Source organism: Neolamprologus brichardi, chromosome 18, assembly GCF_056152115.1.
Source record: "Neolamprologus brichardi isolate AB-2024 chromosome 18, ASM5615211v1, whole genome shotgun sequence".
NCBI lineage: Eukaryota > Metazoa > Chordata > Actinopteri > Cichliformes > Cichlidae > Neolamprologus > Neolamprologus brichardi.
In genome coordinates this window covers 17,398,741-17,469,919 of record NC_142121.1, presented here as the reverse complement: position 1 = coordinate 17,469,919, position 71,179 = coordinate 17,398,741, and the positions used below count along the sequence as shown (strand labels likewise).

The 71,179-nt window shown below is 39.7% G+C and overlaps 4 protein-coding genes across 6 annotated transcripts; 3 read left to right on the top strand and 1 right to left on the bottom strand.

The window, feature by feature from the left end:
* The first annotated feature begins 579 nt into the window (after nt 1-579).
* On the top strand, nt 580-8,377 carry ftr67 (finTRIM family, member 67). Its single transcript, XM_087832599.1, has 7 exons — nt 580-1,276; nt 3,904-3,999; nt 4,153-4,386; nt 4,674-4,833; nt 4,931-5,038; nt 6,460-6,552; nt 7,933-8,377. The coding sequence occupies exons 1-7, from the start codon at nt 677-679 to the stop codon at nt 7,998-8,000; spliced, it is 1,359 nt and encodes a 452-aa protein (XP_087688725.1). The 5' UTR covers nt 580-676; the 3' UTR covers nt 8,001-8,377.
* Nucleotides 8,378-8,622: 245 nt separating this feature from the next.
* Nucleotides 8,623-13,609, top strand: LOC102781460 (E3 ubiquitin/ISG15 ligase TRIM25-like). Its single transcript, XM_035908284.2, has 7 exons — nt 8,623-9,301; nt 10,224-10,310; nt 10,413-10,646; nt 12,340-12,499; nt 12,577-12,627; nt 12,715-12,774; nt 12,850-13,609. Exons 1-7 carry the CDS (start codon nt 8,717-8,719, stop codon nt 13,374-13,376), a joined length of 1,704 nt encoding a protein of 567 aa, XP_035764177.1. The 5' UTR covers nt 8,623-8,716; the 3' UTR covers nt 13,377-13,609.
* On the bottom strand, nt 13,438-20,845 carry eef1da (eukaryotic translation elongation factor 1 delta a (guanine nucleotide exchange protein)). Of its 3 annotated transcripts, none has more exons than XM_087832601.1 (9): nt 20,817-20,845; nt 19,801-20,379; nt 18,607-18,730; nt 17,002-17,040; nt 16,103-16,181; nt 15,158-15,252; nt 14,551-14,736; nt 14,103-14,297; nt 13,438-13,571 (listed from the first exon to the last, which is right to left on the bottom strand). In XM_087832601.1, exons 1-9 carry the CDS (start codon nt 20,828-20,830, stop codon nt 13,533-13,535), a joined length of 1,350 nt encoding a protein of 449 aa, XP_087688727.1. In that variant the 5' UTR covers nt 20,831-20,845; the 3' UTR covers nt 13,438-13,532. The 3 variants fall into 3 exon arrangements, with proteins under 3 accessions (XP_087688727.1, XP_087688728.1, XP_087688726.1); XM_087832602.1 differs by having other exon boundaries at nt 17,002-17,037; XM_087832600.1 differs by lacking the exons at nt 17,002-17,040; nt 20,817-20,845 and having other exon boundaries at nt 19,801-20,400.
* An 8,296-nt stretch (nt 20,846-29,141) lies between these two features.
* On the top strand, nt 29,142-68,765 carry LOC102791796 (vasoactive intestinal polypeptide receptor 1-like). Its single transcript, XM_006792154.3, has 13 exons — nt 29,142-29,337; nt 30,084-30,192; nt 48,834-48,941; nt 52,134-52,234; nt 52,622-52,719; nt 53,005-53,137; nt 54,656-54,809; nt 61,394-61,454; nt 61,582-61,651; nt 62,627-62,721; nt 66,791-66,920; nt 68,360-68,401; nt 68,619-68,765. The coding sequence occupies exons 1-13, from the start codon at nt 29,230-29,232 to the stop codon at nt 68,763-68,765; spliced, it is 1,356 nt and encodes a 451-aa protein (XP_006792217.1). The 5' UTR covers nt 29,142-29,229.
* Nucleotides 68,766-71,179: the final 2,414 nt, after the last annotated feature.

Here is a 71,179-nt window from a genome sequence, read left to right as displayed (position 1 = left end):
CCCATAGTGTGCTAACTCCCGAGTATAAACGCTATAAATGATACAGTTTAACCAAAAGTAACACGTCTGTGTCGAAAGTACAGATATTTGATTAAAAATGTAGGGAGTACATGTAAAACGTTATTAGAATTCAATTTAAGTACCCTTACTTCCCCGTTATATAGACAGTGAATATAGACATCTATACAGATTACAAATTAAACGCCACATTAGCGAAGAGAGAGAGAGAAAGACGGAGAAAAAACAACAACTATAATAGGAGACGTGATTTATCTCAGATAACGATTTCAGTGGGAAGATGCTTTGGAATATTATATTTTTTTATGGTTTGTTTTCTCGAAGTAATTTTAAAGACTTTATATATAATTTAAATTCGTTTAAGAGAATAACCAAAATAACGTTACAACACAGTTTGCAAAATCGAATGAAATATTTGGTTTCCTCCATTTCTGAACATCAAGCCAGAATGTCTGCAGTACGATAAACCTGTTCGCCTCACTCCCGCTCCGTGCCAGTTGGTGGCGGTAAAGCACCCATTCGTCGTTTGCCGACCGTCGATACAGAAACTGGAAGTAGTACTGTTAAAACCCTCAGTGGCCACGCCCCCTCATTTTCTTCCTGTAAACAAAGCAGTAACTGTTTGTCACTTTCTAGCTGTACTTTGGTGTTTTCTACGATGGCTCAAGCCGGGGTGCTCCTGGACAAGGACCAGTTCAACTGCTCCATCTGTCTGGACGTGCTGAAGGACCCGGTTACTATACCGTGCGGACACAGCTACTGCTCGGGCTGCATCCAGAACTACTGGGACCAGGACGACTACCTCGGGGTTTATGTCTGTCCGCAGTGCCGACAGAACTTCAACCCGAGGCCGCTGCTCGCCAGGAACACCATTCTGGCCGACGTGGTGGAGATATTTAAGAACACGACACTCCAGGACGCCGCGGCACAGACAGCTGGCCGAACTTTTGCCGAAGCCGGCGACGTGGAGTGTGACGTCTGCATCGGGTTGAAGAGCAAAGCGGTCAGCTCCTGCCTTGTTTGTCTGGCGTCGTACTGCGACGATCACGTCCGGCCTCACTACGAGTCCTCAGCCTTCAAGAAACACAAGCTGGTGGCTGCCTCCAAGCGGCTCCAGGAGACCATTTGTCCGCGACATGACAAGCTGCTCGAGGTCTACTGCCGGACCGACAAGCGCTGCATCTGCTCGCTGTGTCTGACCGACGAGCACAAAGGGCACGACACGGTGCTGGCTGAGGAGGAGATACAGCAGAAGAAGGTAATCACCTCACCTGAATTACACAGGGGGAGGAAGCCTCCCACATGGAGCTCATCATAATGTGGGCATTTTCCCTTTTTTTTGAGGCTGAGTTAACTGCCTCCACAATGTGCTGTCTGGAGTGTTTCCCTGATTTAAAATCTCAGTCTGCCCTTCACTAATATCCCCATATTATAAAAAGACTAAAAGCAACACTTAAAGTGATAAATTTTTTTAAAGGGAAACAAAACATTTTGACACAGTTAACTAAATCTAAACTATAGCAAACTGCCAGAGGAAGCAAAGGTAACAAGTAAAATTGTTCTGACTAAGTCTCCTTCGTATTCAAATGTCACACCCCAGTTAAATCTGCTGCACTGGCTCCCCATCATCTGGAGAGTCCACTATAGGATTCTGGTTTTGCCTTTTAAAGCGCTGCAGGGATGGGCATCATCGTGCAACCCCAGCAGGTCCCTGAGGTCATGTGATCAGGGCCTGCTGGCTTTGCAACATACAAAGCTGAGAACTAAAATAGGACGGAGCTTTTGCAACAGTGACCCTGAGACCCTCTGGAACCTTCTCTGTCTGAGCGTGAGGTCTGTGCTTTCTTTTAAAAAGCAGCTTTTTAAACTTGCTTTTGGGTAACTTTTTGTTTCTATGTTTTAGCATTTTTGTTGCACTTTGCTTTTTTGTGCTACATAAATCAAATCTTAATTACTTCCTTTGAGTTTTTTCCATATGACTGTAGTCAGGGTTTAACAAGTCTAAATACTGCAGTGCAGCTTAAGGTAAACATTAAAGTTAATATAGTCTTTTTCTCATATAAACATAATCCACAGATGCAAATGTGTGTTGACATTTCCAACATGCACTTTCTCTTAAAATCGTCTTTTAACTGTGGATGGAATCCACTCCAGAGTCAAACAATGTGTCTTTTTTTTCTTTAAGTGAAGACTTAATCTAATCCAGGGGCCCCATTCACAGGGGGACAAAAATAGTCTAACTGTTAAGATGCTTTAGAGAAATGGGGCAGAAAAGACACATCTACCACACACACGCACGCACACGGGTACAATGAAAAGCTGCAAATCTTATAATTAAAGACATTTGAGAGGCTGGAAGCTGCGTTGAAATGATTATCAAAGTGGTTGCCATGTAATTATCTTTAATTCAACTAATTGTTTCACTAATTTTGTGTTGTCTATTCTTTAATTATGAACCTCTGAATGTTTTATTAAAGCGCTGATTTGGTTTTGTCAATCAGTTGCCATTTGTAGGCTTGTATTCTACCTTACATCAAATGTGAGAAAAGAAGTCAAATTTTCCAGATTTTTCCAAAATAAAATAATCCTCAACTAAAGGTAACTTTATCTGTTCCTTTATAAGAGAACTCATTTATCTGTTCCTTTAAGAGAAATGTACTGGTATGTACTTTTGCTTGTGTACAGAGGTTGGGTTTGTGTTTCAGTCCTGAAGGACCTTTTGTGTGTAAGATGAACATGACAACCATTGTACCACAGAGCCTCCTATGCATGAACAAATATTTGTCCTTATTCACAGCAGTATAAAAATCAATGTGACAAAGTGTCAGGGTGCTTTAGAGGGGAAGAATGTATTTTCAGCTGCTCTCTTGTCACAGCCGCAAGCGTCACATTTTTGATTTTTACAACGGTTGAAACCCCAAAGGGACTTGTGTCTTCAGGTGGAATCAAACCAGTGCCGCTTCATTTGCTGAGCAAAGCACTACCCGATGGAGCCACTTGTTAAGATGACTTAGAGAAACGAGGGAAATAAAGTGCAACCAACTTAAAAATATTTAAAATGACTCCAATAGATCTAAAGAAAAGCTGCAAATCTTTTCCAATTTATCTCACCAAAAGAAAAAGAAAGAAAAGCTGACACCCTCATGTAAATTTGACATGCTGTAATTCCAAATTGATTTGGGTCTCTGCCTGGAATTGACCAAGGGCTTTTCCATTTGATAGGCAAACATATAAACCACTGCACCATGGAGACACTGCTTACATGTTCAAATAATAGTCACGCAAATTAACATCATTTAATTTTCTGTATATCTGTTGCTAACTGCTGCTGTTCACTATTCTTTTATTGTGAACTGAGCTATTGATTGTATTTTAAAGGTTTCAGTGGTTTTCAGGGTTTTACTACCGAGTCATAATTTGTGATGCAGTTTTAATGAGGAAAGCATTAAAGCAGATAACTCAGATCCTTTGTGTTAAGAAGATCCAACGTTCATCACTGAGTGTTTCGGTGTCTTTAAATCACCACACTATCTAATCTAGAATATATTTTCAGCCTGATCCACAGTAGGACCAAACAGTTTAACTGTAGACTCGTCAGAGAAATGGAGAGATGTGAAGTTTATAGTTTGGGTTTGAAATGCCTCTGGAGTTCCTCAAACCTGTTTTTGAGTATTTGTGTGGAATAAAAGCAGCAAAGAATTAAACTGAAAGATTTCATAATAATTTTTAATTTCTTCTCTTTTTTTTAGTGATTCAGTTTTAGTGACAACTGACTTCAGTCTGTGCACAGGCCCAGTGTTGCAGGAAATCTGGATAATGTAGCACAGAATGAAATGCATCTACTTTTGTTCAGTTACATGACTTTTGATTTTTGATTTTCGTCAGAGGCAGCTCGGTGAGATCAAGCAGAGCTCCCAGCTGAGGATTCAGCAAAGAGAAAAGGAGGTGCAGGAGCTGAGAAAAGCCATTTTCTCTCTCAGCGTAAGTGCTAATGTTCAACATTTCACTGTTGGATGGTAAAAATGTCTAATCTTTCTACTGTTAAGTACATTTGCTATTTTATCAACTTTTGAAGGTTTTTTTGGTCTTTCTTCACTCTTTGCCTGGCGTTCTGTCCTCTGTGTCTCTCTCCAGCGTTCGGCTCGTGCAGCAGCCGAGGAGAGCGACGCCGTCTTCTCCGAGCTGATTCGGTCAATAGAGCTGAAGCGCTTTGAGGTTAGAGAGCTGATTAAAGCTCAGGAGAAGACGGCCATCGGTGAGGCAGAGAAGCTGCTGGAGCAGATTCAGAAGGAGATCGGCGAGCTGAAGAAGAATGAAGATGAACTGGATAGGCTTTCCCACGCTGAAGACCCCATCCATTTCCTTCAGGTGGATAAGAGTTTGTCTCACTCTCAGGACATTGGCTGTAAAGTATTTTACTGTGACAATATGCTACACAATGAAAATAGTCCCTGTTTGTAGGGAGTTCTTAAACTTAGGAATTTCCGAAGCTTTTATCACATCCAGACCCTTTCGTAGATAATCTTTCACTACTGTAATTCCAGCCTTGGATCTGGTGCCTTGTGGTCGTTGACCAAACCATTTTATGTCTTGTCAAAGTCTTGGGAAAAAAAGTGGTTCAAGTTTTATCTTCACTGTTCCTGGTCTGTATTTAGAGCTGTCAGTCCCTCCATGCTCCACCTGTGCTGTCGGCTTCGCCGTTGGTTGCATCGGACCCAGACTTCACCTTCGGCCCGGTGATGACAGCTGTGTCAGATTTTAAGGCGCTTCTGCAAGAGGTCTGTCAGAACGGATGTGTCAGCATTTATGAGAGAGGTAGATACAAAAATTTGTATCACATTTTAATTTTTTGCACCATAAATGATTCTGTCGACTGTCTGTTGACGTTGTTCTACTTTTTTATCTTTTACAGTGAGAAATATAGTAATTGTAAGGAATCCAGATCTCGCAGTCGAGTCTGACTGCACGGTGGTGGATCAAAGTTTTCATCTGGAAGCTGTACAAATGGAAGCAGCTGCATGTGAGTGTTCATGTGTGTCACATTCACAGGTTTTATTAACAGTTTTAAACAGTGCAGCAGTTTTGGTGGTCGGGGATGATTTTTAATCATCTTAAATCACTCTTTTAAATCAAAATCACCATGTTATCTGCGCCGGATTAAACACTCTTACAAAGCTCAGTACATTTCTTTTTTTTTTTTTAGGGTTTTGTTTAATGTAGGTGCTGCCTGTTGCTCAGACTGTGATTTAAGGGCATTACACACCGAGCGCGTTGCGAAAAAGCAACCTGAAATTCTGAAATTTGTCATGTAAGAAATATATGTAATTTCCCTCAAAAACACACAAAAGGCCAAAAAACAAACCTGCCATTTCTAAACCAGAACAGAAAGAAAAGGAGATTGTGGCAGCAGCACGGAGAATTTCATGATTTGATCCAGGAGCTGAAGCTGTATCACGACCGCTTTCAGAAACATTTCAGGATGTCAGTGGAACAGTTTGAGCTCTTGTTGGGATCGCGTCTGACGAGGCAGAGAAATCATTTCAGAGCGACGTTAGAACAGCAGAGCAGCATGTAGCTGTGTGTCTGAGGTAATAGGATTATTCTACTATTTTCATAGGTCCTGTATGCTTTTTGAGTATGAGCACATTTGTTGCCAAATGCAGTGTTCTGATTGGTCACATCTGTTTATTTGAATCCAAAAAATCAGAAAAAGTCGAGCTTGGTTCAAAAACATAAATGCTGCAAATTTGTCCAGTAAAATCCATCCAGACTGAACGGCTGCATTAAGAACATGTGAGTCATTTTTAACATATGAAATAGTCGCACGTATTTTAGGCGTCCGGTGTGTAAAGGCCTCTAGGGTCATTTAAATAAACCTCCCCTGGCAGCAGGGTCACACACCATTAAGATATTGAACATTAAAATGTATAATTTACTGATTTCAAACAACCCTTAGATAATAAATGGCAGTTAAAATAAGTAATATAATAATTGGGTGATATTGTTGTATACAGCTGGGAGATACTGACAGAAATGTGATATAAATATAAAAGAAATTCATCCACTTTATCAAAAGCTCAGTGGTCTAAACTAATATTTTTTATGTTTGGTGTAACGTGAAAACAAAATGAATATTTTCCTGTTTTTCTAGAAGGAATTTGCCTTAAATCAAACTTAAGTAAGACTAATATAAATCCACAAAAAACTCTTATGCATCACCAAAAACATACTAATATGAAATGTGAATTTCTGTCCTGATAAAATTCTGTTTATTTTATTTTTTTTTTATTTTAATTGTGAAAAATAAGACATGTTAATCTGGCCTTATTATCTCACAGCAGAAACTGTTTGTTTACAGTTGGCTTTGCTGAATCTGCAGATAAAGACCGATACCTGAGACTCTGTAGTAACCCTGTTTGTTACCCGTCTTTGTTATCGCAGTGATCCCTTCGCCTGGTCTAGACCAAAGTCATGTGAGTCCTCTCAACCCCTTCCTCACTCCAGGACCTCCAGCGTTTTCCTTCTCACCATTTGGTAACTACAACATTTAAACAGTATTTACTGCACGTGTGTGAAACCCACTTAACTCAAGCAAACCACATGCAAATCCTTCCACTCGTATTATTGTTCTAGTGTAATAAAGAAAGAAGCCGATTGAGTGTAGATGTGCTTAAACCCGCCAGTGCCGGGTGTCACTGTAACAAGAACTTGTGCAAATATTAACTGTTGTTTCTTTGTTTGATAGATTTGTTTGTTGTGTTTTGTTTACATAGTCAATATTTTAAAGCTAATCTTTAGTTAATAAGTAGCTCAGCCAGACGGTCGAGAATCTTTAAATACCGATTTTTGTCTCCGCCTGGGATCGTTCCCTTGTTAGGTGGATGTGTGAAGCTCTACACTTTGGAGCCACTCAGTACCGTTTGAGACCTAAATTTTATTTGATACACGTCAGCAAGCAGTGCTCTCGTGTGGCTGCGTGGAACTCCTAGTCCTAATCCCAAGCTTTGATTAATGGGGGGGTTGTGTCAGGAACTTATGGAAGCTCATTTCTGGCACTAAAAACATTCACGAGTTACAATTTAGATTTTTATTTAAAAGTTTTTGTTTGGGTATCTCACAATTCTCACTTACTAACTCTATCTTCTGTAAAAATAACTTGAAATTTTAAATTGTTTTCTCAATTTTTAGTTATTTTCTCACAAGTTTGAGCTGAAATTTTCACTGTTTTCCAGGAGTGGAAACAAGCTTCTATTTGATGGTCTGATATTAAAAAAAAAAAAAAAAAAAAAAGCGGTGAAAAATGAAACGTGGATCGATCCGTTGTGGTGACCCTTTGGGAAATAAGGGATCAGCCAAAGTACTTTGAGATAAATCTATAGCCACGTGACAAATGTGGTATAATCGTGTAAAAAAAAATGCCAAAGTAAAGGAGTAAAGTTTGACTTTAAAAAAAATGTTTGCTCATGCTGGCTAATTGATTGCTGCTAAGTCAGGTTTTTGGATTGAACATTTTAGCTTAAAGGCAGGCAGGGATCGATTCACTTAATCTAAATTCTATTAAACAGCGTCACAAAATGAGACAAGAAAAAAACTCAAGACTTCAGAAAACAATGAAAAAAGAACATCAATCGCTTCCACGCTGCGGGACTTTGGTTTTTATTCATATTGTTCCAGAAAAGCTTGTTTTTACACACGTGTGCATTGATTTTTACGTAGCTATTGTTGTTGATCATCATTCTTTGTAGAAGGTTCGATCCAGTATTAAGCAGTGGTTAAGCAGAAAATTAGTAACAGCTTTACCCCTTCCTCACATTTCAAGCTAGACTCTACTGGTATAAGTTGTGTTATTTATTTGTGCTAAAGACAGAAGACAAAAAAAAAAAAATTTCTTTCTTTGTTTCCTTCTTTTTCCAGGCTCTAAATTCTCCTCGGGATCCAGACATAAGCACCCTCCACGACGTGCTCACCCCAGGAGGAAATAAGACTTCTTAAGGACATCAAACCTCACTTTCACACACTCACCCTGATGGAACGTCATTATACTCAAGTGCTGTCCACACACAAAGCCACGCTACAACCGAAGTCATGTAATTGCTGTTTTTTTTGTTTTTTTTTTATTCTGCTATACTCAAATTTAAGCAGTGTTGGGAAAGGCACGAGGAAAGCATCTGTGAAGATTGCACTGACGATGTATTCAGCAGCAACAAGCAGGGCTGACTTAGTGCGTTTTATTTCAGTGTTAGATGCTTTTAAAGGTATATTATTTATTTTATTTTTTTAACCCTGTAATCCTCTGTAAACAGTCATATTTGCTTCAATGATAACGTGGATTCTTTGACATGCTGGCATTAAAAAACAAATGCACTACATTTTCTCACGGGTGGTTTTTGTTTACACATCAGCTCCGTGACCAAAACGCTGGCTCCAGGCACGTAAACAATACCATTTTCCAGTACAGCCTCATATCAGATTGTATTTAAATGTGATCTCACAGGAACTTCCCTGATGTGGGACCTGGAGGCGTTTTCTTTGTCAGGCTGGTCTTTGCACAGGCTCTCTGGGACGGCCCATTTGCTTCTTTGCTGGCTGTGATTGGAGGCTTCAGGTTGCAGCAGGTGAAACCCGAGAAGCTGCTGTCAGCACACCTGTGAACTACGCCCATCTTTGCCTGTTCTAGTTTCAGTCGAGAGTGCAGGAAATGGCAGCCACAACTATTTCTGTTGAGCAGGACCAGTTCTGCTGTTCAGTGTGCCTGGAGGTGTTAAGAGACCCAGTGACAATCCCCTGTGGACACAGCTACTGCCTGGAGTGCATTGAAGACTACTGGAACAGGGCCAAGCAGAAAGGTCAGTGGAGCTGTCCTCAGTGCAGGCAGGTGTTCAACCCGAGACCTCTCCTGAGCAGGAACACTGTTCTGGGTGAACTGGTGGAAAAGCTTCAGAAAACCGGATTTCAGGCCGAAACTCAACAATCCACCAAACCAGAGGAGGTGAAATGCACTTCATGTACGGTGAGAAAAAGCAAAGCCGTGAAGTCATGCCTTGTGTGCGTGGGGTCGTACTGCGCCTCTCACCTGAAAGCCCACGAAGAACGCTTTCGTGGAAAGGGACATAAGCTGATCCCACCTTCGGATCAGCTGAAAGAGAAGCTGTGCCCACAGCACGATAAGTTACTGAGGCTGTACTGTCACAATGACCAGCACTGTGTGTGCTCGCAGTGTGTTAAAGAGAGCCATAAGGGCCATGAAACTGTCTCCGTGGTGGACGAGAGGGCAAAACAGCAGGTGGGTTTGAGCGTGTTTTTTTTTTTTTTTTGTAATCTTTTCTGAGTGGATTTGAAATTCAAATGTGCACTTGACCTTCTATTGGCTTTCTAAGACCTTTATTTAGACAGAGAGCTTTTACTGCCAGCACTAATTTGGATTTTAAGGGGAAACTTGTCAGGATTTACATATTAAATCAGTACTTAGGGTTAGTACTCCTCAGTCTGTAGAGGTAAATGTTAAAGACAGAGAGAGAGACAGATGAGGAATGAGAAAGAAAAGAAAATGAATACTTTGAAATAAAAGCAAACACCTTGTGTTAAGGTCAGCCCTTTTGTTATATGTACACAGTAAATTCAAAGCTGTGTATATGAAAAGGACATCAAAAGGACCCCCCGTTGTTTGAAAAAACCGACCAATTAGAGACTGTTACCTGTTAGGCTGCTTGTTGAATATTTTCCTATTTTCCAGATAAGGTCATGTGTACAGTCTATGATGTAAGCTCAAAAAACTCTTAACCGACATTTTTTGGAAAGCTGAGTTTTGCTGCCAGACCTGTTGAATCAAGGAATCACTTAAAACATGTGAAGTAGACTAAGATTGTCTTTAAAGCAACACATCATTCCACAATCTAAAGAAACACAAGAAAAGATGAGAACAAAGTCACTGATATGTGTCAAGGCTTCAAAGTCACAGTGATAGCCATTATATACAAATGAAGAAAACTCAGCATTGAAAATATTGAACACAAGCAGAGTAACGTGTGCTTTGGTCCTGCTGCTGTATCTTGGCTGGAAGACCAAAGGCCTCCTACTGTACTGCCATCCTTTGATTTTTGAAATCAAAACTTTCCACCGTGAAATGCAGCCGTGAAAAATTATTCGCCTAAGCGGCACAGGGGACTGCTCCATGTGATTGATATTCATCTTTTGTATTCTCTTAGAAAAAACTCCAGGAGACCTCTTTGAAGTCTGTGCAGAAACTGAAGGAGACTGAGAAGGAACTACGATACGTAATCAGATACATCAAGGTGAGTGCATTTCCTCTCCGGGAGCTTTAAAATGTGTCTTTGTCAAAAGTGCAGTTCCAGTGAATCCAGGGGACCAAAAGAGGAAACTTTTATCTTCCACAGCACTCCACGGAGGCTGCACAGGAGGAGAGTGAGAGGATTTTCTCCAAGCTGATCCGATCCATCGAGAAACAGAACAGCGAGGTGAAGGAGCTGATCAGAGTCCAGGGCAAAGCAGCCGTCAGTCAGGCTGAGGAGGAGCTGGAGAAGATACAGAAGGAGATGGCCGAGCTCAAGAGGACCGGCGCTGAGGTGGAGAAGCTCTCTCACACTGAAGACCACATCCACTTTCTTCAGGTGTGAAACTGAAGTTTGAACTAAAAATGTGGGAAAGATTGACTTTTGTTTTTAATTTAACCACAAGTCTCCCTTATAAGGGAAACCTTCAAAGCTTTTTGATATACTTTGCTGATTTGGGGCCCTGAGGCCAGAAAGGGGTTTTATAAATGCACAATCTGCTCAGTTTAGTGTTCACTTACCTCTCTTCGCTTTGGATGGTGAGGGAAATCCTAATCAGGCAGAAGGCAGTGAGGTTATTTCCCATTTTACTAACGTCTAGATAATTTACTGTCACTGTTCCTCTTACAAATTGCTGAAATTAATAACATCTAAAAGTTAGTACACTGTCATTTCTATATTTACTTATGAAGTGAAATTTAACTGAGGATGATAAATAATCCAAATGACACGTGTGCTATCAGCTTTAGCTACTAACACTAAAGTTCATTCAGCGTCTGTTGAAGGATCTCCAGAATCAAGGACAAATCTGAAACTTCGCATGAGAAAAACTGAAGTGAAAACTCAAATTACAAACTTTAAAATTCAGAAGTTGCAGTGATCTTCAGTCACACATCATTTGGCAAAGGCACTTTGTAAGGTCCCTTCCCAGAAAGACTCCTGTATGTTTACTAATGCAGAACTATGGAAAAGGTCAAACCTGCCGACTTTTGCTTGCCGTCTTATGACCCTGCTTTTCCCTATTTGGATCCATGTTAACATGAGTAATGTTTGAACTGCAGCCAAATGGCCTATTTATCAAACACAAGTATTCAGCACTCACGGGAACAGTTTATCCTGGCACGATAATATATTTAAATGCTTTGTCTCCTTTTAATCCTTTTTATTAAATTAAAAAAATAATAAAACTTGCTCTTTAATTATGGTCTGGGCTGTAAGCGATTCACCACAACTGTTTTGTGAGCCTTCCTGGTTTATTTACACCTGCTGCATTTGTATTCAAATTAGGGCTGTGCGATATGACCAAAATCTCATACCCCGATATAAGAATTATATCATCCGAAACATATAAATCACAAAAATGTAACATTTTCTGTAAATTCTGTGAATCTCGGGCAGCTCGTCTTGCGTGAAGTGTTTCCAGCTGCGTGTCATGTAGCTGGAGTGTGTTTTAACAGATGCATGAAACGATACATTTTGAGACATTAGTTGTAACGGCTGCCGTTTTCTTTGTGAGTATTTATTACACGGCATGCTGCGGGGGAAAGCCTGTCCTAACGTTTGAGTCTTAGGTTTATTTTTTAGCACCTAGCGGCTCTTTTGCTCTTTTTTTTTTTTTTTTTTTTACTTCTCATCCGTAAATAAACTGCTCTTTTACGTGATTCAGTTTATTTTGAAAAGTCTCAACAGGATCTTGAGCTTTATTGTGAAAGGTTTGTGGAACATAAACAAGCGGACACGCGATGGTTTTACAGTTGTTGTTGCTGCTAACCACAATGCATAAAAACAGGCTCTTGTCCATCCATAGTGGTTGTATAAAATATAAGAGAAAGAGAGAACTTTAATTAATATAGTCACTACAGTAACCATCAAAACGATGAAAAAATATTGCTGTAAAGAGTTTATTTTGCAACACCACGAAACAAACGATAGGGTAAAATGAAACGATAGACGTTTTTATATTGTCATCCGATATATATTGTTATATTGAACAGCCCTAATTCAAATGCTGTTGTGTTGAATGTTTTTGCAGAAGTGCAAGTCTCTTCACTTCCCTACAAAGTCCATGGAGATGCCCAGCACTGATGCGCTTCATTATTTGATGTATAAAACCACGAAAGGAGCGCTGGTTAACCTGAAGGACAATCTGGATGATACACTTCAAAAAGAATTCTCCAAAATATCTGAAAAGGGTAAGAAGTGACGTAAACATACCCTTTACTTCACTTCTCATTGCAACACACCTTTATTTTCTAATTTGCATTTTCAGTCACTTTACTGAAAGAAAGCAGCAGTAAGAACAACTCTGAAAAGGCTAAAGGTGAGATTTACTAACCTCACACACAAAAGCAACTTAGAAAACTGTCACTTATGTTTAATTTAACCCTTTATCCTCTAAATCTAACAGTTAAAGACGCTGACATACCCTACAACTCAGAACCAAAGACGAGAGCTGATTTTCTTCAATGTGAGTACGATCATTTACAAATCATACCACAATCATCAAATACAGTCATCTAGCACACGCTCATCTTCTGTCCAGATTACAACGATATAATCCTGGACCCGAACACTGCCAACTCTTACTTGTGCTTCTCTGACGGGCAACGAGCCGTGACCACACGCGCCGACCCGCAGCCCTACGCGGACCATCCAGACCGCTTCACCAGCTGGGCCCAGGTGCTTTGTAAGGCCGGGATGGCCGGACGCTGCTACTGGGAGATCGAGTGGACCGGAAACGGAGGGGTTTCCGTCGGCGTGTGCTACAAGAACATGAGCCGGGCCGGAGGAGGGAGCGAGTGCAAGCTGGGGCACAACTCTAAATCGTGGACCCTGGACTGCTCACCCACAGCCTGTTCATTTCAGCACAATAAGGAGAGCATGACTATCAGTGCCCAGTGTGCTAGCAGAATAGGAGTGTATCTAGATTTCAGGGGTGGGACTTTATCCTTCTTTAATGTTTCTGATGCAATGGTTCTGCTTCACAAAGAGAAGATCACATTCACGCAACCTCTATACCCTGGATTCTGGGTGGGGCTGGGCTCTACTTTGAAGCTGTGCTCAATTTAACATGTGAAGACAGGCAGAATAATTCATTTCAGTGAGAATAATGATGAAACTGAGGCAGATGTTTGTGCTCAAAGATTTGCTTTTCTTTTTATTAACCACACCCGAAGCAGCAGCAGCAACAACACTTTGGTGGAGCAGGTGAAGGGCTGATGGAGCTTAGATCTTATTGAAGGCAGCAACATCGACACTCTGGATCTACAGAGGAAGAAAGAATTGAATGTAAAGTCAATTATTGCAACATATTTATGCTATTAAGATTTAATGTAATGAAAGCTATTATTTAAATAAAGCTGTTATACTGATTAACTTACAAAACTGGTAAAAGATGTTTTGTGATGAGTGAGTGAGAAGTCTTCACTAAATGGTTACTGCAATATATGATTTCTTACACCAATGATTAAAAAATAAATTGAATTTTTGATTCATATCTCAGAGCAGAATAAGAGATAAGGAGTAGATTCATGAATGGAGAGGTAGGAGTCCATAAGAGGAAACCACACCTTTTAAAAAAAAAAAAATTCTTATTACAAAGGACGTAAGCATTTTTGGAGAAAATATCTGTGTGGTGAAAGGAGGGAACCATTTCTAATCTGAACACTGGGATGTAAAACTCTCGTTCAGCTGCATTGTGCAAAACTGTGGCATAAATGTAACCTGGAGCTCAGCAGATAAAGTTAAAACATGGCTCAACACCAAACTGTTTACACCTCTGTGATTGTTACTTACATAGTCCTCAAACTTGGTGATCTCCTCTTCCAGGATGTCTGTGCCAACTTTGTCGTCCTCAACCACACAGCTGATCTGCAGCTTCTTGATGCCATAGCCGACTGGCACCAGCTTGGAAGCTCCCCACAGGAGCCCGTCCATCTGCACCGAGCGCACACACTCCTCCAGCTTAGCCATATCCGTCTCATCATCCCACTAAACACACACAAGAAGGGGAGAGACAAATACCAATCGGGTTCAATGACACAGCTCACATTACAGTTAAAATGTATCGCTTAAAAGTTTAAATTTTTTTTCCCCCCTCCTCAACAATCATTACTATTACAGACTAGTCAGTTTTTCAGAATTTACCAGAAAAATACTTATCTACGAATAAAATGTATCAAATTAAAATTTTAAAGAAAAACTTGCACATGTGAAAATCTGTTATGCTTCGATAGATACTTACGGGTTTGACATCCAGCAGGATGGATGACTTAGCAATGAGAGCTGGTTTCTTTGCCTTCTTGGCTGCGTAAGCCTCCAAGCGCTCCTGCTTTATACGTTCTGCCTCCTCATCTTCCTCGTCGCTGCCAAACAAGTCTATGTCATCATCGTCACCATTTATCACTTTTTCCTGTTTGACTGGAGCAGCCTGGACAATGCAGATGGAAAAACAAAGGGAATAGATGGTGTATTTTACAAATAGTCTTTCTAGTGTGTGACTCAAAACATCACAGTGAAAGGAATGAAGGAAAGGAACTTCAATTGATTATGTGAAATGAGGACGAAAGGGTCGCAGGTACAAGATATTTGAATAAAAATACAATCAAACAATAAGACAAGGTAAAAAACAAAACCCCCCCCCCAAAAAAAAAAACCCAACCCTCCCCACCCACACACACAAGACAGAAGATTAAAGAAATGACTTCAAATCAAAACCAAAAGTGTGATCTGCCACTATACACATGTTTCTCTTTTGATTAACATCAAAACTTGAATTCAAGTAGACAAGATTTCTAGGATCCCCCGAAAGACGTCTGTTTTAAAAGCTATGAACATCCCACAGCATCTACCTTTGCAGCAGGGATGGCTGCTGGTGCTGGGCTCTTCTCCAGCACAGCCACTCTGGACTCCAGCTTCTGCAGGGTTGCCCTCATCTCAACCACCACTACATAAGCAAACACAAAGTCAAAGTCAAAGTCATGCATTTGCCACTTGGGGGCAGCAAAAACGAGCTTACAAATAAGGGCACATCTCAAGCTGGTCAACAGGGTTGCCTTTAACACATTCAAATCTGTTTGTGCTGGTTTACAATCCCTTACCAGCCTCTCCACATTTTGCTTTGAACTTCTCCATAGTTTCCTACATTTTTGTAACTGTTATAGCCAAATTGATTGTTTACCACCCTTCATCGTGGATGTGTACACACTGCAGACAGATGTATGCATGTAAGAAAAGACTGAACCTGTCAAGATGATCAAGTAAACTCTTTAAATAGATTTGCACAAAACAGTTTTTTTTTGGGTGATTTAGATTCCAGACACCTTTATGGTCAACCTGATACTGGTTTTGGCCGATTTTGTTCATAAAAGCTACAAACACAGTCTGCTCAACCACGGGGTTTATTTTTTAAAAAGTATCTTCTTTAAAAGAAATCAGTAGTTTTAATTTCATGGAATTAAACTTTTGACTTTGTGTCCTGATCAATCTGCTCATTAACATCACTGCAATAAACAGACAAACTACAACTGTTGTGGTCTGCGTCGTAGCAATGTGCACACCATTGTACAAGCAAACATCTGGGTGCAGCAGCTTGGCGCACTGATGTATCCAGGCTCACTATCCTGACAGATAACCTGCAAACCTAACTGAAGGAACACCAAAAAACCCTCATCTTGAAACTGTGCAACACGTCTGACTGCCGCCCTGCAATATTTTACTACGAGCAGCTCTTTTATAATGTCATGTTTTATTTCGATAAAAATCTTGAACATGTGTATTATAGTTTAAGCACAAACCTTTGTGCAGGGTCTGGTTCTCCAGCTCCAGGCTCTTCATGCGTGAAACCAGCTCCTGGTCTCCTGCATGTGAGGATGACTGCGGGAAGAACACCACAAATTAACACCAAGAGTCACACTGCAGGACAGCAAACACAGCAACAAATGCATTAACGCACAGGTCAAGAACAAACCCAAGGCTGATGTGAAAAAGCAAGCAAAACCAAAAAAGGGGTAAAAAGAGATTTAAACACAAAACACTGATTAGAAATCAACTCCATCTCCAATGAATTTTGAAGCAGAACAAGATTGCTTCTTTCCGAGTCAGATTGATAGTAATTCATCATTAGCCTCCAGCCTGTTAACAAAGAGATTGAAAGCAGTTTGCTTAAAAATGGGGAACAGAAATACAACACTCGCCAAACCCCCCCCCCCCCCCCCCCCCCACAAAAAAAACAACAACAAAAAAAACCCAAAACAAATATATGGTGACTGACAATATAATGAGATCAGCTCTCTTTTCCTTTAAATTGTCATCTGCCTTTTTAACCTTCTGCTTCCAGTCTTTAACAAAGCTGTGAGGCTGATACTGACCTTATCCAACTCGAACTCTCGGAAAACAGTTTGCTTCCAAGAATCATTAGCAGTTTGATCAAAACTGATAATCCCAACTATAATCATAATACAATATCTAGAATAAATGAAATCAGCTTTATTAGAAGCAGTCTAAATCAATTATATTGACAGACATAGAAAAGGAAGCTGGATGGCGAGAGGTGGTGGAACAGGATGAGATACCATGATGTTGTGATGAGTAACACACTCCAGGTCAGGCAGCAGCAGACACAGCCAGCATTGCTGTCTCATTCATGCAGCATTCCCAGCATTGCCTGAGCAGCAAAGCTATGCGACCGACTTACGTTTCTGTGCCGCCGTTTCTGCTGGCGACCTTTGGCCTGCTGCACGCCAGTTTTCACCAGCACCCGGTGATGTAAAAGGTAATGAGGGGGAAACATGAAAACAACAGGAAAAGTAGAAGATGTAGGTACAACGAGAGATCAATATTTTACAATTTATTGGGATACTACTGTCAACTGGTGCTCATATTTACATGCACGAAAGAATAAAAGCGGACCAACTACAGGTTGTCCTCCTTGCTCCCCCCATGAAAATAAGTTCTTATAAACGTCACCTTAAACCAAAGATATAGTCTTGTCCTTTTCCCCCACTGATACTAAAGTCTGTGTCATTTTTCCATTACTGGGCCTCAAACAAACACAATCTTTGTATTCCAGTGAAAGAAGTTACCATATTTGTAAGTAACAACTGTAGCCTGATGATAACCAAAATAGTTCATTTTAATCTTGATCACTAACATTAGATTTTTAATCTCTGATTAATAAAGGAGAGGAGGAACAATTACAACAATTACGTGCAAGACCCATTTTTGAAACGACACCAACGTATACTGCTACCAAAACATTAAAAACCACTGATGATGATGATTATTTTCATGATTATTATTATACAAAAACAGGTACTACACAGCATGTGAATGCTCAATATGGACTGCACAAAATGTTGCCATTTACACTTCAATTCCACATTATGACACGGTGAACATCTGCAGTTCATGCACTCACTCTACATTTTCCTAGTGGATTTAGCAATGTCCTGCATGATGGCATCATCTCATCTAACCTGCAGGCACATGTGGGAAAAGAGCTAATGAAGTAGAAGCAGTCAAAGACAAAGCAGTGTGCAGGACTGACAAAAGTGGGGCGACTAGCTTAATAAAGGCTCGCCGCCCCCCCCCCCTTTTCTTTTTCCTTCTGTAAAATAGAGGCAAACCTTATACCCTCCCACCAAAAAAAACACACACACAAAACTTGTCTTATCTATTTGCATTTGATGTAGCAATACAAAAGTTACGGACTCTGGGAGCAGACCTGAGGGTACACGAGCCTGGCACGAGGGCCTAACCAGCAGCTCATGCTGCCGATGTAATCCCCCCCCCCACACTTGTGTCCTGAGACGTGACCTTTCATTTAAACTTTTTCCAAACCTGATTCAATAAAATGCACCGACACGTCTACCTGTGGAGACCTCAAGCAACATCAGTTGTAGAGATCTATAAATAACTCGGCACATAAAACCAAGACTATCTGCATGTGGTTCTTTTCTTCCCAGCATTACATAGAAACTCCAAGAACTGCTGCAGCAGCCCTGAGAAGATAAGACAGCTGCCAAACCACCTGACCCTCTTGCTAGTACAAGCCACTTCTAAATCGAGAGGCTTAACTCACATGCACACAGCTGCTCCAGGCTGCCATGCGCTGTGACAGACGATGATGTAACTACTGCCTGAATCAACAGGACACCGTCTAAAAGGGAGCTGCGCTGCCACTGACGGGAGGGCACGAACCAAAAGAGAGTCAGGCAGAATAGCTCTGAGTAAAGACTACAGATTAAAACCCTCTAAGTGTTTAGCATTTAAGAAAAATGGATTGATGACGTTTCTGTACCTGCTGCTGTTGCGTGGCGGGTCCATTGACTCCCTCGTAGAAACGCTTTTCTGCCTCATCGTAGCGGTTTTTGTCAAACCAGATGCTTTCTGTGGCGAGGCAGATCAGTCCACTCATGTTGGTACTGAAAAAGAATAAGAATTCATGAGAGATTTAGCAATTCAACAGAACAGTTTGATAATTTATATGCAAACCACCGAGACAAGAATTTTAGGCATTATAGCCAAACTGCTGAGACGGAAAGCAACGTAACAACTTTGACAGCCGTTCGATTGATTTTGCTGTATTACAGGTTACAACAGCAGGAACTATAGGTGAAGTTTGACACTGCAGTTCATTTCTCCCCAATGCTTTCAGCTACAGCTGTAACATGACAACAAACGACAAATGAATGGTTAAATGAAACCTATGATTTACCCCTGTCACATTCAGCTTGTGAATTACTGCAGCAGTCAGTCATCAGTCTACACACTCACACAAACAGAGTTGCCTGGTCTGCAGAGTCTGGATTACTGAACAAAAGGCTAGCCACTGCCTGCCAACAACCCCCCTGACTACACATACCATTACCCTTGAAAGGGGAGAAATGTATACAACTAACTTGGGCATTCCTTTGTAGTCTACACCTGACAGTTACAATTGAAGAGTCAAACAGGAAAAAAGAAAAGCACAGGCATTGCAAATCCATGCAGCACTCGTCTTAATGAAATGAAGCGTTTCCATTGTCTAATGCTAATTTTCTCCTGTTGTAAGTCACATGTGAGAAAGTCCCAACCTGGCCACCCTGACATCGTCTGGACTCCATGTGTGAAAACAAATATGTACAGGCACACAAGGGTCCAAGGGTCAGAAAGGTTGTGTTTTTTTTAATGTTCTGAATCTAAAAATAAGTGTGACACTAGCAGCTGGTAAATAAGAGGGTTGGTAAAAGCAACTGTGGCATTTTTACTGGATTGAACAAACTCTGAATAACCCCATATTAATATACATTGGTGCCATATGCAGTACATGCCCACCTGCCCTCAACACACGCAAGTTCAACCAGAAGGTCTATGTATGAATTTAAAAAAAAAAAAAAAAAGAAAAAAAAAAAAAAGATAAAAAGTTAGCATAAACAGCCAACACACAGAAAATAAGTGTTAAATGAGCCAAAAAGCACACGTCACATCTCATTCCATGTCAGAGGTGTCATACTTGTCCCGTTTGGGCTTGCTTTCCGTCTCAGAGATGCCCCTCTTCCTTGGGTGTGGTCCCCTGCTACCTTTGCCCCCCTGCTCTGTCTCAGAGGAGGTGCGATTGCGACCTTTGCCAATCTGACGGTGGGGCGTACCGGAGGCCTTCACTGTGGTGACAGAGGGTCCTTGACCCTGCAGGTGACTTTGATTGGGTCTGGAGTGAGAGAGCAAGAATCCTCTGGTGTTTGGGCTCCGGGGAGAGGACGACAGCGGTCCGCCACTCTCGACCTGATTGTGAATATTGCGGTTGTACCACACTGCCTCTGCCTGCAAACCCTGCAGCACGGGGCTTTGACCATACGAGCCACTCGCCTCCACTGAGGAGCTCAACCATTCCTCTTCAGCCCCAGAGCTCTCCGACTGGGACAGACGCGTGTGACGACGCAGCCTCCCAAACTGGACGTTGTCTCCACTAATGATGCCCCTCTCCAGGGCAGGAACACTACCCTGCCTGAAGGTTCCCATAGGTACAGCGTTCTGAGGGGCTCTGCTTTGCTGAGGATTTTGACAAGACTGATCCATTTCTTTACTCGCTTGTCTTTTTTGGATTGTTTGGGGGGAAAAAAAGAAGCAACAGGTGGAAACTAGAGCCATTAGTTCAGCGTGAAGGTGGTACTGCACTCACAGGTTAGTCAGTTTATTTCCAAGTCGTTTATTTACATAAGATTTGATGAATAAACCGTTTATGAAATAATGCAGAGAAAGGTTACAAACTAGACTTTCATCTCACACCAGACAAGCCATGCCAAAACAAACCAGACCCAACTTCAGGTTAGGTTTTGCTTACAGTATTTCCCTCGTGTCCATTTCAAATCAAGTTGTTTATTATAATGATAAGGTGTAAAAATTAAAATAAAGACAGATATGCTGTAAAACTAGAAAAAGGCCACTCCCGTTAGACACAGCAGGACAAGAAAACACTGTTTATGCCTTAAATAAGACAAAACAGTCATTTTAACTCAGTTTGTAGCTCACCTTTGCTTTGGCATGATCGGGATAAAGTACAGTGCCTATTGCAAAATTGGATATTGAAATAATTCACTGTTTACTCAGAATTCATGCCTAAGACATCAAAACAAACAGACAAACTTGCAGTCACATGGCAGGTGTTCAGTGATCGGCCACAAAATTAAAACCCACTGGCAGGTAAAAAAATGAATTAAACAGATCACCTGCTTGCAGTGCATTGGCACACTGGGTTTGGCATTCAAGTAGATGTTACTTTTACTTTTCAGACCAAGGACACCCTGCCAAATAACAATGACAGTCCCTCAAGCAGCACAATGCACACTACTCTGGAAAGGCTTGAGGAACAATAGAAAACCCAAGGTTTTCTACTTGGGCTCAAACTTAAAGCTAAACACATCACCTACAGGATGTGTTTAAACAAGCCTAAATCATGAGAACCTCCACCTTAAAAGGACTTTGAAGCCGCTGCCAGACTGTGTGGACAAAGTAGCTCTATAGAGCCGGTTTTAATATTGTGGCCGATTATTGTAGTCTCATTTGGCAGTTTATTAGGTACATCTTCTTAAAACAAGTACAGAATTAACCTTTAAGACATTTTCAATGGTTAGCCATCCTTTTGAAGGATGTAGTTTGATCTAAAACAATTAGTTCTCACAGTACTCTCTGCACTCACTTTTCAAACAAAAACCACAAACATGCACTTGCACGAACTTTTCAATGCTAATGGCTTTGAGTTTTGCACGAAATAAGGGGGAAATGATCTACAAGACAAACTAATTAGTGAATATTGAGTCGTTGACAAAATACTAGAAACATGTTTAAGAAAAAAAAAAACATGTATAAAATAGTATAAACAAATGAGTTCCAAACTGTCAAATGAGTGTTAACTACTTTAATTACCACCAGAATGCAAAATCCAGTGCATGTGTTAAAGTATTAGTTGAAAAGTAGCTCAACATCGACACTCACCTAGAATACGGAGCTAATGTGCAACAGAAACAAGAGAGCTTCTTAAATTCAATTTAATATTTATTATTTAACATTAAAAACCTTTGTGATAAAGCTATAGAAGTGCTAACTAAAAGGGAGGGGGGAATCCCAAAAGAAAAGTGCAATTCACGAGCAACAGAAGTCTCTAATTGAGATGCATTTCTAATTAAAGTAGCAGTAACGACCGTAAATATCACTGATGGCTTACGCCGGTTGCTTGCGCTCTCTGACGTTAGCCAAAGTTTCTCACAGTACCACCAACTTGTAGTTCCGCTGACCACGTGGCGTTAAAAAAAACCTTTAATTTCCGAATAAGTTGCAGAGTAAACAATCATCTTACTTTTTTAAAATGTTCCAGATGTGAAAAAATACAACTTTAATGTACTTACTGTTGGTTTAATTCGACGTTTTATGACTAAGAAGAAGTCCTTTAGCGTGCCGCCTCGGCTGTAATCCGACGGTAGAAGAGGACTCACGTTAACAGGCACCCTCTATTCTTCAGTGGCGGAGGGGGGAGGACGTTAGCGTTTTAACGACTTTAACGATATTTTAAACGCTTCTCAAACATTTATATAAAATAATATAACTCAAAAACAAGAAATAAAACATGCTGCAAGTTTACTAATTCTCACAATAAAGGGAATTCACTTTTTAGCTGACATTAAAGCACAAAATTGGTAGAATCCATTTTGCTCAAAGACTTCATTACCCATGAACCTCCAGGAACTGCACAGCAGAATACGTTAGCTGTCAGCTGTCTCAGTTTACTGATGTTTTGGCAGGCTGTGCCGCCTTCCTCAGCACATTATCTTTTATATTACTTTAAAAAGGTATGCAGGTCTCCCCACCCCCTCTCCTATTTATAAATAAATAAATAAATAAAAGCAAAAATAACTCAAACGAATTAGCCAAATATATTTTCTTGACCTTCTCCCTCACCTAGAAAATATATAATATACAACAGTATAGACTTAGATTATTATTATTATTATTATTATTATTATTATTATTATTATTGAGATAAATGCTGGGTCGTATTGTATTTTTTTTGCTGAGCTTTATTTAATATATTCTACTTTTTAAGCTACTGTGTTATAGATTGTGTCTAATTTTTGGTTGGTAAACAAAGGAATTTTCCAACGTTTGCTGTAAATAAATTATATCTTATTTTACCTTACATTATTATTATGAATGTGCGCATTAACATCCAGATTATTCATTGTTTTAGAATATTATGAAAACTTCTTAAATAAAATAAAATTGTTCATTTTATTGTTATTCTTGCAGTTATTGTTCAAAACACATACATTTTATATAATATATAACTCTGTCTGGAGTAGAACTCAAGCCAATGAACTCAGTTGCTTTTTGGAGTCTTAGTCCTCAGTTATCCTGGTGAACCAAAATATCACTGTTGGAAGAGAATCAGCATTCAAGATGCTGTATAGAGCTCAGGCTGATTAAATACAAATGAACTCTTTCATGTGTTTCTGACCTTCATTCCTCTTTGATCTCAAATGTTCCTGGATGCTGTCCAACAATATTACTTCGCTGACTGCCTAATCTGTTCTTCTGTCATCAAACCTCCTCCTGTCCTAGTTTCGTGTTACTTCCAGTACTTGTGATGTCAGTTGATGATTTTTGCATTATTTATGTTCCATATTCAAGCTGCACAGCAAGTGTCTGCTGGGGTCTGCTGCTTCATACAGCTGGCCACAACATTAAAACCACTGACAAGTGAAATCAATGGCACTAACAAGTGTAAGTTAAGATCTGAGTGATTTTGACAAAGGTCTACTTCTGATTGGCTATAACTGGGTCACATCTTCAAAACAGCAGGTTTAGTGGACGTGCTCCCAGTGTGCAGCAGTTAGCATTTTCCAGAAGTCAGCAGCTGAAGCAGTGACAGGATCACGGACACCCAAGGCTCAGTGATGTGTGTGGGGAAGGAAGGCTGGCTCGTGTCCCCATGCTGACTACACACACTGCCTACAGTGAGCATGTGAGCATCACTGAGCGATGAAAGAAGCTGGTCTGATGAATCACATTTTGTTTTACACGCCAAGCTGAGTAAGCATTGCTCACAAGGGGGAAGAAACAGCAGCTAGACAAACTATATGTGAAGAGGCAACACTTAAGAGGCAGCACGATGCTCTGCTGGTGCACATATGAATATTACTTTGTCACCGACAATAACTTGATCAGGATTCCCCCACAGTAGTGGCCTCACTAATTAAGATAATGTCCTGTTACACTGCAAACATTACTCAGGAATGGTTTGAATATGACAGAGAGTTCAAGGACTTAGCCTCCAAATTCCCCAGATCACAGTAATGATTAATCTTCTGTCGGATGTGACACAAGTTTTGTTCTTCGAGGCCCAATTTTGCTACTTACAGGACGTAAAGCTGCAGGAGGGAGAAAAACAATATGTGAATGTTAATTGAAAGTCAGTCCTCCTGCAGCTCTCCCCTCTGTTCTTAACCACACCAGCAGACAAGCACAGATTTCACTAATGCTGCTTAGCTTCACGCAGGATTCAAACTGTTGTGTTTAACTAATTTATCATCTCACCTCACAGCTCACTAGTTCTGGCCTAAAAAAGGTTAATGTCTCCTTTTAGAAGCTGCATTTTTAAAACCTGAAAGCAGAGCCCAGAGTAAACTCAGTGCTAACATCTTACACCCTGAATCAAGGACAACTTTATACTTCTTATGGATTTCCTACCATGAAGTATTTTGGCAGCAAAAGAGGGACCTGTGCAATATAAAGCAGGAGTTTTGCACAATAAAGCAGATCTGTGTTCACTCATGACGTTAATTTGGAGCCAGCTCTTTGCAAAATCAAATAAATAAATCTCATATTTTCCATTTGTTCACATATTTAAACAAATAAAGATAAGATTGATTGTTTTGGTCTGAGGAGGATGTGACCTGGATGGTGGCAGTAGAAAAATAGATTTAAATGCTATTTTAAGGTCCAATCACACTTGAATTTCTTGAATTAGTGAATGTTAGTCTTTAAATTTGCAAAGTAAAATGTCCTTTTGTTTGGATCCTAAAGTGGGAGACTGCTGCATATGGGTTTAAGATAAACAAATCTCCCACACGCACCTGCATGACAAAAAGGGGACTGACTCCTCTGGTTATCAGACACTCAGCTGCTTTACAGCATCCTTGCAACATAAAGATTGGCCTCCGCAGAATTGAAACCAGTGATCAAACAGGCGATGTCCAGCCTTGTTGAAATGCATTGTTTGAAAAACAAGTAATTACCCACCAGGCAGCACAAAAACCTTTTGTCCCCAATGTGTGAAAAGGTAACGTGTTATAGGATCACCATTATGGGAAACCCGTGCTGAGGTGACGCCCTGATAACGTGTGACGTTTTTGCAGAGACATTTGTTTTTCAGTTTCACACCTGGAGAAAGATGAAAACCTTCACGACGCCCCTCTATTGTTTGATAGGAGCTCTGGTTGCAGTAAAATGTTTGATAGATTAATCACTCGGTTGCTCTGAAAAGCACTTCAAGGCTGAAACCTATATTCCTGTTCTTGGAAAGCTACTCTTTAGGGGAGGCTTTGGCTTTTTTAGCACTGCACTGCTCCACATTCACATCTGAAAACTGTATAGGGTGACCCCATTTGAAAACCACCTTGAGCGTTCCAGTATAGACTGCATTGTTTAAAGGCATAAATACAGTAACACTTGAGTCCAGTCAGTGAATTTCTTGAAATCATTCTGGGTACTTTGACAGCTGTTCTTTCATTGCAGCCACATTTTGCAGTCCTTTACAGTAAATTGATACATTCATATTCTGCCAAATTATATATGTCACTCTTTCTAAACAGAACACAATCATGTAATGCATCAGCACTAACCTTGCATTCATTTATATACTCTTATTAAAAGAATCAAATCATGGATAATAATGAGACTCTCAGTACTCTGCGTATTAACTTGCTTTTGTTCAAAGCCTGTTTTGATGCAGTTTAAATTGATAAAAAATATGTCTCGCTTTAAACAGGAAGAAAGTGTTGAGAATAGATTCCTTAATATACATCAGAGTTAAAGAGAATATAGTTTGGGATTGATTGTAATATTACAATATAGCCGTTAATGGGTGTAAGAAGGCCTGGAATGGGAACAAAGAACTGGGGTGCTGGGCAGGAGGACAATCAACCCCCACCCCCAGGCCAGGAAGCAAGAGTTACAGAGGGTGAGGGGCAGACAAAGGGCAAACAGACACTACCTTAAAAGGAGGTGGGGGTCAGGATGTCAGCACCCTCGGCCACTGTATAGTGTAGGGTGTTTACTGCAGGGGCGAGGAGACCAGAGGTTATAACTGTAACTGTTGTGTGGGGTTCTTTAGATCAGCCTTTAGTATAGGACTGCATAGGATGCAGTGTGCTGATCTCCAGATGCATCTGTAAGAATAATGGGTAATAAAAGGATTGTGTAAAACATGGAAACATCTCAGCGTGATCTCTACCAGGACCAAAAGAATTGCAGAGACCGGCGTTGTCTCAACAAAAGCAACTACAGAATGAGACTTAGGGTGGTCTACCACTTAGGGTGATAGTGTTGACCTGTTGGTGTGAGAGGGAGATGAGCGTTATTTTCTTAAGGAACATCTTTATTAGACTTTTACTGTGCTTCTATTTCCCCAACAAAGAACACCATAAATTCCTGCTCAGAGCAGCTCCAAGGCCAGATCTATCTTCCCACTTAGCCCCAGATTTACTATGTGGTCATTTCAAAACACAACAAGCAACACAAGTGAAAACATTAACACACACTACCTTAGCAAATTGTCAGGTGAAAGCTAACACTACTGCTGCCCCAGCCGGTTTCTTCATCCAAAAACTCTGTATTCAAACCAGAGTGTGTGTCAACTTGGATTTTTGCTTATCTTTAACTCCAAGGATTAGTCATGAGAATTTTCAGTCTCCTCTACTTTGGAAAGTGATGACAGAGTTGTAATGAAAAACATATTTTTTAATAACTTTTATTATAACAGGATTTTTGGGCAAAGATCATGTGAGTCATTTTGGGGGCACGGGGAACTTCCAGAGAGGAGAGCAGGTAAATATGGTTGCAGAAGATTATTTCGCCAAAATTGTTAACAAACGACTTGGATCCTTACTTTTGTTTTCTTTGTGATTGGCAGTTGGCTTCCAGAAGGCCGTGCCAGAGGAGAGTGGGCAGGCAGGTGAGTTTGAAGGAGATAAAAGCAGCTTGGATTTGCAGAAAAATCCTTCCTCTGCAGATGAACAACATGAAAGTCTCGCAAGTGACTTGAGTCCAAGCTTGGTGCGAGAACAAGGTCAGGAAACAGAAGGTACACTCAAGAAATCCAAGTTACTGCTGCAAAGGTGACAACAACCAGGTGAAGAGTGAAGGATCTGGCCACCTGTCCAGGGTGTACCCCGCCTCTTGCCCTAAGCGGGACAGGCTCCAGCTCGTCTGTGACCCTGAATTGGATAAATAGAGGAAAATGGCTGGATGGACGATAGACAGGTATGGTGGCTGGATTGAGGGCAGGACACCAAGGCCTGACGCTACTCCACATGACAGCAAAAGAGATAGCAGGAGATGAGAGAGACAGGAAGTGAAAGGATGCTGGCCTGCTGGGACCATGATCAACAGCGACTGTGACGCCAGATCAAAGAAGCAAGTTGAAACAGCTTAACAAGCTGATGGCTGTCTCTCACATCAGGCTAACTGTTAATTACTCATATTTAACAACTGCTGGCACACCTCTAGTAATTTCAGATATACTCAAATCAAACTGCTCATTGTTTAAAAAGATATTCAGCCCTCCAGCCTCAGGTACCTGCACAGTTATCACCATTTTCACAGCTTCCATAAGCTCTGATACCAGAGACTTTCTAAATATGGGAACTATGACTCTCTGGTCTCGTAGCGGGTGCTCACAAGTCCAGAATCAGTCGAACCCTATAGAGCTGTAACCTAAAAATGTAACACTGATGAGATAAAAAAAAAATGTTTTATTGTATTTGATAGAATACAGGCAAAGTTCTGGTTTTTAATTTTTACTTTTGTTTTTGACATTTTGCTTATTGCAAAGTACCTCTCTGTAAGGATGGGGATTGCCACAGCTCCAAAGACCACTTTACTGCATTTGCCATTTAGATTTCACACATCAAAGAGCAGCAGTAGAGAATTTCTGCCAGCAGCCACCTGACAGCACTCATCAGGGACCACCCCAACCAGCTCCTTTCAGATTCATGTACAATTTTTTATGCTTTGCTTCCAATGTGCTTCTAAAGTCTGTTGTACTTATCATTTTAAAAGCTACTGAGCGAGCATCTCCAGTTTTAAGTCGTTAACCAACCAGTCAGCGGACATAAGCAGAGCATCAGTGTTTTCTCCAAGAAAAACAAAAGGAGACTAATTCATTTTATTCTCAATTCTCATGTATAGTCAGTAACATATTTGTCAAATTCCAGCTTTATTGCATGAAGCAGCTTTACGTGAACACCCTCTGCATAAATCACAGACAGCTTTGGTACAACTGGATTAACAATAAGTAAACTGGCTCTGCAGTTTTATATAGCTCCAAATCAGAGTGCCAAAACCCCCATTTGTGTACCACTCAACTGTAAAAACTGTAAAAAAAAAAAAGTGCAGCATCTTTGTGTTCTTTCTTATGAACAATGCTAAACCCAACCCTTACCATGAAAGCAATTTAATAATAACCATCTTGAAAAAAAAAATAGGGGGGGGCAAATGCCCACACAAGCTGAAATGACATGGCACCTATGCTAATATAAGAATACATACGGTTACGTACTGTTTATTTTGATTAAAATATGCATCATCATTTTTGTGTGAGCATTACAATTGTTATTAAAATATGTGACTAGTACATTTCTAAATGCTTGACACTTGCACTCCACCCCCTACACACAGGCGCCATCTAATAATGAACGTCGTTTAGTAGGTCATGATGTCTTCTGTTAATAATTAATTTGTATTCCTATTAGCCTGTGTACAAATACAAGCTTTTTTTTTTGACACTTTTAGGCTGACTGTTGGCATCTTAGTCATAAATATTTACAAAATATAAAAATGTGACTTGAAAATAGGCCATTGGCTGTTTCTTTGTCTTCTTCTTTTTTAAAATTTTTTTATTTTTAATATCTCGCACCCCCACTCCCATGTCTCTGAATGGCGATATTCATTCATCTGCACACAGCAGGAGAGAGAGAGAGAGACAGAGACGGGAAGAGAGAGAGAGAGAGAGAAGCTTTCCTCTCCCTCAAGTTTCCAGCTGGCAGGGAGAAATAGGTTGACACAGTACATGCTCGCACCGAGGCTATAAAGAAGAAGTCAGGCTTGAAGAGGCGGAAAAAAAGAACAAATAAACCTGGATTTGCGCTCTCATCGGCATCCGGTGAGGGATATGAAGAAGACAGATAAGAACATGGAAATGAACTGTAAGGGTTTGAAAGGACGACAGGGGAAATTTGTTGTCCTCATCTTTTATCTCCAGATGTTGTTCAGCCCCGTGGTGAGTGGCATTTTGATTCTTTTATTTATGCGCACTCGCAGCAGAATCTTCCTGTCTGCCAAGGTGCCGTTATCCATGAAGTGATTAAAAGCTGCTCAAAGTGAAACAAAGTCCCTTTGGTGTGAGCTTTTAACACGCAAAAACGCTTTTAATTAGAAAACGATCTTCTCAATTACGCCCTAATGACATCTTTACTTTAATACCCCTTTTCACATTGTCCTCTGCCTTCTTTCTCGCTCTCTCTCCGGTGCATGCATCAGACCTGAACGGCAAATGTCCTCATTAAGCTGGAGGCGCTAATTAGCGACCGGCATCCATCAACCTGCGACTTTATCAATCAAAGAGCAAATCAGCAGGGAAAACGTGTGTGTATGTGTGTGTGTGTGTGTGGCCGGGGGTGGGGGGGATACAGAGATGTTGTCTTACAGATCGGAGAATGAATTCGCAAAAACGGGACCTGTTCTTTAGTATGATTCAAATTCTGGCTCATGAACTTGTAAGCATCAGGGAAGTCACGCTTAAATGTCGTTTTTCCTTTCTAGAGTGCAGGCTCGTTATCTGCTCTAAAACTATGTCTGTTGTTGATGTTTGTTTAATAAACTGCATTTCACTTCCAAGTGCCCCCCCCCCCCCAAATTGCTGCACCGATTGGCACCATAACTCCATCAGGCTCCGAGCGAAAGAAAGTCAGCTTGTGCACATGTGTCCGCTTTCCTGTAGATAACTTAGTTGGATCTTATTTTCAGGCCGAAGCAATTCATCCGGACTGCGCCATCATCTCCCAGCACCTGAGGGCTCGTGAGATATGTAGCCAGACGAGGAGGAGCGAGGCGCAAAACCAAACTGACCGCAGCGGTGGGTTCGCGCGAGTGTGTGTGAGTGTGTGATGCTGCTTTCTGTTTCTGCAAACACGCAAACATTTCAAGAGATAAGCAAGAAACGTTGGCGCACTGGGAGAGGATTTTAATAGACTGGAATGTGGGCTGATCTAAAAAAAGGAGTTTTGAGATGGGCTGGGGAGTGAAAGGTACAACAAAACGCGTTTTTACGCTCACAGAGGAACACAGTGCAGGTTAAAGTTTCCGCTATTTGCGGTTTGGTTGGATGTCTTCTTCTTTGTGCTGTGATATTTGCGTCCTTGTGAGAGGCAATTTGCTTTCAACACGGAACAACAAAAAAAAAAGAAGAAAAAAACCTTTGATTTTATTCATTTTTAGGGGGCAAAGGCTTTTCATTTATTCAAATAGTTATTCATTGAGGAAAATATGCTTGCTACAAACTGAATATGTACCAATCAAGTATTGTTCATTTGACCAGATTCCATTAAATTGAATATTTTACATCGTACTTACGTAACAAAATTACGTGGAAAATTAGTGAGCATATTTTTGAGTAAAATCTAGCAGCGTGCAGGATGCATATCATAAAGACCAAACATATAAAAAGAACCATACCGGTGAAAACATTTGGAGCCTTCATCAATGAGCAATGAGCAAGTAAACCACTTGAATTAACTAAAAATTATGTTTACATAAGACAAATCCTTTAAATTTCTACTTTTTTAAAAACCTGCATTTCTTTTATAACAGATTAGAGTCACAGCTTTGACTGGTTTCCTTTCTTTAAATGACCTGTTTTGACAAACCAGTGACAGAAAATGTACCAGCGACCACCACAGCAACTATACAGTTTAACCTCTGAGGAGAGACCATGGTTTTAAAAAGGTCTGAAAAGATCAGCTGATTAACCCAATTTTACTTTTTAACCTTATCAACCATCCATTTAAGCTTCTGTAGATGCTTTCTTTCTGACAACGATCACAGTAATAGGTGGTAAAAGTTCATATGTCTAATGGAATAGAAATAGCAACAGAAAGGACTATACGCATTTAAAGTGACAAAACAGACAAAACAATATAGAATATGCCTCTGTGATTAAAATCGAATTATAATATAGGATAAAAAATAAATAAGCAGAACACAATACATTTAAAATAGTGTCAAATTAATTCACTTGTATTGTCTGTACAGCTTTCAGGTACATTTTGTGCTCCTTGCTCATTCTTTAGTTTTTACACCACCACATAATATGATATTCCTACTTTTACTTATGTAAATGTTACTGTTTGTCATGTGATAGTATATTAAGAAGAAGTACATCATAGTAACATAGACATTAAAACTATAGTCTATTTATTTGTAGTAGTTCAGTTGTGTTAAATCCAGTAACACTGGAAAATTGTGTTGGTGCACTACTTTATCTCCATAATGACCTTTTTCTCACTCTTGTCACCTTTACTTCCTCCTGGTGAGGTCTCACCTGCTCATTCTTCCAGTGTGACTCACTCATTATTATTATTTATTCATTTTTTTAAATTAATGAACTTCCATCTCCCCGTGCACTTTAATGTCTCCATAGCAGACATTTCATCAGATACTACCTTAATACAACAACAACAACCTAAAAGTTCCCTTCTGTGAGAGTGAGGAACTTTAACATTTCCAAACTAATCTGATCTTAATTAATAGTGAAGTGGCACAACACATCAGTGCAAAGTTGTCATCTGCTGCTCATTACTGAGATAAATGTATTTTGATAAAATGTGTGTTTGTGCCACATTTGCATAATAGCAACTGTGCAGATGACATGTGTTATCATGCAGAGATAGAACCCAAAGAGACATGCCGATTTGAACCTTATCAGCGGCTCACTCCTAGTGGTAAAGGGCCCTAACAGATGTTACATGAGCTGTACCAGTTTGAAATGTGATGGTTTGATTCAATCTAATGCCTGTTAACACTTATTTGTATTGACAGTTTAATTTGTTGGTTGCAAAGAAGTGCTCTGTGCATCACAGTGTATTGCCTGAAGTCCTGCAGCAGTCTGAACCTATAATAGGGTCTCCTGATCCACCCAAGTATAGGTTTCATCACATAGGAAAGTGTGTCTTCTAAATCCAATTTGGGAGCTGGTTGCACAGGAGATGGGCGTGATAGCTGAAGGTTCTGCCTCCCATTTTACTTTCAGAAACTCTAGAAATCACAAGTACGCCAGCAATCTGAGAGTGAAGTGCTATAGTGTCATAATGTGGTGTGAGGTCTTTAAGATCTGATAGGGCCTGGTTAGTTAAGACTTTGTATGTGAGGAAAAGCATTTGAAATTCAATTCTGGCTTTTACAGGGAGCCAATGAAGAAATATTAATAAGGGAAAAACACAATCAAAGTTTGTTGTGGCTCAAGCCTTAGAGCAGGTCATCTACTAATCCCTGGCTGCTCCAGTCTGCATGTCAGATATCACTGGGTAAGATATCAAGTTTCTCTGCGATGCCCCCGGCTTCATTCGGATATAGCTGAATATCGTCTGCATAGCAAGGAAAATATATGCAGTGTTTTCTAATAATATTGCCCTATGGAAGCATGTATGATGTGAATGATACAGATCACTATGATATTTTGTCCAGAGTGCCCATTTACATGCTCTCATCTGTTTTAGTCTATAAGATAAGTCCTTCAAGTTTACGGACCTTTAAAATCTTTAAAAAATACTGTTGATTACTATGGAATTTAAATTTTAACAATACTCTTTCTGTCCCATCATCAGGGGGAAAATGTATATTTGTCCAAACATCTGTAAAAGTAACAATATCTTCACAGTTAATAAATAAGAGCTTTCTAATGTACAGCTTGTCATTGTGAGTATGTTAGCATGCTGATGCAACAAGAGTATACTCAGCTGTTGAGAAAAGGTTAATGGGGTAGGCAGGTGCACTTTTAATGCTATTGGAAATGATAGGATCAAGGACCATGCCGTCATCTAAAATACAATACTTATGTAATTTCCGTTGCTGCGTTACGTTTATCTTCTGAAGCATCATCAATGTTTGAGGGTTCATTTTGTCCATGTTTTCTTCATTCTTCTCCCCTGGAGAGGTCCTTTGGAACATTGGGGGAAATCTGCTACACAGCAACCGATTTCATATTAAGTTTTTTGGGTTATGCAGCAATATAATGTATTATTTATTTGCATAAATGACACATTGAAAGAGAAAACAATTAAATATCCTCCTTTCTTTCTGGACACTTGCACAACAATCAGGTGATTTTCGTTCATGTGCAGGGAGGAGGAAAATGCAAAACATTTACATTTTTTGTGGAGTGGTGATATGAAGATTACTTTTATTTTTGTTGCACATAAGGACAAGAGGGGGATTTGTGACCAGGGTAAAACAAATACATTATACTGCTAATCCAGCATTGGCTATGTGCAAGCATCTGCACAGACATCATGCTAAAACCAAGCCAGTTAAAGAAGCCAGAGTGATATTAAGGCTGAGTGAATGCTTATTCCAGCCCAGCAGCATCTTCAACAGGTAACAAAGGCATCAAATGCACTGGAAAGAAGAGGAATGAAAGTCAGTAGAAGCAAGTGTGAGAGTTAGAGGGAGACAGGCGTAACAGTGAAACTGTAAAAAACAGAGGTAATAATGGTAGGTGAGTTTAACCCTTTAAGACCTACCATAGAACCAAGTCCGCCAGAGCTTATATTATATTTTTACATGCTGTAGTGCCATTTTTGGGAGCATTTCAAGTTGATATACATCAATACAACCATTACAGCCTAGATTTTAATAATATGTAGGAATTAAGTGCATAGTAATTACATAAATTGCAAAAAAGTGCAATAAACTACAAAAAAATTGAAAATCGTTTTTGTTTTTTTAACATATATTTCTAGTTAGAGAAATTTAAGAGGCTTATCCCTCAAAACTGTAAATACAAAAAAGTTGCACAAAATAGTTTCCCACCACAGGAAATTTATTTTGAGTGTCTTCATAGTTTTATTTTTGAAATACACCAATTTTTATATACTGCAGGAAAAACGAAAATAAATATTATAGTGCAAATTTGCAAAAAAGCAGCATATGCATCAAAATAAACTATTTCCAGCAGTGCAATATGAGTCCTAAGCATCCCAGAAACCATACAGAAAGTCATAAAGTCAAACATAACTTTTAAAAACACCAGTATAGGCTCATTGAGGCCCGGACCGTAAAAAACTACATTTCCGCGAAAATGACGTCACTTCCGGTTTCGGGCAGGTCATGCCGGACATGCGATAGTTCGCGCTGCCGTCTAATCCAATGTAGGAAGTGTTACAAACAGCTGATCGGATCGGCAAAGCGTGTTTCTGGAATATTATGTTTTTGTTGCTGCAAGCGCTTTTTATGCAGTTTTTGCAAAGCTATATGTGGAAGGAAACTGTGACCGAGGACAAGCTGATGGCATAAGATGTAAGTACAACTCCTCAGGTTTCATATGCAAAAAAAAATATTGCGCTAGCTCACGTGGTTGCAGAGCTACCGGGATTTAAAAATAGTTACGCAAAACAGAGCGTGCCCGCTCCGACCGGTTTTAAAGGGTTAAATACACAGGGTGGAGATTGTGCAGGCAGGGTGGAGTAAGGCAGAGTGATTTGTTAAAAAAGAAGGATATCAGCAAGAGTGTAAAAGGAAGGTTTACAAGATCGTCGTGAGGCTTGCTATGATTTGGAGATGTTGGCACTGACAAAAAGACAGGAAGCCAAGCTGAAGATGTTAAGGTTTTCATTCTCAATGACTAAAATGGACAGAATTAGAAATGTGTACATCTGAGGGACAGTGGACTGATTAAGATAGACAGGCAAGGCCGAGATGGTTTAAACATGCGCAGAGAAGAGATGGTGGATATACTGGACAAAGGATGTTAAGGATGGAGCTGCCAGAAAGGGAGTTAAAGAGGAAAACCACAGAGAAGTTTCATTGATGTAGTGAAGGAAAACATGTGGAGGGTTGATGTGACAGAAAAAGATGCTGGGGATAGGGTGAGATGGAGGCAGATTATCCACTGTGGCGACTCCTAAAGAGAGCAGTTGAAAGAAAAAGGAGATATCTTCAAATGCTGTAGCAAGGGCATCAAATACATGTCAGTCTTTTATGCATCTCTAAGTCAGCAGAACAGAGGATCTCTCAAAAGAATTCATTCAAGTGACACCAAGTTAGCTGCATCATCTGGCTGTCTAGCAGTCCTCATTAATTCCTTATTATTATCCTTATTATTTCTTTTTTCACAGCTTGCCAGGCATTAAATGAGTTGCTTGTGAGATTGAAATGACAAATATGATTTTACCAAAAAACTATATAAACAAATACATATGAGATCAATCCCTTTCTGTATTGATCCAGCCGCTGGATTGGAGTGACTGTAGCTCAGGAGGTACAGCAGGTCATCTACTGATTGGAAGGTTGGTGGTTAAATTCCTGGCTCCCCCAGTCTGCATGCCAAATACTAACCCCCACTTGCTCTCCGATGCATGAATGCATATGAATGTATGTTAGTTAGGAAGCACTGACAAAGCATAGACAACAGTGCTTGTGTGTATGAGTGAATGCTGTGTGTTAGAGCGCTTTGAGTACTCCAGGAGTAGAAAAACGTCATATAAGAATCAGTCCATTTACCATTCCTTTCTCTCATAAATGAACTGATTGTTTGCAACTGATGATGCTTTTACTGAATTTCAGTTTCAGAATACTTAACAATGAACCTTCTGCACATTTCGAATCTTTGGTAAATATATTGCTGAAGATGATCTAATATTGAACATATCAGTGTAATTACAAAGTAAACACAGAAAATTAAAAAAAAAAAACTATAACTCTGATGTGGGATTAGTAGGGATGGAAATTTAATGATTCAAATGTCATTATCGACATCACTTACCGATTTGATTCTTTATTCATTCTGATTGATTCTTATGTACTCCAAGGAGAAATAACTACTCATTACATTACATTACATTTCTCTGTAAAATGACCTGAAATGCATCGTCTCCTAATTTAACAATTTGAACCATTTAACAATAAAAACAAAGGCTTCAAGTTGTCTCACACAAATTTGTATCCCACTGAATACACGGTCGTCAGAGTCATTCTACTTTTTGAAACATGAACAGGTAGAAATGCGGGCTACAGCCAAGCTTCAGTTTGCTACCTGCTGAAGTTTAGGGTCTGGCTGTTGGGCTGGGTTAGGCATTCACTTAGCTTTAACATCATTCTGGGTTACTGGCTAGCTTAGCATTAGCATGCTGTCTGTGCAGATGCTTACAAAGAAACAAAGTTGTGTTAGCAACATAATGCAGCTGTTATTGTCCTGGATGCAGTTTTCTGTTTAACATTTCGCTCTTGTTTTATAGTGCAATGAAATATAAATAAAATGTCCATATCCACGCTGCATCACCAATTTCCTCCCCCACACACTAAGTGAAATCAGCTGATTGTAGCACAAGTGCAGTTGGAACCAATGAACAGGATGAGCAGGCAAGCAGAATAACAATTCCAAGGAAATGAACTACTGGGAACCGGTTCTCTATAAGATTCCCATCCCCAGGAGTGAGAACTTTTGCCACTGCCACGACATCCTACTTACACAACCACACTCAGACTTACGGCAAGCATTGTTATATGTCACCCAGAAAAAAAATGTGTGTTCAATCAATAGATTAATTTTCAAGTCGCTTTAAAAATCAATCTTATAACAATGAATACACTTATTGTCATGGTAAGCTGTGTGGCTGGCAGGATGAAGGACCCAAATGCAGAACTCGTACACGCAAAAGTAAACTTAAAATGGCAGCTTTATTTGCTGGGAAAAATAACCCATAAAATACAATCACAATAATCAAACCCAAACTAAGAACTAAACACTAGGAAGCTAGAAAACTAAGACAAAGAAAACTAAGAACGCAGAGGAAACACACAGCAAAGAGGGCACAATGCAACAACAGACAGAGGAAAACACAGGGCTTAAATACACAAGAAGGTAATGAGGGAATGAAACACAGGAGGAGAGCACAGCTGGGAATAATCACACATAATGAGACAAACAGGAAGCAAAACTAAATATACTGCAAATGGGATAAGGACTATCAAAATAAAACAGGAAGCATGACAAATATGTGAATGCAGACAAGACACTTTAACAGTATGACTGGGGGAATGAAAACAGAGACAGGACTAGAAACTGAGAAATGGAGACATCAGTGACCAGGGGAACAGAGGGAACAAGAAACACTGAGACAAGAGTAACTAAACGTGGAACACAGGTAAGACACAGAAACCAACCAACCCAGGACCATGACACTCATGTTTTCTAAAATAACCATATCTGGGGCCAAAGTACTTGTTCTTCATTAATATACTCGTCCTGCTCTAGAAGTAGTAAGTCAAAGGTTTCTATTGCAAAATATGATCATGTGATCATAATCAACCATATGTGTACAGTCATCCAAAAAAGACAAAGACACAATCAAACAAACAAACAAACCGAAAAACATATGTTTGCACAATAAACATTAACATTAATAACACTGAGAAGTCAGTTCAATTCATGCAGTGTAATAAATGAAGATGTTATCGAGTTGCCGCCTCAGCGCTGCTCGGGAAACGCTCATTTGTGTCCAAAGTTATTTCATACGTCACTGTTAATCCTAAATGGGGTGACATTCATGGATAAGTGTATAATACTCTGGAGATGTCTGTTAATCAAAGCCTAAGAATAGATCCCTGCTCAGTGTGGGTTAAAACTCTTTGATCTGAAAGGAAATGTTTAAAATGAATCATCAACCTCTCGACATTTCAGTTAATTGTAAACTCTAGCAGTTTATAGAACTCCAGAAGCACTGGGGAATAAAACATTTCAGCTTCTGAGATGATTGTTTGCAATTCCCCCCGCAGTTGAACACAAAGATGTCAGAAACAGTATAAGTTTCCATAATTTGGGGTTTTGGCTGCACTCGCTCTGGCTTTTGTTACATGAATGAATGAGGACAAATGCAAAAATCCTTAACATAGATCACATAATTGTGCCTCTTTCATTGACACCTCTAATCTCAGGCTCAGTGTCTGTATGACTCAAGCCCAGAGATCTAAGTTTAAGCACTTCCAAGCGGGAACTCTCTTATGGGAATTATTATTGCACCACTTGAGAGACAGCAAAAGTTTAATTTGAACTTGGAAGCAACACAACATGTATGAGGAACACAAAACAGCTTGAGGTAAACAACTTAATATAAAACTTGGTGCATATACACTTCAAAGGACCTGTTAAAAAGGCCTGCGGAAACAAATATGGAACAGAATGAAGAGTCTGCAGTCTTCTGACAGTCCTGTGAGAAACATGGACAGGACTGTAAGTTTTTGGATTGTAAGTTGTAAGCTGCAGCTAACAACAGTGTCATGCTTGAACTAACTTGTATCACACCCTGTCAGAGCTTGTTGAAAATCAAAAGGTTTTCATACTGTTCCTTAACGGCAGTGAAAAGTGAGCTGTCGTAGAGAGTGACGATCCATTTATCCATCCCGGGTCTGCATTTAGGAAGTGTCCAGGAAGCATCCCAGTCAAATGCCTCCTTTGACCTTGAAATACTTAAACTCTCCAACCCAGAGTATCTACCCTTTTACAGCCGAAAAAAAGGTAGATTTTCTCACCTAGGAGCATGTTAAATATAAAGATTGTTTTTAATACTTAGACAAAATACTATATTTCCTCTACCAGGCTTTTGGCTGAGTCAGAACAAAGCGTAGAGCCCTGCACACTTCAGATTTCATCCTGCTACTTCTATCAGGATTCACATCATCACTAAACACTATGATCCAGCTCAATGCATACCCATGATATAATATCACATCCACGATATTTGACATTAATGTTGGATGCTTCTGCTGTTTATGATCTTCTCCATACTTTTCTCTTCCCATTATTTTGTTACAAGATTTTTTTTTCAGATCTGTGCAGGCTCTTTCAGATGGTTTCTGTCAGAATCTAATCTGGCCCTCCTGGCCCTCTCTGTTTCTTTTTATAAAGGTGTCCCTTGATTGTACACTTGAGAGTGTTCTTGACTTGGTTAGAGGTTTTAAAGTTGTTTTTCTTAATCATGGAAATAAGCCATCATTCACTTTAGTTGTCTTCTTTGGTCTTTCGGGGCTTTTGACGTTGTTGGGCTGGTCAGTGCATTAAATCCTTTCAAGAATGAACCAGATTGTTCATTTGGCCGCTCCTAAATTTGTTCCTGATTAGTTTATTTTGTTTTTTCAGTACAATGGTCAATTGCACCAACATGTCTTTGGGCCTCCTATTTCAAATTACACTGAAAAACTGTACAACACAAAGTCAACACTTCAGATATCATGTCTGCTTCAATAATCATGAAATTCCATGAGGGAACAGGCACCATCTGGCCATGAAACTGCTTGTCAGTCAATTGTTGCACTCATTTTGAGCCTCTGAAAATGGGGGACTGTGTGTAAAAATGATTGAAATTCCTAAATGGTTAATGCAAAAATCTTTAAATCTGTTTAATTAAGTCCTGCAGTCTGCACTTCAACAACATGTTGGTTGTTTGGTTTCAAATCCATTGTGGTGGTTTACAGAGACAATACTGCAAAAAATTGGGCCAAAAATTTGTCCCAGAAATTATGGAGCTAACCGTAAATGGTGAACCACTCACTGTTTAAGTAAAATGGATTAAAAAATTTTTTTACACTACATGGTCAAAAATAGTGGGCAAACCTACACATTGCACCTACAGGAGCAGTTCAGCCTTCAAAACCCATGAAATGAAGCTCCCAGTGCACAGGTTTTGTGCTGATGTTAATGTCAGCGGAAGTTTGGAGCTCTGCAGTCGAGTCAGCAAAGCATTGGGGAGTTTTACTACTCTGCAGCTCAGCACTTGGCCAACCCACCATTTACCTCTACGTGGTTTGTCACTTTTGCTTTTCTAAACATTTCCACTTTGCAATAATATCACTTACAGTTGATCATAGAAAATCTAAGTCGGAGGTCAATTCACAATCTGGCTTTTCTATTTACTTTTCCTGTTACAGTACCACACTCAAATTGATAAGCTCTTTAGAATGTGGTAATGGGACGGAAAACACCAGAATTAGAAGATTAAGAGGTGTGGTCCAATACTTTTATCTGATATAGTGTGTTTATACTGAAACAATCCACATCTGTCACCTTAAGACAAAAGGTTGATTCTGTTCATCTGGACGGAGCGTTTTCAGTGGGAGAAACGTTTCGTCACTCATCCTAGTGACTTCTTCAGTCTTAGGTGACTGAAAGTTTCCCCAACCTTTTAAACAGTACGTTTGCACAATGACTGAAACCAGCACCACTGAATGAACAATCGTCTGAGAGGTCAGTTTCTTGATCATTAATATGCAAATTGTCATGACCATTGATCAATGACCATGAGTACCATTTACAAAGAGTTGTGGAATGTCTGCAATTACACCATTGTAAGATGGCGAAAGACGTACCCTTAGGCTTCCTGCTCAATTCCAAGCTGGTCTTTCCCTTTTAATCTAAGACACTTCATATTGCAAAACTCTACAAATTAGTGGTGTAGAAGTACAGAGTGGTTAAAAATAAAGTAAATTTGTACTTACATACATAAATATTTGAGTAGATTCATGCATTTCATTACTAAATTGCTGTAATGTAGTATTGGCAGTGGGTGCACTTCAAAGCATCTACATCTGTTTTTTCCTGTGTATAGTAAACCCACGTGCTGTCACTGTGTCAGGATATGCCACTGTCCTAATTCAAACTGTCATCGTGCACCAAGACTTTAGAAAAGCAGCAATTTTAGCACATTTGGTTCCCATTTTGGCATCCTCTCACCTTTACAGCTTCATAGAGCTTCTATATGGAGCTTTCAATATGTGGTACAGGTACAACCAACGGCATACAGTGCACTCTAATATTAGATATGTCTGACTTTTTATGAATTTACCTGCCGCTTTACATTGTAGCAAGTTGATTTAAATTCAACCCTACAAGCTGCCAGATCATTTTTGCTCTGCACCTGAAATTCAATAATTAAATCAGGTCTCCCTTCAGCTATTCTCTTCTTGACTGTCAACAATGCTGCAGCTGAGAAAACAGATAGGACTCCGGTTTGGGTTTGTTCGTTCTCTGCCATGAAACGGAATTATTTTGTAACTGTTCTCTTTGTTCTGTAAAGATTAGACCTCTCTGTGTAAACCTGATGACAATCCTCCCACATACAGTGTGCTTAAGAAGACGTTTCCCTCTCACCAGATTTAAATTTGAGGATCCGGTTTTGTCTATAATCAGTGAGAAATATCTGCAATCTTGCAGAATGCATTTTCCTAATCCTTGATGACCTTGTATAAATCTTCTATTTCGTATAAATCTTTTATTTCGAGCTTAACCCCAGCAGGTAGTTAACTGCAAGCTTGTATCCACTATGTAGCCATTGTTTTTACTCAGAACTTTACTTTAATCGCCTTATCCACAGTAGATCTTACCCCCCTCACAACAAGATGCTCTTGACAGGGAGTGGTTTGAAAAGCATTGTTTCTCAGGCTGTGATTAATTCTGGCTTAGTGTGGATGGAAAGCCATGAGAGAGGAGAAGAGGCTCTTTTATAATTAGCTGGTTTAGCGGAGACATAACAAGCTTTTTTTTTAAATCTATTTTTTTTGCTGCACATATTTGTCTTTAATAAGATTAATTATGGTTATTCTGCTTTTAGTATCACAAAAAGCATGCAAGCTTTATCCTGGAACTGTCACAGACAGCCAAAGGGATCCAAAAGAAGATTGTGGTACAGACAAGAACAGTTTATTACCAGGTTTGCGGTTTAATTACATTTAATTAGGGTTGCCCAGAGACTGTGGGTTGCAGAAGGTAAGTGTGAGTGAGTGATCAAAGGTATGCTGAATTAGCTGAGCATGAACTGGCTGAAAGAGGGAGTTGCAGGATGAGGTTAACAAAGTATGCAGATCACTGAGCGATGCAGAGCTGGGCAGGAAAGTTTTCATATGCCCTACTATATAGTTGTAGTGCAATGGGAAAACAGCTGCCAAGAGCAAGGGGAGATGTACAGAGGGTGCCAGTCCACCACAGAGGTGTTTCATATGTTCTAGTTCAAAATTAAGGACCGAGGTTTCCTCTCCTCTCACTGTTGACTAGGGCAGTGTCCACCATAGCAACAAGCAGCTAAAAGTAGTTGCAGGGACTAACTTCTGTATAGATTAAATTAACTAAAGCAGAGGTGCAGAATTGCATCTAAGCTTTATTAAGGCATTTGCATTTTTCTAAACAGAGAGGGGACCAAAAATGTGGCAGTACAAGAAAAGTACGGATAACAGAATTATCCAGTGGACATCAAGTGTTCAGTGTCTGCATACAATTTTCAAGACAATCCATCCAGTAGGTTTTGAGTTATTTCATCCCAAAGAAAGACTGACACTTCTAGTCATAATGGAGCTAACAGATGAAGACATGAACTGTAAAACATGCATCATCTGTGTGTTTGGGGTGTGACCTGCTGTGTTAAAACAACCCCACAATTCATAGCGCCAACCCTTGAGATACCAACTCACTGAACAAACACTGAGTGAGATGACAGATGATGTGAAGCATCACTCCACACAATCCCCTTTGTCATTTCTGAATCCTCAACTTCAGGAACATCAGACCGAGTCAGCCTGACAGCCACTCAGTCCAACCATCCAGGGGTCTCTGCGAATGCACCCCTGTTTCACTATCGCTTCCCAGGGTTACGACGGGTTGCGGATTATCTGATTAGATGAGTGCAGTTGGTTTTGTGGGACAGAAAAACATTATCATAATGGATTAGATATGGTGGCTTTATACAGATGAAGTGAGGCACAGAGAGAAAATGGGAATTTCACTCTGACAGAGTCACCGCTCTGTCTCACATAAATGTCAGCAGCCACTACACGGCTTAAAATTCACCTGCAGGGCTCATGACTGAGTGCTGAGCTGTTTAATCTACTATATAATGAAGATTATATCAGCCTTTATTTATATATATAGATATAGATCTATATCTATCTCTCTCTCTCTCTATATATATATCGCTCTCTCTCTCCATATATATATATATATATATATATATAATATGAATAAATAAATAGGGGCTGATGTAATAAAGGCTCTCAGCTACCCTATCTTCTGTTTGCAAACAAGCTCCTTCCTCCAGTGTCTGCTTTTGGGTCCACTCTAACTTGACACTCTCGGCCTTCCTTTCTCTGTATCTTCATTCAGATGACATGACATGAGGGAAATTGGCAGACGTCCTGACAATGAACAGTAAGAGACAAAGGACTTAAATACACACATGAGGTGATCAGGGGAAGTGGAGACACATGAGGAAAACGGCTGACCAGGGTAAACATAATGATGGACAGGAAATGTAAACTAAAACACAAACACATGGAAACTGGACTTTCAAAAGAGAGAGATGAGATAGGGAGCAAAAGTGGGAGAAATGGAGGGAGTTGGGGCAGATGAAGAAAGATACAGCGGGAGGAAGGGAAGAAGATATAGAGGGAGGAACATTGGGACAGAGGAAGATTGAGAGGAAGGGAGGAAAATAGGTAAGGAACGAGATAGGGACAGAATAAATGGGGGTAGAAAGGCAGTGAGGAAGATAGGGAAGAAGACTGAGAGGGAAGTAGATGGAAGAAAATTAAGGGAAAGAGGATGGAGAGAGATAGGGTTGAACAGGGAGGGAGATAGGTAGGAAGACATCAAGTGAAGAACTGTAGAAAAAGATGAGGGGGGAAGGGAAGGAAAGAGGAAGGGAGGGAGGGAGATAAGAAGAAGCGAGAAAGGAAACTTGAGAAGAATGAGAAAGGTAGGGGGTCAAGGATGAAGGAAATCTTTGTCCTTAAAGGGCAATGTGTTGTACAGTCAGCAGAAATCACACAACCATCAAGCAAAATGCAATAAATATGCACAAATGTTTTTAAAAATGAGCAACATTAACATTAAGAACACAATGAGTAGATAAAGAATAAGATGAAGGGAGTGAGGGATGAAGGGACATATGGAGGAGGACAGGGAGGAAGAAGGGGGGAGATAAGGCAGGAGGGAGAAAAAGGATGTTGATGTTGTCTAGTCAACAGGATAATTTGTAATGCTACTTTAATGAGCATAATAAGTTCTGCTCTTGTAATAGGTAAAAATATGTTTCTATTGATACATAATAACCTTTAGAAACAAGCGATTGTTTCTGTATGTGTAGAAATCTCATTAGCTTCATCAGTTTCTCTACAGACATCTTTGCTGCCCTTTGTCACTTTTACATGATTCAGTAGCTTTCTATCATACACTGGTTTCTTTTTTCTCATCTGTTCTCTGATGTAATCCCACAGGCTGCCTTACTGTTTCTGCCTGCTTGTTACCTGAAATCACAAAGGTGGGGAAAATAAGGAAAAGTTTACTTGGAGATAAATTATCTGAATTTCAGGAGCGTGACCACGCCTCTGACCACGCCCCTTCCGGTTCTCATCTATATATGACCACTCAGTTCTACAAGCTGTTCGTTCTCGTTTTCATGCCCCACCCTCTGTTTTTCAGTTCTTTCACTTCTCATTAGTACATGGGGATCTGCCAGGCCCTGGAGCTGCCGCAAGTCCCCTCAGAGGACTTCCCCAAACCGCAGCTCATTTCATGTTTAAGCCATTCGCCTTTATCTACTAAAAAACGCTAAAATGGGGACGCAGGCCCAGCTAGAGAAATATTTTAAATGGATTTAACTGTCAGGAACCAAGGTTTACACGTACAGATGGGACCCAAAGGCAAACTCAATACAAAATTCACGGGAACTATGTACAGATTTATTTCTTTAACATAAATGTCCAGGAACAACCAAGGGAATGAGAATATAACTCAAGCTGAAGAAACCGGGAATTGAAATGCCCTGGGAAGCCGTGATCGGGGGAAGATGCAACAGAAAGGGGAAACAATTACTCGGGTGCAGGAGAACGGAGAGTCAAAACTAAACAAGAATTAGAATGCTGCGGCTTACAATCAGAGTCAGACCGTGGGGCTCGGAGGGGAGGGTGTCCGTGGGAAAATCCTAGCAGGGAAAGATGGAGACTGAGGGAGTTCTCTCGCATGCAGAACAGGCAGGAGGGCGTAATATTAACACAGGTAACAAAATGCCTGAATAAACTCAGAGCTTAGGAGAACCAAGTTATTACCAAGAGTGACTAACGGACTGGGGTGGATCAGCCGTCCGCACTGGGTGAAATAGCCCTGCTGCCTGGGATGGAATACAGGTGTGATGCTGATGGTCCAACCCGAGGGCGTGGCCACTGAGGCAACACGAACACTCCCCAGATACTGCTCCCACGGACCATGACATAAACTACTAGACTAGAGTCTTATTGTACCATTTTAAATGACTTGATTTTGGATAATCTTTTTGTTTTTTTACCGTGTTTTTAAATGGGTCCCGCCCATGGACACTAAGAAAAACAAACAGGCACAAAACAAACCCTGATGGAGTCATCCAGGGAGAACTGAGAGACTCTGGGAACAAACTAAGAATAAACTAATCAGCAGTTTGTAAACTGGTGCTAGGGCAGATTTTAATAATAAACACATCTTTAAAATTGTCAGTTTTCATCAGGTTCTCACATTAATTGCAATTACCACAACAACAACTTCCAATTTTCTGGTTTGGAGCAGAAAGAGACCTCCAGACTAGTTTGTCCTTGATTGTTGTCGTGCTTCTGAAGCGGATTCCTGGGAGTTCAGTAAAAATCTCTCATAAAGTATTATTACTCTCAGCAGTTTCCCATTTTTTTCTTTCTAATCTTTTTGATGCTGTAGCATGCGGCAAAGTAAGGTTTATGAGCTTGCTCTTGCTTTGGTTTAGAGCTGATCAATTTGCTTCTCTCGAGTTATAAAACTTTGTTATGAGCCAGTGTGAACACCTGAGATTTATATCTGTGCGAACATACAACATATCATCGGTGTGTCTTCTGCACCGCACAGTTTTTTTGTTTGGAAAAATGTTAAGTTTCTGCCATTTTCCTAATAACAGATATGTACAGTAGATGGAAAACGTGCATCCATAGCTGTCATCTTTTTCTGACTTAGTTTGTCCTGAAAAGGTATTATTGTGAAGGACCCACTCAGTGAGTTGCACAAAAACATCACTAGTGGACATAAGGTCAATCCGTCTGCGCCTCAAATGGTATCTTAAGGCCACTGGACCTACATCATGTGCTATATTACTTTTTATATATCTAGGTTATCATAAAGTGCAATTCTAGGAAAGAACATGAAACCCCAAACTGAACAAGCTCACTGAAATGAGTCACCAGATTTGAGAAAGTAGAGCACCATGGAGATTTGGCAATAAAAAATTATATCTTAAGTGACTTATTTTGTTACATACAGCCTCTGGTACACTTTTCCCTTTGTCAGTCACCAGTTAGGAAAGTAGTTATTACATTAAGGGTCACAAACACAATCAAATGAATGGCAGCACTAGGACAAAATTTGCCTCACCAACATCCTGCCGAGTGCAGAGCAGTAATCTCCATTTCAAATGCAGGCGGGCTGTGTTTATGTTTTACTCAGACATCACTCTAGCCTCCGAAACTGTTTTATGTTCCTCGAAGTTTATGGTGTCTGAGGATTTGATACTTTTTTCTTTTTTTCAGAGAAGAGATTTCCTTCTTAAAATGTATTTGACATTTATTTTGATCTCACCTCAGCCTTTGGGGTAAATGAAAAAAAAAAACTGAACATTGCCTTTTTAATTCATCACTGCTGTTGACATTTATCCACGGTGCACTGAGATTACTGCAGATATTTGGTGCAGTACACGCTCCGTTTATCAGCACAATTAAAATTGATCAGACAAGCTACTCCGTCCAATCATCCACTTGTCTCCTGTCAAATCTGTCAACTCAGTGAAAAATGAATTAGTCCATTAAACACCGGTGAGTAATCCGCGGTTTATATAGAATGTAGTTGATGAAAAAAAAAGTGAAAGCTTTTAATGTGGGCCAATCACAGCTACAAGACTGTGGACGGGACTTGTCAGCTGGTGTTATGCATCACTTTGGATTTATTAGGTCAGGATTAATATAAATACCCAATTGTAATTATATGAGAGTGAATATGTGACTTGGCAATCAGGTCACCTGAATGTACTGTGTTTGCACATGAAGGCCTGAGGTTTAAATGCATCTGCTCCATTCTTCATAAATAAAACAGCAGGATGTATGTCACGCTGCAGGGAACTCTTCATAACATTGCTGGAGTTCAGGGCTTTTTGAAATGTACTCAGTCTTTCATAAACATGCGAGATGCTGAGGCTGTTGACGGACGACTGAAAAGCATTAGATCTCATTTTTCCTTCGTGGTGCACATAAAGACACCAGATAATGTTGGTACTATAACAGAGATAATACAGACACTGATGTAGCATATAGGGTAATATCTACATAGCTTATTGGAGCTCAGATTCTTTTTTCAAATGTAAATATATTATTTACATATCTAGTATTTCTACTGTATTTCTCAAAAAAATGTTTTTAAATGATTATTTCTTTTACTTATCTATTTTATATGTGGATTTTTCTGTTTGACATCTGTTGTTGACAGTAAAGGATACATTTCATTGTACAGGGAAACATGTTTCTCTGCTGTGCATATGACAATAACTTTGAAACATAATGATTGTGCTTGATGGCGAGGGGATCATCACAGTAATTGCGAATCATCCTGAATGGCACAAAAATGTCTGAAACAAACTGTAATGTCAGTTTAATAGTTGTGGAGGTATTTGTGATCAAATGCAGCAATGGGGACTAAACACACAAACATACACACACTCACACACACACTATCAGAAAACACGAGAAGGTTTTCAGACTCAAAACAAAGTTTGCTTTCTGTTTCACAGTCTGAGCTCTGAAGACGAGAGAGAATGGAATAATGATTTGTTGCCATTTTTCCGGATTGGTGTGACAGATTGGCAGAGCTAATCAGCTGAAGCTAATTAATTAAAAGTCCAGCATTGAAAATATACTCAAGTAACATTCAGAATAGTCGTGTTTTAATAGTTTAGTTATACAAATCTCAAGCCACATTTCATTTAAGATTAGACTTAAAACTTTTCTTTTTTCATAAAACTTTATAAACTTGATAAAACTGCCCCTCCCTGAGGCTGGTTCTGCTGGTTTCTTCTTGTTAAAAGGGAGTTTTTCCTTCCCATTGACGCTTGTGCTTGTTCATAGGGGGCTGACTGATTGTTGGGATCTTCACCTTACAATATAAGCAAGGCTGCACCTATTTCCCATTTGTAACATATGAGGGGTAGCTTAAGACTTTTGAACAGTACTGTACATTTAGTAAAAATTGCAATTGGGAAAGCCAAGCCGTAAAGCTGTAAATGTTTGAATAAATTTAGTGAACTTAACCTTTAGGATGCGGTTTGTGGAAGTAGAGTTATTCTCACTAAAGCTTGACAAAAGAGATATTCAGCTTTGCAGCTGGATTTTGCACTAAATCTTGAGCATCTGAGTGTCTATACTGTCAGTATTGTGACAGTGTTATTAATAACTTTCTGTTGCTTCTCCCTCTGTCTCTGTTTACAGGATGTAAAACAGAGTGGGATGAGATCGGGTGCTGGCTGCGAGCTGAGGTTGGGCAGGTGGTCAATTTGTCCTGCTCTGAGGTCTTCCAGCATTTCTCCAGCAATCAAGGTTGGTTCCTGCACCAGCCTCAGTGAACACAGAACAGCACAGATCCTCATAGCCAAATCATCTGATCACCAGCATTGTTAAAATAATATAATGTAAAAATCCAATTCTTGGATGCTGTGCTGTCGCACCAGTACTAAGTCTAATTATCTTCACTGGATAATCAGCAGAGCTAATGCAGGCTGGAGTCACTGCTGGAGAATCATAGCATGTATTCATGTATGTTTGTTGGCAAGAATACACACACACACACACACACACACACACACACACACACACACACACACACACACACACACACACACACACACATATATTATGCTCTAGGATGTTTTTGGCAGAAGTGGTTTGAAATCTTGTCTGCAGGGTTCATTCATCACAATTTGACATCCTTTTCGGCTGCTGTCTCCTCAAAGAAAGTCCTTGTGACACCATCAGAAATAAATTCTTTCTTTATAATGAGCTGTTGCATTTAGCAATTTTTATATTTACACATATGTGTGTAAATAATGCACATGTATCCACATTAAGATTTTTATTAGCTTTTTCTTTGGTTAAAACAATTACATGTTTTGCGACTATTAAACTGGTCCTTATAGGACAACAAGTAAACGTTTAAAATGACGCACACAGACAGAAATATTGGTCTGTGCACTGTTGTATTGTTACAAGATCATTAGAGGAGGGAAAGCCACATTAATTAACGAGTAATGCTCTTTCCTCCTTTACCTTGATGGAAATAACGGCTCATTATGATCTGAATTGCTGATCACCCAAACAAACAAGAGGCTTTGCTTTCAGCTGCACAGTTTGCAGCATTTGGACTCCAGTCAGTTTCTGTTTGCTCAGAGGAAATAACGAACAAAGAAAAAAATCCTCCTGTCATGTATTTTTATGCATCTTTGTTCTGCTAAACAGCAATTCTTCTTTTACCTATGTGCTATCTCTGGCAAAGATATTTAAATACACAGTCCCACAAATACCAGATGACTTTCTCCTGTCACCTGCTGTATCCAAATGAACTTTAACTAAAAGCAGACGTCAGTGGACATAAAAGAATAAAACGTTTTTTGACTCAAAGCATGATGGACCGAAATAGTCTCAGAGAGGAAATACTGGTGCAAGTGTACCGGAATGATGACTTAAAGCTTGTAGGTTAAAACAAGGCGTGTAAAGCAATTGTTGATGAAAATCTGGATCTTGCTGGTAGTGGTGTTTGTCACCCGCCACATCTCGGACCCATACAGGAGGACTGCTTTCACATTAGTGTTGAAGATGCGCTGACATAAGGCTTTGGAGTTCCAGATGGGTCACAGGCTGTTGAATGCAAGCCTTGCTTTGTTGATCCTAACGTCTTCATCTGCGCCACCATCACTGTTGACTATGCTTCCTAGGTAAATGAAGCAGTCCGTTTCCACCAAGTCTTTTCCCTGTAGCTGCAGTGGATGTTCTTGTCGGTTGTTCAGCCGCAACACCTCTGTTTTTCTGACATTGATCTTCAGGCCAGTCTTTTCTGCCTCCTCAGCGAGCCGGGTAAGCTTTTCATCAACAAGTGCTTTCGACACATCCTCAACATCAGATGGCCTGAGAAGATCTCGAACACAGACCTGTGGAAGAGAACCAGCCAGAACCCGGTCGGTCAAGACATCAAGAAGAGAAAATGGGGCTGATAGGCCACACACTTCTAAAACCAATCGACAACGTCACAAAGTAAGCACTGGACTGGAACCCACAAGGAAAAAGGAAAGTGGGGAGACCCAAACAGATGTGGAGAAGATCTGTCGAGAGCGAAGTGAAGGCCGCCAGAATGACCCTAGGCTCTATGCTCCACCAGGAGTCTACAGGAAAATTGATTTGATTGATTTGTAAAGCAATTATGATTCAATATTTAATTATAAAGGAATTGATCAGCTCATGGTTTCACAAGCATTTTGCAAATTTCTAAATATTCTTTTTTTTTCCCCTTTACACAGCTGCTGGGAAGTATATCATTTACTTAAAGTGTGTCTCTTCGATATGTTTATGTGAAAACACTGCTGCAGAAAATAGGCTGCCCTGAGCTTGTGGATGAGGTTCTGCATATTGTTTAACTGTCCAGCCAGCAACTTCTGTTCCATCTCACAGTGTTGCTTTTGGTGTCATTAGTCAAAAATCACTGTAAACTGCTGCTTTGTGCTAAACAGCAGATATATTCTCATAAGAAAGCACAGTGGAGACTTTAGAAGATAAAGGACCAGATATTTCCAAAAGAGGTTGGAAGAGACCAAAGTGAGCTTCAATAGACTGAGCAGAGGATTCGCTTCAAATATAATGGAGAAAAAGAAATTAAAAGATGATAATGGTGTAGCAGTTATTAGCCCTGAAAGATAGTTTCAGTAGGTTTCATACAACACTTTTTTCTTCACTTTTCAAGAATCCTAAAAGTTAAACTTGACCAAAGGAGGCAGGGTGTAATTTCAACAGCATTTCACAACAAAAAGGGATGTGAATAACACATTTTCATTCAGGTAGATTTAAAATAGCTGGTATTGTCAGTCAGTTGTGTTGTAAAATGTATAAAAAGACTAAAAACCAAGACAGAAAAGGACACTTGGTGTAACAAAAACAGCTTCACTGAGCTTCTAAACCCAGGCTGTCAAACAAACAGCCTGTAGGCCAGAACTAGCCCATCATACTGTCCCACTGGAGGGATTTGAAAAGTGCCAAAATTGTAGAGAAAGAGGGCATTTAGTAGTTTCACTGCCAAGCCAACACCCAAGCATCGTGTTGAAAGCTCATGGTCAGGAGACTGACTAAACATTGTTGAGATCTCAGGGTGTTCATCACCATGTTTTGCAAATGCATGGTGTATTACATGTGAACATTTTCAGCAGGTAGTTGTACGTCTTTATAAGAAAGAAACAATTTGAAGGTGTTATTTATAGGTTCCCATGCAGTGGTTATGTGACCCATAAACTGAACTGAAATTGCTGCTTTCATTCTTGAGACTGCAAAAGTGGCTCCAAGTGGTTTGCACATTCCCCTTGCAAACAAAAAGATCTCCGGTTTATTCCTGGAAGGAAACACCAATCCTTTTGGGGTTGTGTCAGGAAGGGCAAAAAAAATAATAAAAGAACAACATTCATATATTTGTGCGATTGAAACACTTGAAATTAATTGTCTCCTTGCGTTCTCTCTTTGGATTCCCCACATTAGGGTATGTTTACAGGAACTGTACTGCTGACGGTTGGTCGGAAATGTATCCACCCTATGAGGAGGCCTGCGTGTTCAGCGATGACAGCGAGCCTGAGTCGGAGGTATACGGACATGTGGTTGTAATCATGCCAGTCAATGAAGGATGAACATATTGTTTCTACTTCCTCTATCGCTGTTTCCTTTTTATGTCAGACCTATTTGTAGTTAGCTGTGAGGACCTTTGTTCCAGGAATAAATGTAAACAACTCAAGGGAAATTACAGGTCCTGAAATTGTTTGTATATTTAAATAACCACACAGTTAAAAGTACATTTTTTTCAGCATAATTACTGCTTTTTCTATCTAAAGCTTAAATAAATTATTATTCATTCATGAATCTTATAAAGAAAGAACCCTTGAAGTTGCAGCAATTTGAGTCAGACTCACAGCTTCAGACTTTTATTTTGATATTTTTCTAAACTAACGGTTTCTCTGTTTTCCTGTCTCCAGACGAGTTACCTTTATACCTTCAGACAGGTTTACACTGTAGGCTACGCCACGTCACTCATCTCCCTCATTACAGCCATCGTGGTGTTCGCAGCCTTCAGGTTAGACCAGACCGGCACACACCACCATCTGCACCCACAAAAGGCCAATAAAAGGGGAGATTTCTATGATGCAGACACATTCAGGATTTGTGTGGTTAGGACAGCATCTTATAATTTTAGGAAAATATGCATATATTCAGATGATAAAGCCTCAAAGAGTCTTTGTAGTACAGAGGATTATGAATCATCTTACACATGCAAATTCATGAAGTTGTTTACCTTCTTCTTCCGCCTTATGAAATATTAATTTACATGCAGTGAATGCTTTACGCTATTGTTACGCAGGAAGTTCCGCTGCACCAGAAACTACATCCACATCAACCTGTTCGCCTCCTTCATCCTGAGAGCCAGTGCCGTCTTCATTAAAGACACCGTGCTGTTTGCTGATGAGACCTTGGACCACTGCTCCATGTCCACGGTGAGGGCTCTAATTGATGTTTGCATCAAAATAGATTCCCACATGCTGTGTGATTGAGTTAACAGTGGAAACAGAGAATGAGGAGGGGAAGACATGTGGCAAAACGATGAGAGGGAAATACTCTCATTAGACTGATGAAATCTTTCAGCAACAATTTAAGATTTTTTTTTATATGGGAAAAATGAGAAAAAGGAGTTTTAAATCTACAGTAGATAGATAGATAGATAGATAGATAGATAGATAGATAGATAGATAGATAGATAGATAGATAGAAGGTAGGAATGATTTCCTGAAGTGGTCTTTATGTTAGTGGGGTCTGAGGGAGAAGGAACTCTGTTGGGTCTGTAGTGTGAAATGGAGTGGGTGTGTCCATGATGGACAATAGTTTGTCAGTGCCCTCCTCTCCCTCTGTGACTCAAATGCCTCCAGATACTGGCCACTGATGAATTTGTTGTTCCTGCTGGCATCTCTGGCACAGATGCCACCCCTCCAAGCAGACAGCAGCACTTGCTGCTAAAAATTGGTCTTGGCGTTTTGCCTCAAACACTGGAGTCCAATCTGTCATTCATGTGAATACCCTAGTACCTGTAGCCGTCCACTGCTTCAGTCACCCATTGTGCTACCGGGCTTAGTCACCGGAAATCAACCACTATCTCTTTTGAGTGGCTGACTTTCAGAAGGAGGTGGTTTTCTGCCAAAGAACTACACATAGCTCTTCACCACCTCTCACTCCAGCCCTGTCCCTAATACACCCAACCACTGCAGTGTCATTAGACGACTTCTGCAGGTGGCATGATTCATTCATGTGCTGGAAGTCAGAAGGTTATAGAGTGAACAGGAATACAGACACTTCCGTCCTGTATATATTTTGTATCAGGATCTCCTTATATAGAATGTACTGAATATGCTTTTTTTTTTTTTTTTGCAAATGTGTGTGTTGGATTTGGAGAAAAGGTTTGTTTCTTTTTTCATGAATTGATTTTAAAAAACAGCCTTTGTGTTTGTTCCTTATTGCATGTTTTGGTCTCTGTGTCCATGTTTTTTATTGCTTTCTTGTCATCTTTGGTTTTTATTGTCTTGTGTATCTTTGTGGGGTTTTTTTTGTTTATCTTTGTTCACTTATTGTTTGGTGCTGGTTTTACACTTTTGTGTGTTTTCGTGGTTATGTACTGCACATCTTCCTGTTGGTTTATATCTCTAGATTTTGCTAATTTTTGTGTTCCTTTTTTTATTGTTTTATATATTTTAATTTCTTTTGCAAGTCTTCTCAAATTGTCATTTTGTGACTCTTTATGTATTTTATTTTTGTCTTTTTTTAATTGGTTTGAGTTCCTTGGTGCTTATTTTGTATTTCTTTGTAATTGATTGACTTCAGTTGAAGTTATAGCAAAAGTAGAAGAAGAACCAAATATCCTTTTGTCACTACCTTCCCTTTTATTACACAAAAAGATGTATTTTTATGTTAAATTATGACACATCCAGTTTTTCTAACTTTGTTTTGTTGCTTCCTCTCTATAGAAAGCGTGCAAGTCAGCCGTGGCTTTCTTCCAGTTCAGCATCCTGGCCAATTACTTCTGGCTGCTGGTGGAGGGCATGTATCTGCAGACGCTGCTGGCTCTGACCTTCGTCTCACAGAGGAAATACTTCTGGTGGTATATCCTGATTGGATGGGGTGAGTAAGAGTGACTGAATTTGTCTTTACAAAAACAATCACACACTGTAGCTCCAACACAAACACTAAAAAACAGAATAAAATGTGACCCACAAACAGATTAAAATTCAAAAGGGTTATCTAAAATCATTTGTTAATCATGATCAGCTCTAGCGATAAAGCAAATATTGGTGAAATAGAGACAGGGCCATAGAACACAGAGGCTCAGTTGAAAGGGGAGGTGCTACAGTGGGGCAAAAAAGTATTTAGTCAGCCACCGATTGTGCAAGTTCCCCCACTTAAAATGATGACAGAGGTCAGTAATTTGCACCAGAGGTACACTTCAACTGTGAGAGACAGAATGTGAAAAAAAAAATCCATGAATTCACATGGTAGGATTTGTAAAGAATTTATTCGTAAATCAGGGTGGAAAATAAGTATTTGGTCAATAACAAAAATACAACTCAATACTTTGTAACATAACCTTTGTTGGCAATAACAGAGGTCAAACGTTTACTTTAGGTCTTTACCAGGTTTGCACACACAGTAGCTGGTATTTTGGCCCATTCCTCCATGCAGATCTTCTCAAGAGCAGTGATGTTTTGGGGCTGTCGCCGAGCAACACGGACTTTCAACTCCCGCCACAGATTTTCTATGGGGTTGAGGTCTGGAGACTGGCTAGGCCACTCCAGGACTTTCAAATGCTTCTTACGGAGCCACTCCTTTGTTGCCCGGGCGGTGTGTTTTGGATCATTGTCATGTTGGAAGACCCAGCCTCGTTTCATCTTCAAAGTTCTCACTGATGGAAAGAGGTTTTGGCTCAAAATCTCACGATACTTGGCCCCATTCATTCTGTCCTTAACACGGATCAGTCGTCCTGTCCCCTTGGCAGAAAAACAGCCCCATAGCATGATGTTTCCACCCCCATGCTTCACAGTAGGTATGGTGTTCTTGGGATGCAACTCAGTATTCTTCTTCCTCCAAACACGACGAGTTGAGTTTATACCAAAAAGTTCTACTTTGGTTTCATCTGACCACATGACATTCTCCCAATCCTCTGCTGTATCATCCATGTGCTCTCTGGCAAACTTCAGACGGGCCTGGACATGCACTGGCTTCAGCAGCGGAACACGTCTGGCACTGCGGGATTTGATTCCCTGCCGTTGTAGTGTGTTACTGATGGTGACCTTTGTTACTTTGGTCCCAGCTCTCTGCAGGTCATTCACCAGGTCCCCCCGTGTGGTTCTGGGATCTTTGCTCACCGTTCTCATGATCATTTTGACCCCACGGGATGAGATCTTGCGTGGAGCCCCAGATCGAGGGAGATTATCAGTGGTCTTGTATGTCTTCCATTTTCTGATGATTGCTCCCACAGTTGATTTTTTCACACCAAGCTGCTTGCCTATTGTAGATTCACTCTTCCCAGTCTGGTGCAGGTCTACAATTCTTTTCCTGGTGTCCTTCGAAAGCTCTTTGGTCTTGGCCATGGCGGAGTTTGGAGTCTGACTGATTGAGGCTGTGGACAGGTGTCTTTTATACAGATGATGAGGTCAAACAGGTGCCATTCATACAGGTAACGAGTGGGGGACAGAAAAGCTTCTTACAGAAGACGTTACAGGTCTGTGAGAGCCAGGGATTTTCCTTGTTTGAGGTGACCAAATACTTATTTTCCACCCTGATTTACGAATAAATTCTTTACAAATCCTACCATGTGAATTCATGGATTTTTTTTTCACATTCTGTCTCTCACAGTTGAAGTGTACCTCTGGTGCAAATTACTGACCTCTGTCATCATTTTAAGTGGGGGAACTTGCACAATCGGTGGCTGACTAAATACTTTTTTGCCCCACTGTATAAATATGGTAGAAAAACTTATTTTTTGTTACAAATAAGCTCAGTTGTGGATGCAAAGACAAACAATTTGCTTTTCTGAAAATATGCTTAGAAAGTCAAACAAATCTTTTGCCTTGTTTTGTGGTTTTGACTACTGAACAGTGTGTTTATTATCCTTAACAGTCAATTAACACCTTTGTCCTTTGTCTGTATATGTTTATAAGTCCCATGACTTGATGTTTTTGCTCACATTGGAATATTGTCAATTTGCACCGACATGTCAAATGGGCAAATTTTCCTTTGTTTCTGTGTACAAAAGCACAGCCTCTATAATTGTGTTACACAAATTAATACAGATTAATTTTTAATTACACAAAAGTGTAATTCTCCTAGAATTAAATGGGATTTCATTGTGTTTTACCTACAAAGGGGTACAAACTAAAGTTTTTACAGGAAAGAAAAAAATATTTTCACTGCAAGTAATTTTTACTAGTGTGTAACTTTGGGTAATTTAAAAGAAATCCAAAAATTTTTTTCCACAGCTTGCACTGTGCAAAATACATTGAAATTCAATTGAATAATATGGGAAAACACCCTTTGTTAACACCCGTATGATGTTAACTTGTTAAATGGATTGCAACATTTAAAAACAAATGTTTTATATAGGCAGGGAGGGATTGGTTAAAAAAAAGGCACTTCACAAACTTTATCTATTTAGTGGTGCTCTTTAAAAAACTAAAACTGTTCAATAAGCAGTATTCAGGAAGGATAGTGAAAGAGGAAAATGTAATACATACCTTTTAAAAATGTAAAAATGCAAAATTGTGGTCATAGCCTAAAACAGTGATTGGTTTTCTCGCTACATCCCGGATTTGTCTGTGTGTGAGAAAAACACTATAAATGATTGATTTGAATGAGCAATATTTTCCGACTTGAAGAGACTGTACCCTTACAAACAGGATGTCTGTGAACCTAAAAAATGGAAATACTTGATAAATAATTGAATCGGTGTTTTCAGGTAAAAGTGGCATTGAAGCCTCAAGTCACAAAAGGTACCTCCCTACATGTTTTTTCTAGAGCTACACTAGCTGATCATCATGTAGCCTGACAAATACAAAACAGCAACAGCCAGCTCATCTAACCGTTAAAATATCACATGTCAGAGCCCATTAAAAGATGTGAAAGTGATTAAAATAATCATTAAAAGATATTTTTTTGGTAAGCGGAGAAATCACAGCAGTTAGCATGTTAGCCGCTATTAAATATTCAACCAGTGCTAGCAAGCCACTTTGACCTCCACACACAGTACTGCTCATATTATACACTGACTAACTAGCTTACACAACTACACGTTAAAAAAATAGCCAGTAAAACATCAAGAACTTTTCATTAGCTGTATATTTTTGGTTTCTCCATTTCAAAGAAGCTCTCAATGGTTTTCTGAAGTCCAGAGTAGTGTGATCCAGTGCAAATCATCATCATCATAATAATTGTCGTCATCTCTCCAGGCAGCCAGCCAATTGTTAATTCTGCTTATGGCAAGTTCTTCACTTCACGCACTTGAGGTCTCACTCCTCATTGTTTCTGTCACACCATCATCGGCCACATCTGCTAAAGGTCCTGCAGCAAACATGTCAGACTTTTACAGTCTTGCCAGCAAATGCCTGAAGGACCTGTCAAAGATTCACTCACATTAACTCCTTAATGAAGAAAAAGTAAAAAATAAAAAATAAATTGACTGTTATTTACGTGTAAAAGCAAAATGTGTTAAGAGCCACTGAAAGTTTAATAAATGCATGATTTTTTTTATTCTAAAACATCAGAGTAATGTAGGTAAAGGAATAATTTTCAAGAACAAACAAATGTTTCCATCGTGGCTTTTGCTGATTTAAAGTCAAGGCGTCTTGTTGCTTTTCTGTTTCTCGTAAATGATGCTGCTGGAGAATAAGTGCCATCAGTTGCACATTGCGATGTGCTCAATTTAATATATTCAGCTCCAGAATATGAGATAACAGGGGAACAGTATGAAAACCCCTTTCAGTTCCTTAAATGGATTAACCCTTTAAAGCCAAAACTATTCCCAGAAAATTATAAATTTTGAAGTGAGAGAGTGTATTGGACCTTTTGACAAAAACATAATATTAATTTGACATTTATTTTACAATTTATTTAGAATTGTCAGGGGAAAAATTTAAACTGATGATGTAGAAGCCTCAAACGCTTACAAAAACTCATGTATCTAATATAAAGCACTAGGTGTTAAGGGGTTAAAGTCAGTATTATCACACATTATCTTCATATCTGGGTTGGAAATCTATTTTTACACAAGAACTGAGCCTCCAAAATCCTGGTAGCAGTTTATTTAGGCAGCAGCACAGCCCTAAAGATGAGTGTAGCGCTTGTTTTCTTCGGCCCCCCCCTTTTATTTTCTCTCCCGTCTTTTTTTTTTTTTTTTTTTTTTTTTTTTTTTTTTTTTTTTTTTAGCTTTCTATGGATGTTTTGAGAGGTTTCCATGTTTTCTCATCCCTTGTTCCTAAGCCAAGTGTTTTCCATTGTCTTACCATTCCCATCCCACTGTCTTTTTGTTTTGTTTTGTTTGTTTCATGCTGCTGCATATTTTCCTATTCAAGCCTGTAATTTCAAGCTCCACCGCTCCTGTCTGTCTTATATGTTCCTGTTACCAAAATATAGCAGCTTAGTCCAGCCACACAGGGCTAAGCAGACACTTTTGTTAAGTGCAGCAGTGAAGGTGAGAAACAGCAACACACTTACCTGAAACTTTTAGGCAATGTCCAGCTGGCAAAGCAAAACCTTTCATGCCACGTGGGCTTTTTAAATCCTCCACTGCATGCCAGTGCAATGCTGCATTCACACACGGTGGCAGGGATATTTCTGATAAGGTGATGAATGGAATTTATGGTAAGATATAAATGGATCTGACCCTGAGGGCTACAAGCACGCCGCGCCAGTTTAATAAAAGAAGAGGTAGGTCATCAGCATTCAGGCAGACATTATTATGATTTCACGTCAGGTCTTGTGAGCTGTCTCAGTTGTAGGTTGTTGTTAAAGGTGCTCCACATGCAAACAGTGAGTCACGCTGAGCAGGATGCTGTAGCTGGCAACTGCTGCTCAGCTGCTTTGACAGGAAGTTAAGAGAGGAAAGTGAAATCCTCCACCGCTGTCAATCCCTGCCGGAGATCAGTTGATTCTACATCTCGTCTGGGAACTTGCACTTGAACCGTGATCATTTTTCCAGCTCCAGTTCACAGCAGCACTGCTTTATAAGCCTGAACTGCTAATTTTAAAAATGGAATAGCACTGAATTCATAGGCATGAGACAATATTAAATGTCATTATTAATAAAATAGCATAAGTTAAACCAGGTAGCTTATCTCTGATTAACAACCTCCTTAACCTTTTGGAGAAGATCTCTTAATTGTGAGATTAGTCATAATTACAATTGTGAATGCTTCCTGGGGCTGTGCTTCAAAGCAGGTACAACATACTCAGGATATCTTTCCCCTCTCTCTTCTCTTACCCAGACATCAGCAATCAGCCTAATCAGTCACACAAAGGTGGTTATAATTTCAATAAGTTAGTCCACAGCTTCCCAATCTGGCTGCAAGGGTGGTTCCCAAGAAGAGGCGGAAATGGAGGCATCTGACCACTCAGTAATGTTAAAGGTTTACAGAGAGCAGAGTGACTGATTCTTACCAAGGAAAATCAAACTATGATATTAGAAAAAACTGATTAGGCACATAATACAGTCTGAAAGCAATGGAGTGCAACCAGTTCAGCTCCTGAGCCGTGTGAGTGGAGGAGCACTGTACAGTAGTGCAGTATCAAACATGTTGTGTGCACTTTAAGCTCTCTTGAGCCAGCTGGCAAAAATGCAGACTGTGTAAGCCTTATTAATATCACCCGTTTATCATTAAGGAATACATTTATTAAAATTTAGGAAACACAAAGACTTTAGATCATTTTACTATCTGAGACATGTTCTGGGAATGTTTACACAGTCTTCTGCATAGTCGATTAATCTATAGGCAGTGATTTCACCTGTCTAATGTTGAACATGACCCACAAGTTACCATGGCGATGTAACCTGGTAAGAAAAAGAAAAAAACAGAACCGCTATTACTGAAAACCCAGGATTTCATTATTCGCCTTATTTTCACCCAAGAATTAATGCACAGCAGTTTCAGCTGTTGATAAAAGGATGATTACTTAATAAATTCGGCTGTTCCCCCAAATTATCACATTTTATACCTGGACAACAGATGTTGGGTTGGTGATAGATTGCTTGTGATATTCCCTATACAAAGTTACAACAATAACAGCCATAATAATGCTTACAAAAATATGAAACTACACAGATGACTATGTGAAGATATGTAAATATTTTTGTCCTGAATGTTTTTACACAAAGCACCTGAGGTGTGTTTACGTGTGTGCACACGAGTGGTGCTCAGACTGTAACCACGGTGGCTCTGATGCGTCTTATCAGCTTCTTTCCGGCTTTACTATCCTGCTCTCTCATGTCTCCTGCTTTTATTCTCTGTGTACTCCTTTTTTTTTTTTGGCATGAAACAGATGCAAGTAGCATGGAAAAAAATTATACACAGAGTCAACTTAATATTTTCTATGCTTGTCAACATTCCCGTAAAAATAATGCAGCAAACAGATGCGTTTGGTCTGGAGCAACGTTCGGATTGATTTTACTTGACAGGTAAACAGAGCATGCATAATTAATTCCTGCCCTTACATTATAGGGCTCCCATCTACAGTTCTCATACTGTGGGTTTTGACCAGATTCTTCTATGATGACAGAGGGTATGTTTTTACTGTTGTTAGTTTCATATTTCTGCATTTTATTTAAAGCAGCTTGCCAGTCCATGATAACTATTATATCTATTTTTGTAGGTTTAGTATTGCACTGACATTACATTTGGCTTTACAGTTGCTGGGATGACACAGACAATGTTGGCATCTGGTGGATTATTAAGGGACCAATAACAGCCTCACTGCTGGTGAGTATAGGAGTTAAACACCAAGTACCTGATAAACCTGCCGTGCCTGTCTAGTTTTTTGTTTTGTGGTGGCAGATTTACAATTAAATTTTTATGAGGAAGTTTTACACTAAAGTGGGATTCTTCAGGCAGAGGAAGTGCAAGTTTGTGACCCTTCGGGCAGTGATCGTGAAATATTAAATAATTTACCAGCAATGTTTTAAAAATTTAGGAGCTTGTTAAGAAACATGTATTGGTGGTTTTGTCTTTTAAATCCTTTGATGTCAGATTTTCTTTTGTCAAAGCTAAAGGTTAATAAATATTTGCCAAAATACTGAGAGACAGACGTTGGCAGAAGTTTTCTTGCAAATCACATTTGTTCCTGGCACAAGTTTAACTAGTTAATTAAGATAACTTTACTTTAGTGAGTTGGTAGAAATGAACATCTCTGGCAGCCATGGTAATATTTCAGTTAACCGAGGTTGTTTACTCACCTGTATTTTTTCTGGACTCGGTCCACTTCCAGACAAACTCCAGAGTGGTTTATAGTGAGGATCTGATCCAACCTCGAGCCGACCCAATTTCCTGGTGTGCGCTGCAAGATTGAGCTAAAAGCCTTCCTGCACTCTTTACGTTTTGCATTATGAGATGCAACAGAGTTCTGTATACATTCAGAGTCCTGAAATATTACTGTGATAAATATGATAAACACATTAATTTTCCACGTAATCAACTAGTCCAGAACATAGTATCTTTTTCCTGTATTTACTTTTCTTGCCTCAGACACATTTGGCCCATCAGCGGAGTGAATGTTCTCGTTTGCAGTGACACATTGTGGTTCACTTTGATTTGTCTCGAGTTCAATAGTAATCACCTTTATCCTGTGATGATACAGGATTTTTAAATTTTTCATTCCCCTGAGATAACACTGAATGTGTTTTAACTAGTGTGTATCTGATTTTGCCATTTGGGCCACTGTGCATGTTTCTCTTCCAGATCAACATAGTCATCTTCGTCAACGTCATCCGGATTCTGGTTGAAAAGCTTAAATCTTCTGCTATGACTGGGAACAATGACACTGGACACTTTATGTGAGTCTTGAGGAGAGATTATCTCTGTGGGAAAATGTGGGACACAATGTACAATGTTGTGCTAGTGCAAAATTTTGTTATAGCTGGTTTTTAAAAATATCATGCAACAGATCCAGATTTAGTTGAACTGTTTACATGTGGCTGTCTGCACTTGTGTATTCCCTCTTTTGGTCAAAATTAATAGAAGAACAGTCCCTCATTCTTACAATACAAAAAACAGAGAAAAAACTGCATCAACAAGTTGCTCCACTACTGCCTATTAACTGAAGGACAGCAATATTCTGAAAAGTCAGTATGCATTTGCGTCCTGCAGGCCACCCTCCTAATCTCAGTAAGGTGCATAAAATTCACAAGACAAAAAAACAAAATAGGTCAAATCACATTAATACAAATGAAAACTTTTCCAGAGGAAAAAAACACTCAAAAACACCTGTTCTGTTTGTTCATCATGGCAACAACAGCATACAAACCCACACAGGACGTGCACCCTAACACCCTGAAAGCACCTGTTTGAAAAGCAGGAAATTTTCATCTGACTCTGAAAAAATGACTGGTGCTAGTTTACTGCAACAGTCTATTGAACTTCGTGATTGGGTTTGCTGCACAGTGTGGTAAATGCTAGTTATTTCAGCCACTTTTATCTTTCCATTCATTTTCTTTGGTTCAGAGTTCAAATGCTATACCTCCTGACTGTAGCTAGGTAACTAGATAGTTTGTCACCTACTGATCAGAAGGTTGGTGGTTTGATCCCTGGCTGCTCCAGTCTGCATGCTAAATATCCTTGGGCAAGATATTAACCCCAAGTTCCTCTCCAGTGGGCCCATCGGAGTGTGGATGTGTGCGAATGTTAGATAAAAAGCACTTAAACACAGAAAAAAGTAAATGGGTGAATGAGGCAAGTTGTATAAAGAACTTTGAGTGCTCAGGCAGAGTAGAAAAGTGCTATATAAGAACCAATTATATGATTATGATTGACATCATAAGGAGCCCCCAATGAGACGGCCTCTTCTTCTTTCTCTTATTGGATAAGAGCCAGACTTTGAAAAGTGTTACTCAGTGTTGATTTATGAGATGTATGGGACATATGATCACTCTAGTCACAAGTTATTGATGTGACATATAATAGCTTTGATTTGATAAAAAGCGTGCTGCTCTTTAATAGAAGCTGTAAAGTAGTAAATTTATATGAAAACCAAAAACCTTTAGGGCAGCAGTAAGGTAAGAGGAGTCTGTGAGGATGGACTGCTCAGCGACTGTGGAAGGCTGTTTTATCTAGTGAAAATGAGATTTGATAATACATCTCAGCAGGAAACCTTACAGCTGATGAACAGATTTCTGATTGTGAGGAAGAAAAGAAGTAGGTTGCACCAATCAGCTAATGCAGCACTCTAAAGAGCTCTGAACTTACCCCAGTGTGTCTTGTGTGATGTCAGGAAAGGATGAAGAACGAATAACCTATCAGATAAATTAGTTTCGATATCCATCTATATACATCTTACATAGGGTGCTGAATTTAATCTTAGTGCTATTTTGATAAACCATCATTTTAATAATCTGTAAGTTTAAAATTTAAACACTGTACAAGAATGAAATTTGATTTCTTACAGATTACATTTGTACTTATAAGAAATGTCTTGACTGAAAAATAAGATCAAAGCCACACTTCCCCTCTCTGATCCAATCTCTTTCAAGTTTTTTTTTTCTTTTTTGGATTGGATATGCTCTGTGAGTTTGCAACTTTCACCGTCTTTCTTTGAAGCCTGGATGCGAGCCAGCACATCACAAGCATAGGTTTGAATAAATCAAACCAAATTCACACAAATATTTAGAAACAACTGTAAATTTTGCGTATTACATTTTTACAGACATATATTGTCCCCAGAAGACTAATCCTTTTTCACTTTTCACCAACGTTTAATCTTGTTCTCTCACGTAGATGAAAGTCATATAACTTACTGAAATGTCTCAACTATTGGAAGGGTTGAAATCTGCTTTTATCCAATTTATCCAATCGCTCAGAAACTCAATACATGTAGGGATCTAGATTTGGTCAAGACGACCTGCTGAATTTCAAATCAAGCAGAATGAGGAAGAAAGGGGATTTAGGTGACCTTGAAAGTGGCATGGTTGTTGGTATCAGACAGACTGATCTGACTGTTACCTAAACTGCTGATTTGCTGGGATTTGCCCACACAACTAACTCTAGGGTTTACAGAGTGTGGTCAGATAAAAAGAAAAGTTCCAGTGAGCATCAGTTCTCTGGCTGAAAATAACTTGAAGAAGAAGAAGCAGACTTGCCTTGTCTGAGTCTGAATTTCTGTTGCAACAGATGGTACGGTCAGAATTTTGCAAAAAATACATGATAAAAACAAGACCGGCTTATGACATAATAACTTTTATAAGTCAGGTGAGGTAGCGGCCTCACCTCACCATAGTGGCCATGCAAGATGATCTACGCCCTTGGTAAGTTTTAAGGGAGAAAAATATGATGTTGGTTAAAATAGATCCATCGGCAATGTGAAATCCCAGAAATAAAAATGTCTCACAATATCATAATTCTTTCCGCCCTGACTTGCAATGATACATCCCAAGAACTCCATGACTTGCTCACTTGCTATTAGTAGAACTGTACCATCATTGAAGATCAACGCTACGAGTGTCTAACACCAACAAGTGGATAAATGAGATAATTTTGGGCTTCACTTATGGGAAGCCATTATGTTTGTTCATACTTTTTTTTTATATGATACAACCTATAGCTCAGATGTGAGTTAAAAACATCATATGCAGAGAAAAGTGGTTCAGCATTGATAAAGCTGAGCTTTAAATCATTTTCTTGCACTAAACTCTCTATAATGCAGTTGGATAAAAAGTAATTAATTTTAACATGTAAACCTTTTGCTGGGTGTTAAGTGGAAACTGCTAACTGAGGCAGTAGTATGTAAGAAGAGAAGCTGTTTAAATCCCTTGACAAAAGTTTGAACGGCTTCTTACACTTTAATATAATATATGCATACATGAATCTACTGCAGCAGCAGTGAAACCCTGCTTCACCTGAAAGAATCCTTCTTTCTCTTGACATCTGGCTGGTGCACATTTGTGCTCAGCTGAATTAATTTAGAATGAGAGCATATAAAAATAGCTCCAGATTCCAGAAATAGATGTTACCTACTTTGACGTGCGACAGGATTGTTCCACCGGTTCAATGAATGTTTCACAGGATTAAAAGCCCCGCCTGTCGTAGGAACTTAAATTTGATTCAGGAGGAACCTTGGCGTTCACACAAAGGCACAAATTATTCACCTGAAATAAGCTGATAGCTCCCCCTCCATCTTTAATCTTTAAGCAGTTGAAGCTGTGATAATATTTCTGATTAGAGCAATTTTATGGTTTAATCTGACTATCTAGATGACTAAAACATATACTGCAACATCCTCATACATGTGAGAGTGTCACTGAGGAAACTAAAATGAGAATAAAACACACACACATGTCAGTTGTTAGGATAACAGCTGTCTGTTGATCTCTGATGGATTGGATACTCTTGTGAGTGGATCTGTACCCAGCTAGGTTTTCCAGTCTCAATAGGATATACAGAAAAGTAAATGCTGAAGAGCATAAACATGATACTTATCTCAGTGTCTTTTGATGATGAAGCAGATGTTGAGTTGCTCTTTTCAAACCGCATTACTTGCGGGAAACCGTTTCAACAAAATGTCATAAGAAATTAAATGGCAACATTTACATGATATTTAGACATCAGTGATATGAGCTGAACTAAGCACAATGTGTTCAGGTTTTGTGTTTTGACATTTTAATCTTTTCCACTGATTGGCCTGATGACGATGTTGTTTTAAAGGTCAGTGTAATGAAAATCTGACACCACCATTGTAGCTTTGATGAAACATGAATGACACATTTAGTCTGTCTGACATTTGAAACGTGTACCTCTGACATGACTGAAAGTCGCTGACCATACTGGTAACACACTGTAATCTTTCAAAGTGTTACATCATTATCTGGACTTATTTTTAGGGTTTCTTTTTTCCTTTCTTTTTGCTTCACTCAGGAGGCTGGCAAAATCCACCCTGTTCCTGATTCCTCTGTTTGGGATGCACTACACTGTATTTGCCTTCCTGCCTGAGAACACTGGAGTAGCAGCCAGACTCTACATCGAGCTGGGACTGGGCTCCTTTCAGGTATAAAACTTCAGAATCACAGTTCACAAAGAATTGCTAAAAATAAACAACTCACATTGCTCAAGTTGAAATTCTTCCCAGCAGATTTATTTTCCTTGTCACATTAGAAGCACAGGTGTTACACATCTGAATCATCATGGAATTATTTATATGGAAATATTTATACCTGTGCATGCACGATAATAACTAAAGCTCATCGGCTGAAGGCCAGATGAACTTATGTGATGGTGAGGTGTCTGCCATCCATCCCTCAGTCTGTTCCATCACCTGTCCCTCTAATATTCACTGAATTCTCAACTCGATCATTATATCTTAGAGAAACCTGCGCACACTGATATCCTATTGTATCTTCCAATTTATCAAGATTATGCGCAAAGTTAAAACAGGAGTTCACAGAGGGATAAAGCTAATGAGTGATCCCATGTAGACATGCAGTTGTAGTTCATGGAGCTAGGTTAAGGAGAGAGGTGATATCAGTTAGCAGCAGTATGGGTTCATGCCAAGAAGTAACACTACAGAACTTGGAAAGAAAAGCATCTGGACTGAAGACTTTCACCTCTCATCTAGAAGCTTCTTCAGTTCAAAGAGCAACTGGTGGACCTTCTTGTATGCAGTGGTGATGGACAAGTTAAAAAAGGAATGAAAGTCAGTAGATACAAGACAGAATACAGGGTGCACAGCAGAAGTGAAGAGGAGAGTGCAGTCAGGGTGGAGTTGGTGGAGATGAGTGTTGGGATGATTGTGACGGAAGGATAGCAGCCAAAGTAAAAGGGAGGGTTTACAAAATGTTAATGAGACCTGCTGTGATGTTTGGTTTGGATATGTTGGCACTGACAAAAACACAGGAGCTGATCCTGAAAGTGGCAAAGTTTAGGATGTTAAGATTTTCATTGGGAGTGACCAGGATGGACACGATTAGAAATTAGAATATCAGAAGGACAGCTTGAGCGATAGAGACACAAAGTTGAGATGGTTTGGGCATATGTAGGAAGAGTACATTCATATGAATATGTGGCAGAAGAGGATACTAGGAATACTAGATACTAGTAGAAATGGAAGCAGATGATCTGTTATGGCGACCCCTAAGAGCGGCAGCCCTTGCTGGCTGAAATAATCACTGTCATAAATAACCACTCCATAATATTTGCGCATGTGTAAGACTATAACTATGTGGAATGTTGACATTTATGCAGCACAAAATGTATCCCATAAATATGACAAAATGAATTAACAAACAACAATAAATCAGCAACCGAATGACTTGTTCAAAGCCTGCAGCTTCATCCTGTTTTGCTTGTTTGTTCTCTGAAGTTATTGTGATGCTTTGTGCAGTTAAGTGTTAGCAACACAAGTCACTGTTTTCCCTTAGGCGGACTGTACATGCAATCAGTTCTTACTCTTATGATTTTATCTTGAAACAGATGTCTTTTATGTTGCAGGGGTTTGTGGTGGCGCTTCTTTACTGTTTCATGAATGGAGAGGTAGGCAAATGGAGGGGAAGCTTGTGTAATAAAAAAAGTCATACAAACATTTATCATAAATAGCTGCCCTGAGGTAAGAGCTATTCTTTGGAGTGAAAACCTAAAACACATTTTTTGGTATGGGTAAATGGCAGCATTGCATTTTGCTCAACAGGTGAACAAAAGCCTAGGCATCTGTAACTTTCTGCAATTTCTATTTCCATGCATTTGTTTGCAGGTCCAAACAGAGCTGCGGAGGTGGCTGTGGAAGTGCCACAATCAAAGTCATCTCACACCAGCTAAGAGAAGCATCACTCAGATCACAATTCGGACTCATGGGGGGCTCGGGCTGCCTGCTTCTAGTGGCAACATCTCTTCTGTATGATTTCAGAGATCATTAATGAAGAAAATGTTTCACAAAAGAAAAGGAAGGGGAAAAAATGAATCAGTCCTTGGAGCTGAACATGCTGATGACATTAATTCAACAACCCCTCTCTAAGAACAGGTTACCAGAATGAGCACAGGTGAGTGAGGAGGAAATGTATCAGGATGCATTATACTGATTTCAGAAGCAGTTGTGGCTGCAGTTTAAGGATGGTACAGCACACATTTCTCATTTGAAACACAGCGTGCTCTTTCTTGGACCATCTCCGATGGTGGTTGATTTGTAGGGATGTCACGGTGCCACAGAGGAAAGAGGAAAACCTGGGGACAGAGCTGGCCCTGAGTTAATGACTGAGCAAAAATGTTGAGGAATCATATTTAGCATTTGCAGACACATGACGACAAACCTCAGATGTTAATTTGTCTGCCATTTTGAGTGTGCGAGCATGGTGACATTGCAGTAATAATGCTAATAATAATGCTAATAGTAATGCTAATAATGATGCTAACAGCAATGTTAATAATAATAACAACAATGATTATTTTATTTAAAAAATGCAGTTACAAAATTCCTAGTTTGGATGAAACAGGATGTGTAATGTACGAGTCCAAACATAGTCAAACATCTTACAGTACATTCACTCCTGCATACACACATTAGAAGGACAAGAACCAAAAATAATGGGAAAAGACTAAGGAAATGTTATACTATAAAAAATAATTTAATTCAAGACATACCACAGATTCAGCTATGGTAAATGGACTGATTCTTATATAGCGCTTTTCTATTCTCTCGGAGCACTCAAAGCGCTCTATACAACATGCCACATTCACCCAATCACACACATTCTCACAAGCACTTTATCTATACTTAGTGCTATCTAATTACATTCACACACATTCATACTCCGATGGACGCATCGGAGAGCAAGTTGGGGTTAGTATCTTGCCTAAGGATACTTGACATGCAGACTGGAGGAGCCAAGGATCGAACCACCAACCTTCCGATCAGTAGGTGACCTGCTCTACCTCCTGAGCTACAGCCACCCTGTATGACCTGACAGTATATGACAGGGTCACCTCCAGTAGAAACAGAACTGGACAGAAGGGGAGTATGGTGTCACAGTGAGGAAATGCGTGGAAAAGCAGTTTGTTCTGCAGCAGGAGGAGTGTAGAGAAGCTAAGTGCTTAGCTTGTGTAGTGATGACAGATGAGAACTCCATGGTTAGCTCATCCTTTTTCTCCAGTTCCTGCTTTACCTGGCGGAGGTCATCTTTTAACTGTGTCATAATAGTGCTTAACAGCTGTTGAAGGTAGCAAGCACTTAGCAAGCAGGCTAAAAACAAAACAAGGAGCTAGGCTAACACTGACCCCACCTAATAAAGCCACCAAACCAGGTTTCAGGAAAGGTGTCAAGTTGCAGCGGTGACAGTAACACAGTAGCAAAGTGATCAAAAGGAAATGACTAAATCCACCAGAACACAAAATTCAAGAAAAACTGGCCTAGAGGCCAGTCAGTGACTACCTGGCAATTACCAGTTAGAAGGAAAAAAGTTTATTTCCTAACTAGTTAAAAGTGTTTGCTGGAGGTTAAACAGGCCTATAGATAGGTCAGTAACCACCTAGCAACCCCCTGTTTCTAGGGAAAAATGTGTATTCCCCAACCTTGTGATTGCTTTCACTGCTAGCATGCTGCTGTGGTCATCATTTGAATGAAAGTGATTTGTCTACAGACGTCGTCTAGTTAACCCCTTTTTCCATTAATACCTACTCGGATTGACTCACCATGACTCACCCACGTCTTGACTCGGATCGACTGGTTTTCCATTACAACTGAGTACCACCTAGTGTGCATGGTCATTGTTATAGAAACAGGGCGGAGCGTCGATAAATACACGGTTAATGTATGAAATGAACGCTACAACAAAGGTGGACATCGAGGCAAGAATATACCTGCTGTTCAGTCTGTGGCTTTTCATCAGACTTGGGGACCATGGCATTGTTTTTTGTAGCCATTTCCCCTCGTTACCGGGTTTCAAAATAAGTGTTTTTGATTTTTGTGAATGGGACGCTATCATGACTCATTGAGCGATGCCCCTGACTAGCCAATTGGTGGCATGCAGTCTGACCACGTCACATTTTAGCAAAAGCTCGGTTCACTATGAACCCTGGCCAAGCAGCTACTATGTTAGTACCTGGTCCAGATACTATGACCTAATAGAAGACCCTGAAAACCGTGGCGAACCATGGCAAGTCGATCCGAGTAGGTTCTAATGGAAAAGGGGCTTTTATCTCAAGCTGTAGTAAAACTGTGAAAAAAAGTGGCGACTGTGTGTCTGCAAAGTATAAGTTGTGCCTTTTAAAAAATGTGGGCTGCAGTGCTGAAGCTCCTTGTTTAGACATAGAAATAGACTT

What these genes read in the sequence shown, in the direction of transcription:
- ftr67 (XM_087832599.1), top strand. Translation starts at nt 677, where the DNA reads ATGGCTCAAGCCGGGGTGCTCCTGGACAAGGACCAGTTCAACTGCTCC. An exon ending in AGGAGATACAGCAGAAGAAG is followed by an intron (nt 1,277 to 3,903) that starts GTAATCACCTCA and finishes GATTTTCGTCAG; the next exon opens with AGGCAGCTCGGTGAGATCAA. An exon ending in GTTTTCCTTCTCACCATTTG is followed by an intron (nt 6,553 to 7,932) that starts GTAACTACAACA and finishes TTCTTTTTCCAG; the next exon opens with GCTCTAAATTCTCCTCGGGA.
- LOC102781460 (XM_035908284.2), top strand. Translation starts at nt 8,717, where the DNA reads ATGGCAGCCACAACTATTTCTGTTGAGCAGGACCAGTTCTGCTGTTCA. An exon ending in ACGAGAGGGCAAAACAGCAG is followed by an intron (nt 9,302 to 10,223) that starts GTGGGTTTGAGC and finishes GTATTCTCTTAG; the next exon opens with AAAAAACTCCAGGAGACCTC. An exon ending in ACGTAATCAGATACATCAAG is followed by an intron (nt 10,311 to 10,412) that starts GTGAGTGCATTT and finishes TATCTTCCACAG; the next exon opens with CACTCCACGGAGGCTGCACA.
- eef1da (XM_087832601.1), bottom strand. An exon ending in AGCAAGCCCAAACGGGACAA is followed by an intron (nt 18,731 to 19,800) that starts GTATGACACCTC and finishes ATTCTTTTTCAG; the next exon opens with TACCAACATGAGTGGACTGA. An exon ending in TCCTGCTGGATGTCAAACCC is followed by an intron (nt 14,298 to 14,550) that starts GTAAGTATCTAT and finishes GTGTGTGTTTAG; the next exon opens with TGGGATGATGAGACGGATAT.
- LOC102791796 (XM_006792154.3), top strand. Translation starts at nt 29,230, where the DNA reads ATGAAGAAGACAGATAAGAACATGGAAATGAACTGTAAGGGTTTGAAA. An exon ending in TGGGACTGGGCTCCTTTCAG is followed by an intron (nt 66,921 to 68,359) that starts GTATAAAACTTC and finishes TTTATGTTGCAG; the next exon opens with GGGTTTGTGGTGGCGCTTCT. An exon ending in ACTGTTTCATGAATGGAGAG is followed by an intron (nt 68,402 to 68,618) that starts GTAGGCAAATGG and finishes ATTTGTTTGCAG; the next exon opens with GTCCAAACAGAGCTGCGGAG.